General features: G+C 38.1%; 1 protein-coding gene and 1 pseudogene across 1 annotated transcript; both read right to left on the bottom strand.

Moving 5' to 3' along the window:
- Positions 1-19,802: 19,802 nt before the first annotated feature.
- LOC138886453 (uncharacterized) lies at positions 19,803-21,610 on the bottom strand (annotated as a pseudogene).
- A 7,193-nt stretch (positions 21,611-28,803) lies between these two features.
- LOC104244372 (uncharacterized) lies at positions 28,804-29,892 on the bottom strand. Its single transcript, XM_009799784.1, has one exon. The coding sequence runs from the start codon at positions 29,890-29,892 to the stop codon at positions 28,804-28,806; it is 1,089 nt and encodes a 362-aa protein (XP_009798086.1).
- Positions 29,893-72,089: the final 42,197 nt, after the last annotated feature.

Raw genomic sequence — 72,089 nt, 5'->3', positions numbered from 1 at the left:
CAATTTTGGGATTTTTACATGGCACTTCGTTAATTGTTTATGACTTTGGCCCATTTTTACTTTATTAAAACAAAATACAAAAAATGTACGTGTCATGCATAATCTGAACCGTAACATGGTTGTTAAATAGAAAAGCATAGACAGGCATCTTTGCCCGTGATTTTGTTTTGTTTGATTTTTACCTGTTTTGAATTATTTTAATGTGTGTGCAAATAATTGTATTAGGTGTTTATTTTAATTTGATTTTACTTAGTTTTGTATTTTTATAATAAAAGAAAAAAAAAGGCCCTTCCTTTTCCGGACTTGGGCCAATTTGTTAAAATTGGCCCAAACAAACAATGCACAAAACCAGGCCTGCCCGGTCCAGTCCAACCTAATACCCAGGGTGTCCAAACGACGCCGTTTTAATCCAGTTTGATCTGGGCCGTTGATCTCAGATTGATCAACGGCCAAGATCACATTTCTCATACCCACGAACAGAACCCGACCCGTTTCCACCCGGACCAACCCAAACCCTTTACCCTTGAAACGACACCGTTTCCTTCGAGCTGAAGGATCCTGGCCCTTCATCGCATCTCATCCAACGGCCAGGATCCACCCACCCACTAACTATATAACCTTCTAACCTTACCCTACCCCCCATCTGAAACCCCAGCTCCCGTCTTCACCATCTTCCCCATCAAACCCTAGAGCCGCCCCTGTATCCTTCACCATGAAAACCGGCGGCACGGGCGCCGGTGACCTCGCCCTTAACACCATAGAACCCCCGTGCCGTCCTGAACCCAAATCTACCAACCACACACCTCGAATCCTATCCCACCTTCTTGAATCTTCATTTGAAGATTCGAGTCGGAACCTAATCTACACCGATCTGCTTTAAATTCATACCAGACACTCCCCAGACCCCCTCGTGACCAAACCATACTTGGTTTGGTCCGAATCTGATCAGGGAAGCATGAATCCCAGATCTGAGTTTTGGAACTTTGTGATTCTTCATCACTGGTCCATATCCGTTCAACCGAAGAGATTAAGGTCTAATGGACTTTAATCAAAGTGTTTCTCATCTGAGAAACACTTCGATTAAAGTCCGTTCAGCCTTAAGAAAGGCCTGACCAAGTCCGAGTTAAGGTTTTGATGTTTCGGGATTTGAGGTGAGTTCTGTTCTCTTCTCTTTGTTCTTTAGTCCATGTTTGTTCGAAAGGCTGTTATTGTTGTTGTGTAATGTTTGTGTCCTTGATTTTTATCAACTGTGCCTTGACCACTTTGCCTGAACCTCTGTTGTTTGATTGAGTCTTTCCATTTGTTCTGATAATGTGTATGTGAGTGTTGTGCAATTAGCTGATTTTCAAAATTTGGACTGACTAATTGACTCTTCGAGTGCAATTCTGCTTAGTCAATATAATGCGAACCTTGTGTGATACTGTTAAATGTCTGATTTTTGGCTACGATTGTATGTGTTATAACTAATATAGTCGAGTCGACATGTGTCGTCAATTAGTTTCAGTTATCCGAGCAATAACAAATCGATTTGTTTCTGTTGAACATTGCCTGAAATCAATTAAGAACTAAGTTCAATTTACTTATAATTGCTAATTTGATTTCAGAAATTTAAGGTGTAGGCTATAATGGTAATCTGAACTGGGGGGGGGCATGTGCACAACATGGGCATAAAGATCCTTTTGAATTAAATAGTTTGACAGCATGTGCTGTCAGACTACCTCCTGCTGCCCATATCTGCCTTTAGTTAATAAAATGGGGAAGTTTAAGCCTGCCAAGGGAATGATGGGGTTTAATATTTAAATAGCTAAAGTAGAATTGAAAAGGAGATGGGCACATGGGAGGGGTTTTCTTTTAATCGATTAGGCTGTAAAAGGAGTGAGTTGAAGGCTTATAAAAGAGAGGACCTGGAGATAAAGGAGGTGGTGGAAAATACAAATAGAGATATACGAGAGAGATATAAGAGAACAGGGAGATACACAGAGATCTAAGGGAGGAGGATACACATAGATACACAGAAGATAGGAGGAAAGAAAAAAAAGAACCATCTGATATTAGGGAACACAGTAGAGGGGGGTTAAGAGATAGAAAGCATACAGTCAACAATCAGAAACTGCTTCTTCCCATTGCTGTTTGGGTTTTCATTTGTTCAATCTATTCAATCCATTCTGATTCTCTGAAGTTCCAATTGAGTCTATTAGTCAAGTGTTTTCATTGGTTCACTACTGGTTTTGGTCTGCCTGGAATTCTGATTCTACTCCACTGTGTGCTGCTGTCATTTGGCCACTCTTTCTATCGGCTATAGTTGTATTCTTGCACTCGAGCCTGTTCTGCTGTGTTGTTTGATTTGCTGATGTTGCTTTGTTCCTGCTGCTGCTGATCTTCTCTATCTTCTTCCTTTTCTTTTGTCATATTCAACATCCAGGTACACATTTCATACTGATGTAACCATGAGAGGCATGAATTGAAAGATCTGAAGAATTGTTAAATCATTCTGCTGCTTCACTTATAGCTTTGTGAATATTGTTAAAGTTGCATAAATTATGTCATTTGTAGTCCAATGGAAAACACATTAATAAGTTTGTACTTAATTGAAAATATTCTAGCCTAAAACTGCGACATGTTTGTTGGCAGTACACGTGATGCAGTCATATAGTTTATAGAATGTGCTATCATTTTGATAGAATTGTTAATTCAACTCTTCTTCCGATTATGTTTGAATAGGTAGGGGCAAACGGTTGTAAATCCAGCCAAATATAATACAATTTTGAATCACCAATTTCGATTTCTTTAGGCAGTTTATAGGACTAGTTTCGAATATCATCGATAGTTTTCTTTAAATAAGGAATTCTATTAACCCTGTTTAAGCAAGTTAATCTAAATTCGACTTAAAGGTGTTTATTCGGATTAAGTGTTGTATTTCGTTAGAATAAACGGATTTCTTTTGTCAAATTAAAGCATTTTTTCATTGAAGTACATTTTTTTTTACCTTGTAAATAATTAACCGTAAAAATCCGGATTAGGCGAAAGAATATAATTAAATTAGCATGTATTTTTTTAGTTTTAGAGACAAACGTATTAGAAATGTAGCCACCTTAGGATATCCTTTCTAAAATAGAGACAAGTCTCGCCAAATAAAACGCAAAATTGCAGGGCTCTCAATAAATAACCACAATAAATTTTAGGATTCGGGATAGGCCGTTTTAGTGAATTTTATGGCCTTCCACAAAAATAATAACGCGCTAGACTCTTTAGGCGCGGCTTAATAATTTAACCTTCTTAAACACGGGTGCACATTGATGTGACCCAAATCCAAATCTCAACGGAGTCAAAATGTGTTGACGACCACGGGTGCATTGATTGTGACGTGGTTCGAGATGTATTTTCACGACGTTGCAATTCTATAAAAAAATAATAAATAATAATAAAAGCGGTTTAAACTTAATAGAAGCACGCAAGTCATAACATGTATTTAAATCAGATAATTAGCCATTATAACAATTTAAGCGACCGTGCTAGAACCACGGGATTCGAGGGTGCCTAACACCTTCCCTCGGTCAACAGAATTCCTTACTTAGAATTTCTGGTTCGCAGACTTCACTCGGAAAAGTCGAAAATTTCCTCGATTTGGGATTCAAGATAAACCGGTGACTTGGGACACCAAAAGCCAAACCTTTCCCAAGTGGCGACTCTGAATTAAATAAATAATCCCATTTCGAATATTGTCACTTAAATTGGAAAAACTCCCCTCGCGCATTTACCCTTCGGGGCCGGGCGCGCAAAAAGGAGGTGTGACATCTGCTACAACCTTAACTCGCTTGTACTAAAAGCGCTACTTTTTGGGGTTATTCGTTTGGTTTCTGAGTATTGGTACATCTGATTGTGTTCTTGCTTTGGGCTCTTGTGATTTCTCGTGATTTTCTTGTCCTAATATGCTTCTACTGAATTTCTTAATTCAACCCTTTCACTAATTCTATATGCTTGTGTTCATCCTGACTATTCATGTTAAGACCTGTATCTTTCTCCTTTAATCAATGTCATTTTAACTATTAGTTTTGTTAAAGTTATGTGTTGAATCCTCACTATTCATGTCTTGCCTCATTTTATATGCTAAACCTGCTGACTCTTTCATGACTTTCTCCTTGATTGAACCCTTGATTATTCTGAATCCCTTATTTCCTAGTTTAATTTGAACATTTTCCCCTAAACTTTCGATTCTTACCTCTCTACTCGATTTGATTGAATTGTCTGCCTTAATTAATTTCCCCTTGCCTTGTTTGTAGTTTTGCTGATTCTTACTAATTGTTTCCTTAATTGAAACTTCTGTTCATTTACCCCTAATTACCTACTCTATACCCAAGCTTTACTTGATTCTTTTCCTTAAATACCTAGTATGCTTTACCGTTGATTTGATTACCCATTGATTAAGGGAAGGACTTGTTGATTTACATATGTGATTGATTCCACAAACTTCCCTAATTTGCTACTTAATTGATCTCTTACCTTATTTGTTAAGCTTTTGATTACTATATAAACCCCCTCTTATTTTATGTTCTGGAAACGAACACTAGTTCATCTACACTATTATACTCTCAAAAGCTTTCTACTCTCTTATGTTCTTTGCAATTCTTATTAGTCCAACCGGTGTCACACCTCCTTTTTACCACCCGAGGGTAATATAAGGGAGTTTTTCCAATTTAAGTGACATTATTCGAAATGAGATTATTTTATTTAATTTTTAGAGTCGCTACTTGGAATAGTTTATTTGGTGTCCTATGTCATCGGTTTATTTTAAAATCCCAATTCGAGAAAATTTCGACTTTATTTTAATAGTCTGTGAACTAGAAATTCTAAGTAAGAAATTCTGTTAACCCGGGAGAAAGTGTTAGGCATTCCCGAATTCCGTGGTTCTAGCACGATCGCTTTAACTATTAATATTGGCCTATTATCTGATTTACTACATGTTTTAAAACCTATTGTTCCTTTTTAGCTTATTAACCGCTTTTAATTATTTTTAAATCACTTTTAGGTAGATTCAATGTTATTTAAAATACGTCTTAAACCACGCTACATGAAATGCACCCGCGGTTCGCGACGCGTTCTATTTAACATTGTTGAGAATTGAAATTGGGTCACATGAAATGTACACCCGGTTTTTGTAATTAAAAATCACAACTACATTAAAGGGAACCGTACCCGTAGCTATGATGAATTATTTAAATAACGCGCCCAAAGCAATTACGACGGTTCAATTTTTAATAGCAACATTTGTGAGGGCCATGGATGATTTAATTTATTTATGACACACCTCAAACCTTTTTCTATAGGTGTTAGTTCTTGAATCTAATCTTATGAGGGCCATGGATTATAAATTTCGTTTGGCATGACACGCCTCAATTTATTTTAAAGGGTTTTATTATTCGAAGTTGTTATAATCGGGTTACATGAAATGCCCCCCGAATTTGGAAAATTAAGCATCGTAACCATGTCACGGGAACCGTACCCATAATCACGATGGTCTATTGTTAATCGCGCCTAAAGCAAGTTACGATGTTCATGAATGTTTCTATACTAAGTTAATATTATTGCGAGGGCCATAGCTTATGGATTTTTATTTATGTATGACACATCTCGATTTATTTTAAAAAAGAAATTCGCAATTATGTTACGCGAACGTATACATAATTATAATAATAGATTGAAATAATGACGTGCCTTAAGCATTCTAACGCTTTCATGATTTTTTTCTAAAATTGCGGTTGTTTTTAAGGCTAGGAATTTTGGAGCAGTAATTGTGGGAAAAGTGTAGGCTTGGATAACTTATTCATCTTGAGCCTGATATTCTGATCTTGGCCTAATTAAATAAATTAATGGTCTACATACTTAATTGAATATCAAAGATCCAATTATTTTGCAAGGCCAAACAATGGTCTTCTAATAAGACCAAATCCTCATCCTTACAATTTCAAATAAAATTCAACTAAGATGAAATCTAGGTCAACTAATTTATTTAGAAACACATAAAGGGAATCCACAGCGATAAAAAGATAAATAACTCTAATAAACAAAATGGCATAGCGGAACTCATGAACTCTCACTTTTAACATAGAAACTAAAAATGATTTTTTTAGCAATTTGACCAATTTCGTGAGCTTTATGTAAACTAACCAAATACAAATTTGAAAGAATGGGACAGAGATTATAAATTATCGCCTAAACATGATCTTATTGGCGTGTAAACTAATAACCATCGAAGAATCGAGAAGGAAGATGAGAACGAACCTCAACGAAGCAAACTTTCTTTAATATTTGATAAAGCGAGACTTGTACAATCAAATATCTTTCATCCAGCAAAAAAAAATTGAACTTCTAAAATGCAAAAAAAAAAAAAAAACGCTAGAACTCAGTGGCCATTTGGAATTCGGGAAAATCAGCAACAAACAACCAGGAATTTGCGCCTCAATAGCTTCATACGGATCCCAAAAAAAAGAAGTTGAATTCTTTGAACTTCAGTAACCAATTCCCTTTTAAATCTTCTTCGAAATTCAGCTTTCTTTTTGTTTTCCAGATTGTTTTTTTTGTTCTTTTTTTTTTTTTTGCGATTTCTCAAATCTGGAAGTGAGGCAGGAGAAGGTGGGGAAGCTAGAGTGACTGTGGTGTCGAAAAAGATAAGGGCTGATCTTTTCTGCTCCAATGGAGGAGAATTGCTCTTTCTCTTTTTTAGAAGAAGAAGAAATCCAAGTGTGGGGGTCAGGGAATGTTGAGATGCGTCGTTGTTCAAGGGTAGGTGTGGAAAAATCTGATTTTATATATAGGAGGTAGGGTTTTAGTAAAGGGTAATGAGTATTTGGGTAGTGGGTTGAGATTGTAAGGCCTCGGGTAATTTGAGATTTTTGGGCTTCAAATTGAGCTGGCTTAGACGAAATTGAAAGGTCAAATCTACTTCTTTTTCTTTTGATTTAAAAAAAATCTATCTTAATTAACTAAACAAGTTAAATAAAATCCTAAATTAGGCTCTACCTTAAATTATTTTGTAGAGTTAATCTTACTTATTTTCACTAGTTTAAAACTAATTAATTTAAAATTAAAGCTAAAATGTGGACATGACTATTGTAGTAATTTTTTGTGATTTTTGTTTAATGAATGCAATTAAACTATGAAATTAAATTCCTAAATGCAAATTAAACCTAAGATGACATGAAATTAAAATGACAATTTTTATGATTTTTTCTATGTTTTAAAATATTAAAAATACATGAAATGCAACTAAATAAAGAAAAACTCCTAAAAAATTAATAAAATTATTTTGGTCTATTTTTAGGAATTATTTTCATGTAGGGCAAAAATGTAAGTCAAGGCTGGCTATTGCATCATCTCTGCTCTGTATTCTCTACTTAACTGGTATGTTCTGATTCAATTCACATTCCAAACTATGTGTTTCCTTTGTTGCTGCAGTTCATCAATTTGTGATTTCCAGTTCTATGTGTTATTCTACTTAATATGCAATTAGTATGACTAGATTACTGTATCACAAAGCTTGTTTAAGATAATTCTGTTAAAGGCTATAACTATTATACTGTTTGGCATGCCAATCTTGCTTTAAATAATCGGTTCACTAACATGTCCCAAGCTGCATTGTGTGTCTATGATTTCACCCAGCATGACCAAATCCTGCCTGCTCTGTATATGATTAGTATTTCTAAAATCTTGAATGTTTCATGAAGTGTTTGTCTAGTTTGTTCATCTAAGTCCAGTTTGTTCTATTTTACAAATGAGATCCTATTTTTATTTAAAATCCATGTGTTCTCAACTTAACTTTGCAACAACAATCTGTGTATTTGATTGCCATCACTAAGGTGCATTCTAGGTTTCCCCCTACCTCTTCCCTTGTGTGAGGTCTGATTTGAAACTGTGTGTTCTCTGACTTGCTTTCTAATTTTTTTTTTTAAAAATGTTCTTCATGTTTTCTCAAACTATTCCTACTCTAACTATGTTCTGATTTTCATAAAATTCTTTCTATTACTAAGACCTTCTTTCTATTGTTTACCAAACTCTTTCAAAGTCATCGTGCACTGTCACATTACTCCTAGAATATTAGGTTCTGCCCCTCTGACATGCGTACTGCCTTGAGATCCTTGAGATCTCTCGGAACCCTGGCATGTCAGAGTTGGCCTTTCCACACAGCACCTAAATCAGTTATTATTTGAGAAAAGGTCTAGGTGTGAGCACTGCGCGGGATCTTTGAGTTCCTTAGGGAACTCTGACACACCTAGGCACAAAATTGGCTATGGAACTTAGGTATTTAAGGCTATTGGAGGCTTGGGAAGTCACTTGGGCCTACTGCAGTATCCTTATAGATTAACTCCTATTCATTTATATATTTTTATTTAATTCATTGGTTTGTAATATTATTGTAAACAACATTGAGGTGATTAGTAAAAAAGGGGTGGGTAGTTATATATATGTTGGGTAAATCGGATAGATATCATGCCTATAGAGTTGTGTTAATTAAAATGTATTTTCCATGTTTGCTTTACTGCCACAATATTAGAAATCATGCTTATAGGATCTAAATGACTTTAATAATAGAGACCATGCCTATAGGGTCAAAATCAGCTTTTATAATTAAATACCATGCCTATAGGGTTGTGTTAATTCGAATGTGTTTACCATGTTTGCTTTAATGCCACAATATTAGAAACCATACCTATAGGATCTAAATGCCTTTAATAATAAAGATCATGTCTATAAGTTCAAGACTCAACTTTTAATAATTAGATACCATGCCTATAGGAATAAATAATCAGCTTGAGTAGAAATCATGCCTATAGAACTTAAAAATCAGTTTAGTTCAATTTATGCTTGTTCATTCTGAATTGATTTAATTATTCTATCCCTTTATTTAAATGGATTTTAAAAAATTGCTCACTGTTTACTGCATTACTAATATATATATCATATTTTTAGGACATCACTAGTACGCCTAGGCAAGCCTGTAAGGCGATTAAAACTCTGTAACTATAAAACTGCGCTTTGTTATTTGGGACTGCTCACATTCACATGCCTAAAATCAGTAGGCAAGCTAATAAGTCTTTGACACTTGGTCCTAATTCATGTTGTATACTCGCCTAGATATCATGTTCTAAGTTTTATTAAATACCTGAAACAATTGTCTGAGACGTGCATTTATTTGTTCTGCTTGTGGACGTAAAAATGTGAGCCATTACTTGTTCCTTCTTTATGTGCAGTCCTATTTGTTTTGGTTGGTGCTTAGACTCTTCTCCTTTAAAATACCTTAGGATAGTCTAGAACTATCCAAAAATAAAGGTCCTAAAATACCTCCAGGGCCACGAGGAAGGGACGAGTAGTGCACGCATAGGACATTTTCAAGGCTGCTAGAACGCTTTAGGCTATGACCAAGGGGAGGGAATTGGGTAGTAAGGATATGATGACTACGCGCTAATGTCACGTGTAGACCCTAATTGAGGAGTGATTACTGGGCATTGCGTGGGGTGAACTTATAGGCTAACCAACCTAGGACCCCTCTTTTCCAATTCCCGATGTTAAACTCCACCTTTCTCTATATATGCAACTTGTTCATGTCTTTTCCTTTTATCTCATTAGTTGAGTCATACAATGTCCAAAACATGCCTTTATTTGCATGTATGTGTTTAAACTATTTATTTGTTAGGGCTAGTTCATAAGTATAAGTTTGGCCGGGATCCACCGTTGTAGACCGAGAGGGGTGCCTACCACCTTCCTCTCAAGGTTATTTCGAGCCCTTACCCTAAATCTCTGGTAATTCAAACTAGTCTAAGAGTTAATCGCTTGAGGTGCCCTAACGTACCATAATCCATTGGGTGGCGACTCTTCAAAAACCCAAATTCCCAAAAAGGAAATGAGTTATTACTCCCATGAACGTCGGAACCCGGACTTCTCTCTGCGGAGGGAAAAAAGGGGACGCGACAGCATGGCGACTCTGCTGGGGATATCTTAGGCTCTTACCATAATGAACTTATCTTTTGTGAATTAGTCCAAGCATGCCTTATCCCGTACCCTTTCCCTTTATTTGGATGTGACTGTCTATTTTTTAAAAGCATTTATGATTCTTTTATTCCTGAAACTGACTTGTCTCTTTGTTTTCTTTCTCCGTAACCGTCTTTCAATTATTTAAATACTGTCTTTATCTTTTCTACGTGCAAATACCTGATAACATGCTATTTATTGTTGTATAAAATCATTCTCCACTTCATATTCCACTTGTGCGTATCAAATCCTATAGTAACGCTTGATGAGTGGTTGCGCTCTTCCTATATATTACACTTAAATTCAGAAAGGTTTATTTGCGGTAAAAATAGTTGATCAGCGGTGCAGTCGATGGTTCCGCGCCTTTCCCCTCAAGTTGTCCACTTGAGGGTACCAGTCTAAATTATGCATGCATCATGGTCAAACCTAGCCATATCAATATGTTGTCCACATAATGATCCTTTAAGATGAGCCTTATCCAAAAGTCCACCGGCGTTTCCATAATCCCAACGGACACAATGATGTTCTATGCATTAATTTGGAGAACTAAATGCCGATATGCTAATCATGAATGTATAAATAGTCGAGTCTGGTGGGGGAGAAGGGCCTAACCCTTTCGTTTTGCAGAAAATGAGGCACGAGATTCCCAGATTTGGTATGGTTAGCAACATCCCACCATTGCTGCTATTTGGTGGGAGGACCTTTCCTCAAATGACAAGAAACACGTAAGAAAGTACTTGGGCAATTTACCTTCTGTACTAGACATTGAGCCAAACAAAGGTTGATCAAGGCTTCTGGGATAGTGAAAGGGATGTGTTCCGTTTCGGCGACATAGAAATGACACCACTTCTAGATGAAATTGGAGGGCTTGCAAAATTGACTTGGGATAGCCCGGGGTTATTGGTGACGAAGAACCGTACTGGTAAAGGGTTTTTAAAGATGATGGGGCTAAAGAAAATGCTGACCTGGTATGCCTGAAGGAATCTTACATACCCTTTGAATATCTGTATGAGAGGTATGGCCATAACAAGTCCTATCGTACCTACCATGATGAGCTCTCTCTCACTTCTCTGGGCCATATCCACCGCAGAGTGTTCGTGTTCATTATATTCTTCTAAGGCCTGATAGTATTCCCAATGAAAAGGGAAAGAATACACACTAGGTTGACCATGGTCGCCAAGACTTTAATAGAAGGGATTAATGGATAGACATACACCATAGTCCCCATGATTATAGCCAACATCTACAGGGCTTTAGAGCGCTGTCAAAGAGGGGTCCAGCATTTCGAGGATTGTAACCTGTTGCTGCAGCTGAGGTTATTATAACATCTTCAGAAGGGTCATTATCGCCAAGAATTTCCACGAAGGTCTTGGAATAACCATATTACCTTCCACCATCCCAAGCGGATGACTTAAATTTCGGACATGTTTGCTCAGCCAGAAAATGCCAAAGAGTGGGTAGAGTTCTTCGACAAACTGACTGAGGAACATGTATAATGGATGTTTGAAGGGTTCACAACGGACGAATTCATCATCAAATTCAGGGACGCTCCACACTTGGTGCTGATCGGGTTGAGATGGATATACCCTTATGTCTCTATCCGAGTCATGCAGGAAACATGTTGTACCCAGGATCGCCAAGATGAGCCATTTCAGAGCCGACTTTCAGGATGATGATATTCCTTACAAATGCCAAGCTCAACACATGTGGCACTGCAAGATTATTGTGGAAAAGAACACCATTGAGCCAGATAGATATCATACAGGGTACGAACCTCTCTACCCGGTGTGGTTCGTAGACAGTCTAAAAGGAATGGTGATGCCAGGAGTCGGTCGAGGAAATAGAATCATAGATGAAGAAGCTAAAGCTCAAGTCAAATACAACAGGCTGCACAAGAGGGTCCACGACTCTGAGAATGAGCACCGAAAAATACATGAGAGGAATGTGAGGTTAATCGAAGAATGGAAACAAATGGCAGTCACTTTCAACAGGAAGTTGGAATATCTGGAGCAAGGAATAGTGGAGCGGGAAGGTAAGGTCATAAAGAGGATCGAGGATTGCCATAACGCCGATGGAACTGAAGGAGGACATCTGGCCAGAGCCTACTTGCTACTGGGTCTGAGCGTGCTGGGGGACCTATATGATGGAGTTAGGAAGATTGAGGAAGGTCCCTCTGGGACCAAATAGGCTAGATTTATTTGCTTTTCTAAAATGTAATAAGGCCAAGTGCCAGTAGTGACTTATTTTTCTATTATCTTAGTGTTGTTTGGGATTCATCTATTTTTCATTTTATAAAATGAAGCATTTATTGGCATCTAAATTTCTCCAAATCTATTTGTCACTAGGTCGACCTCGGGCACAACGAGGCTCCCAAATTATGACACGAATTTACATTTCTGCAATATATTTTTAAATACTACAAACATTTCAGAACCCTCACTGACTTGTTACCTTTTTGTTTTTCCTTATTTTGATTATTCCCATCCCCTTAGGTTGGTTCACTCATACTGGCATCATCAGTGTATCATACCAGATCTAGAGGCCCTCCACCTCCTCCTCCTCCAAGCAATACAAAAGGCAAAGAAAAAGCAAAAATGGATGACTTAAGTGGTATCCGAAATGAGAATGTTGAGAACACAGAAACTTCAGATGGATGGAGTACTCCAGCACCGAATGACCTAGTCTTAAGATTGGAACAAATGATATTGGAATTGCAAGGAGAACTTGAGCAGGTTCGCAACTTAGCAAACTTGTCACTCACCCTGAATGTCCCCCACATCAACCAACAAAGCACAAAGAACCTAACACCTCCCCAAAACATACAAAACCAGCATCTACAAAATCCTCCTGCACCAAATCAATATGCAACTCCACCCCAAAATCTCAATTTATTACCAATTCTAACTCCGCCACAACATCACCATCAACCAATTCAGTACCCACCAACCAAAACTTACCACACTCTCCAAAACATAACACAACCCATTCCCGACCCCCAAAACTCCACCAATGTCCATCATTACACCCATGTCCCTGGAACCCATCAAAGCAACCCTATATATGTGGAAACTGTACCTCACTCTATCCAACCAATCTCCTATACACCGGAATCCTTTGAGAAGGACCTGCTCATTAAAAATATAGCTGAAGAACTCAAGAAGTTGACGAGTCGAGTTTAGGGCATTGAAGGCGACAAAGGAATAGAAGGTTTGAACTATGAGGATTTATGCATACAACCAGATGTAGAACTTCCAGAGGGGTACAAACTCCCCAAGTTTGAGATGTCTGATGGTGCAGGTGATCCTAGGGTACATTTGAAGACTTATTGTGACAAGCTTGTTGGAGTCGGAAAAGATGAAAAGACCTGGATGAAACTCTTTATGAGAAGTCTTACTAGAGATGCTTTGTCCTGGTACATCAGCCAGGATCCCAAGAAATGGTCTAGTTAGGTAAGTATAGCATCCGATTTCATGGACCGGTTCAGGTTCAACAAAGAAAATGCACCAGATATTTTCTACATCCAGAATATCAAGAAGAAACCCACTGAGACCTTCCGCGAATACGCTACCCATTGGAGATCGGAAGTGGCTAAGTCCGACCATCTTTGGATGAGGGACAGATAAACAAGTTCTTCGTCAGAGCGCATGATCCGCAGTACTATGAAAGATTGATGATTATTGAAAATCATAAGTTCTCCGATATCATCAAACTCGGGGAAAGAATCGAAGAAGGAATCAAAAGCGGGATGGTAACAAACTTTGAGGCACTACAGGCCATAAATAAGGTATTGCAATCAGGCAGCATATCAAAGAAGAAAGATGTTGGGATAGTAATGGTGGCTCAAGGCCTGAAATCTCCATACATACCAAACACCTCCACCCATGTATCAAAAACCTCCACCTACGTACAAAACACCACCACCCACATATCAACCCTCATCTCCTAGATAATCCCAACCATCCACCGTCCATCACACCTATAGCTCCCAACCGGCTCATTTCTAGTCGCCACCAACTCGCCAAAATTATCCAAAACCAAGACCCAACTTCAACTTCAAGCCAGCCAGACAATACACCGCCATTGCTGAACCCATTGACCAGTTTTATGATATGTTGAAAGTTGCGGGGTACGTCACTCTCGTTCCCACTATGGCATTGGAAAATCCCTCTCAATGGGTCAATCCAAACAAAACTTGTGTGTACCATTCCGATATGAAGGGACATACTATTGATGAGTACCAAACATTGAATGATAAGATCCAGACGCTAATTGACAACAAGGTCATACGGGCGAAGGAAGCCGCACCTAATGTTCGTAACAACCCCCTCCCTGATCATAGAGGTGGTAGAGTACATGTGATAGAGATGAACGAAGAGTGGGACCTTGAGGGATCGATTGGGCTTATTTGAGAAGGCGATGCCTTTAAAGTTGCAGTCACACTTACTCCTATTGTGGTACAGACTCAGTCACCAATCGAGGTTGAAGTAGCTGTACCGGTGCCATTTGAGGTAGAGGTGGCTCCACCTACGGCCAGCCCCGCTCCGTTTGAAGTAGAAGTGGTCACGCCTTTCACAGTGACAGTATAAACCACACCTCCTTTCGACTCAAAAGCAATACCCTAGAATTATGTTTCCAAGGCTAGGCGAAAAGGAAAGGCAAAGATGGAGGAATCCGATGCTGCCCAAGGAATGACTAGGACTGGAAGAGTCTATACACCTGAACATTTGGGAGGACTAAGTAAGGATGCCACTCTAAGACAACATGTCATTCAAACAGGACCAAATGACTTGTGGAGGAAAGTACAAGCGAAGGAGTATTCCATCATCTACCATTTGAACAAAACCCCACCTCAAATATCCATCCTGTCATTGCTGCAAAATTCAGAGGCGCATAAGAATGCTTTAATGAAAGTGCTAAGTGATGCTTATGTACCCAATAACATCACCAGCGGAGAGATGGCCAATATGGTGGGACAAGTACTGGAAAGTCATAAGATCATCTTCCATGAAGATGATCTAACCACCTAAGGGGTTGAATCACAATCGAGTATTGCATATTACAGTGCAATTTGAAGACAAATTCATTGTTAAGTTCTTGGTTGACGGAGGTTCAAGCCTCAATATTTGTTCGTTGGACACTCTAAAAAGGTTGGACAAAGGTTTCCATGAAATATGGGTAGGAAGCATGAACATGAAAGCTTTCGATGGGTCCCAAAGGGCAACAATCGGGGAAATCAACCTTTGCTTGCAGATGGGGCCAACTTATTTCGACGTCGAGTTTCAGGTGCTCGACATACCAGCCTCATATATTCTTCTGTTGGGCTGACCATGGATCCATGCCGCTGGAGCGGTGCCTTCCACACTATATCAAGCCGTGAAGTTCGAATGGAATTGTCAGGAGGTGATCATTCACGGAGATGGGAGTAACCGCATTTACACCAGTCAAACCATCCCCATCATTGGACATAGAAGAAGGCTAGGAGGGGAAACCTATCATCAGATTGAACGTGTCAATGCCGTCGAGAAAGATAAATGGTGGAGCAGTAAAATAGAAAGCATATTGGCATGGTCTGGATATGAACTCGGTAAAGGGTTGGGGAAGAACCTCCAAGGTATCACTAAATCAATATGGCTGAAGGGTCATGGTACCACCTTTAGGCTCGGATATTAGTACATATGGAAAGAATAAAATTATTGGTCACCTCCATGGCGCAGACTGTATTACCCTCTCGAGCAATCAGTGCCACGTTTAGATCAAACTTTTCACCAAGCTGATACAATATGGGGGACTACAGAAGAGGAAGCACTAGCTAGGTTGAAGAATTTGTTTTTGGAGGATGAAGACATGGGCTGCAGTGCCATAATTGAGGAGGAGGAAGAAGGCCTCACTATTCAGACTGTCCGTAGTTGTAACATGTCTTTACTAGGTTGATTATGAATAAACTTACCTGGTTTTATAACTCGTTTGAATGCTCCATAGCTTTCAGAAGTTTGTATATAATCAGATATTTTATTGAGAGAAGATAAGAGAGAGAAGGTGAGTATGAGGATGTCCTTTCTTCCTCGGATTTACATTCTATATATAGAAAATTAAAACGACTCCTACTGTTCATAAATGACTCTTACTATTCATGAACGACCTTTACTGTTCATGATTATGACTCTTACTATTTACTTTACGACTTTTTTACATGACTCTTACTATTCATGAACGACCTTTATTGTTCATGATTATGACTCTTACTTTATTTTTACATGACTCGACCCTTTACATTATTTGTTTTCAATAGCTGTTTCCTTCATTTGTCTTCTTGCTGATACCTTCATTCTAGTTGGACTTCTGGTACATAGTTATCATCTCCGTTGCACTTTGAACATATGTGGTCTGGATATTTGTGTCCCACTAGTTTGCAGTATCTTGTCAATAACTCGTTTGAAATAAATTCTTTTTTCAATGCTCTGGTAGTTGGTTGCATTTCTGGCTTTAATAATGATAAAATCCATTTCTGGACTTCATCCATATCTCCTTGTCGTAGTTCTTTTGAGTTGGCATATATCATTAACTGGTCTCTGGAATAATAGCTCCAGATAGCATTTCCTTGTAGATAATTGTTAGCTAGTTCTTGAATAATAGTTGCTATACCAATTATTCTTTTGTTGGCATAGAAACTTGGTATCTCCATTTTCTGTATCTCCGGTTGTTTCTCTCTTTCTTCCGGTATTATCATATCTCGTGTTAGTCCTATCTTTATCACCTGTATAATGGGTTTTATTTCATCATATAGTATTTCAGCTGGTGCTGTATAGAATTTGATGAAGAATAGGCTGCCTTTTGTAATTCTTTTGAAGGTGACAAATGCTTTGTATAGCTCTGGTATTCCAATTATTTCTTCTCCGTCGTGGGTATATACGGTGTTGAGTAGTCCGTAGTTGTAACATGTCTTTACTAGGTTGGCTTTTGTTTTTGGTTGGGCTATTAGCCTATTATATCCCTGTAGTTTTTGGGTTATATAATCTTGTGTTGGATCTGTAGTAGTAGTTGATCTGGGGTTTAGGTTTAGAAATGTCTGAATTTTATATATATTCTCAATATATGTTTGAGTAATATGGTTATATACCTTTTTGTTGTGGTGTAGGCTATTAGCATAGGTTGTAGTTTGTGGGGTTATAGCTATTGCTTCTTTTGGCTTTTTTGATGTAAATGGCTTATCAAATACGTTGTTTAAATTTACATTGGTATGTAGCTTCTTATTCACCTGTTTGCTTGTGCCTGCAGCTGTAGGTAAACAAACTTTGTCATGGGTTTTTTGGAGTTTCCCAACGTCTCCTTCTAATTCTGGAATTTTTAAGTCTTTCCGATCGACTTAGCTCCGCATTTTTATAGTCATGCTGCTGACTTTCTAGCTGTTGTAATCTTTTGCCCATACTATCCATCTGTAATGATAGGGTAGTAAGGATTGCAAATATATCTTTCGATTCTTGATTCTCATCAGTTTGAGTACTTTTGTCTTGATAAGTAATCTGGTGCATTTTTATATCCAAATGGTAATACATTCCATTCATAAAATCCTTGTGGTACTGTGAATGTTGTTAACTTCTTAGATTCGTCTTCTAGTTTTAAATGGTAAAATATTGATTTACAATCAAACTTACTGAAATAGTTATATCCTTGTATTTGTCTGATTTTAGTATTTTATTTGGTATCGGATAATTATATGTTTTTGTTTTCGCATTTAAATTTCTATAATCTATAACCATACGGCTTTTTCCTCGTTTTTGTTCACTATGCTTATTTACTATAAATGTCGTGCTAGTATGTTTACTATTACTTTCTTGCATGTACTTATTGTCTAATAATTCCTTTAGATGCATTTTAAATTATGTTAAATCATTAAAGTTGTATTTTAAAAGTTTTTGTGTTACTATGCTATTTTCATCTATTAGTTCAATCTTTATTTTTGTTTTATGTTTTTCCCATCCTTGGAGTGGATTATCATTATATAGTAATTCTAATTTATCTTGCAGTAGTTTTATTTTATTTATTGAGAAAATGATTATCTCTATATTATGGTTGCTTTGTATTACATTTTCTAATTTTTGGGTAATCTTTTCACTTCCTTTAATCCAGGGTGTTGTTTTTCTTACTTTATTATTTACTCTTTTTGCTCCTAATTTTTGTTTACACGGGGTAGTAAACCACCAATGTGTTTTTGTTATTATATGTGGGTATAATTTATCTAAAAATGGCATTCCTAATAATATATCTTTATTTGTGAATTCATAACTATATATTTCTTCTATGGTTAATATTTTATCCCATATTTGTATCTTTATATTTCTTGCTTTGTATGTTATCATACTTCCCTCATTATTGAATCCTGTTACTACTATGGGGTTTTTTAGCTTTTCCCATTTACTTTCTGGTAAACAATTATGTCTACACATGTTAGCTTCTGCTCCTGTATCCATCATAGGTGTATAGTATCTATTATAATATCCTTCTACTATTATCTTGGCAAGTATGTATATCTTTGGCATTATATCAAAGTTCTTTTTATTATTATTTTCTTATTTTCATAACTTATCGTTAATTGTCTATCTTCTAATTTATATGGTTTGACTTTTTCTAACCATTTTATTCCTAGTGTAATGTTTTTATCGCCTTGATATATTTTAAAATTTATTAATATTGGTATTCCTCCAATAATTAATTCTTTTTCAGTTGTTTCTTCGTTTTTTCTTAACGCTTTTGGTAGTTCTGAATTTTGCTGTTCTATTGTCACTATCTCTTGTTCTGGTATTAATTCTCTTATAACATAATTCTCTTCCTGCCCTGTATTTATTAATATTAAATATTTTCTTTGGTCCATTATTCCTGTTATATAATAATGGTGTGGGTTTATTTCTTCTATTTTTTGTTCTATTAATTTTTGTGGACTTTTTGATGTACTTCTTGATGTACTTCTTGATGATGTTTCTGGCATTTCATTATTTATTCGTTTTGATGTGCTTAATCTTTCTTTTACTATTTCTAAATCTTCATCCATGTCTATTTCTGTATAACTGTAATCATTGTTGTCTATAACTGATACTATTCTTTCGAATGGATTTTCTATTTTTATTTTATTTATTTTATTTTTAGCTGTTATCTTATGTTTTGTTGTTAAGACATATAGATTTTTACATCTTGCTGTGAATATTTTACTTCCTGGTGCTAATTCTATTCCAGACATTTTCCAGTATAGCACTAATGATTTATCTATATTTTTATCATCTATTGCTACTGAATAGTTGGCACTTACTATAAATTTAAATTTTTGGTATATTAAGTTACCTCTTACGACACTTATTATACTCTTTTCTATAGGTTGTACAATTCTATCATCTGCCAAGTATATTTCTATAGGGGTATCTATTCCTTCCCTAAAACATGCTTTTATTAGGATCTCCGTTCCTCCTAAGTGTACATATTTTATTGGATTTTTTGCTTTTATATCTTGTATTTCTTTATTTAGTAGTTTTTTATTTAAAATTGGTATTTGTGCTTTACCTTTGATGTATTTACAATCTATTATATGTTCTCTTTGGCTTACTACATAGTATTCTTCTTTCTGTCTTTTAAACCAATTCTTTATTGTTGGTACTTCTAATATTTTGTCTATGCTTAGATCCAATTCTTTTCCTTTTATTTGTTCAAATATATTAGCGTCAAATATTATTTTTTGTTCTGAAGATTGTTCATCTTGGTGTTCTTCTTGTTGTATAATTTGTATATCTTTTTCAGTCATTACTTTCTTCGTCTGATTCTTCTATATTATTATTGTCTATTTCTTTTTCATTTTCGGGGAACTCGTTTTCTGATATCTCATATATGCTGTCTTCACTGCTTAATTCATAATCTACATATTCTATTTGTGTATATTTATCATTATCTATCATTATTTCGGTAATTTGTTTTTTCTTTGGGTTTTTTGGTAATCTACAATCTTTGGCTAAGTGTCCTAGCTTTCCACAATTATAGCAAGTACATTCTGTTAGTTTTTTCTTTTTCCTATATGGTTTTTTATGTTTATAATTTTTTACATAATATCTTCCTCTTGGTTTCCTATATTTATATTTTGAATATTTTGATTTAAATTTCTTTCTCTTTCCTTCTTTTTTGTAATATTTATCTGTGCAGCCAAATTGGGGTGCTATTCTACTTTTGCAGCATGCCAAATTTTTTACTAATATTTTATCCATTTTGATATTTTCTTTATACTTTTCGCATAATTCTATAAACCAGTTTTGTAGAAATTTTATTCGAGCTCCTAGAGTATCTGCTAGTTCTGCTTCATTCCAATTTTTTATTATTTTTGAGCTAAACGGTTCTGGTAATTTTGTAAAATATAATTTTCTTATTTCCTTACTTTCATCTGGACTATATGTTCCTTTATAATAATAGTCTCTAAATGCACAAGTATATTCGTCTATATAACACATATTACATATTGCTAATTTTGTCATCAAATTTCTATTTGTAGTTTTTTCTTTATTTTGTTCTTCTACTTCTGTTGTCATACTACTAAACTCATTTCTTATTGCTATTTCATATTTATTCAATATATCTGTCACTGTTGTTGCTGTTGTTCCATCAAGTTTTTTATTACTTCTTAATGTATCTAGGCTTTCACTTGATAAATTTTGTAACCATAGTTTTACCGTTCCTATAAGTGTTCTTTCTATATATCCTGGTGTTTCAGCTATTGCAATTTTATTATCTATTAGTTGTTTGGAGATGTACCCTATCCATAATTGGATTATTTTATTTATATCTGCTACACAATCTAAATCTAAAAAATTACATTGTTCAGTTATCTGTCTTGATGTCCATTTCCTATTTAGCCTTTTATCCCATAATGTTTTATTTCTATCATATGAATCATAACTTACTCTGTAATAGGTTGGGTTTAGTTGTCTTGGATTTTTTTACTCCTGATGTGCTTGGTTTATCTTCAATCATATCTCCTGTATTTATTTCTGGATTTGTTTTCATCTTTTCCGTTTTTTCTATTAGTTCTGTATATGTTTCACTTGTTTTTGAATAGTCTTCTCCTAGATTTGTGTCGTTATCACTTTGGTCATTTATTTCGTTCATGCTTATTTTTGGTGGATTATCCTGTATTTCTTCTAACTGTAATTTGAACTTTTCTATCTCATTTGTCAGTTTTAGCTCTTGTTCTTCTTCTTTACGTTTTTCTTTTTCTTTTAGTTTATTAGCGTATAGCTGTTTTAGCATTTCTAATTCTTTTTCTAATTCTGTTATCTTAGTGTTTTTTACTTCTTCTATCTGTTGTATTTTTTTCTTTAGCTTGCTGTTGTATTTCTTTTATTTCTCTTTTTCTGTCTATTTCTTCGTTTTCTTTTGTTATTCTAACCATTGTGGTTAAACTATCTTCTAGTTTTACAGTTTCTTTTTTTAACATTAAGTTCAGGTTATTTCCTATTTTCTTGTATCTTCTTCCTAAGTTGGAAAATATTATTGTTATTTTTAATCCTTCTGGATTTTCATATGTTTTCGCTTCTAGTGCGAACTCTTCTTTATTCATCTTTTCTTTTTAAGATAGCAAATATATTTATATTCTATTTTAGATATTATATCGATTAATCCAGATAGCCTAGCTTTGTTTGTTTTTGTAATACTTAGGTATTCATATTCTAGGTATAGTTTTTTTCAGTTTCTTCCTTATTTTTCTTGATTTTTTAATTATTTTAATCTGTGTATTTTCTGTAATTGTCTCACTGTTTATGGGTATTTTTTGCAAATTTGTACTATTAATGTCAGTGTTCTTTTCCATGGCTTTGTTTCTTAAAGTATATGTTTATTTGTCATATCTCTGATACCAAATTGGGGGGGGGGTCATTTTAATTTTAATATTGCGATGTATACCTGCTGATACATATATTCATTGTTTTAATATTTGTAAGAATTATTATTTTTCTGTGTTGATAAGTCTCAAGATTATCTCTATAAAATTCAATTTCTTTCTCTATAGTTAATAAAGCTTTATTACGTAATCTATTATATTTAATTATGTCTTTGCAGGTTTTAATATTGTGTTTAACACAATCTATTTTTCTATTTATGTTACTGAGGTTTTTAAGAAGTTTCCATTTCTGGGTGTTATAGAATCTTATGTAATGAAAAGTGTTATGTTTCATTTATAAACAGATTTTATTAACTTGATATGTGATCATTAATCTGAATATAAATCTAATTCATATAGATCTAATATATCTAATCTTGTGATACAATTAGTTCTGTAAATGCTTGTTCCATTACATATATTATTTCAAAAGTAACTAAAATATCATAAATTTTTCTTTTAACATCGTTATTAAGTCTGTTAAAGATATATAATATAAGTATTTTGTAGTCAATATTTTCTTCTAATAAATACGTGTGGTTGTTCATTCAGATTTACTATTTATCCTTATCATGTGTTTACTAAACATATTCCCTCTAACCTCTTTGTTTATCATAGAGTTTAAGGGAGTTGTTCTCAGGAACTGGACTGCCACACCATCCCGGGCCCACCGAGTCCCTGGGTAGCTTGGTAGATTTTACTTCTATAGCCATTCTAGCCATTTAAAATTTCCAGTAACTTGATTTTAAGATTTACTTGTTTCAAAATAAATGCTTGATTCATCGAGCTGTATTTGTCTGGATGTTTATCAGTTTTTTTAAAATGCATTTGCTCTTTATTATTCATTACTATTTCTACACTTTTTCTTTCTATAGCGTTATTATTATTTTTCTTGATGAATCGGTGACTGTGACATGTAATAAGGCAACGCAACATGAGAATAGTGATTCAGATAAAGAAGATGAAATACCCGAGGAAATTGTCAGGGAGGTTTAAAGCTTATAGAATAAACCTAAGTCCAATCTGGATGAAATCGAAGCAGTAAATTTGGGGGACGTCGAGGCTGTCAAGGAAACCCATATCAGCATTTACCTGTCACCAATAGAGAAGGAAGAGTACATCTGCTTCCTAAAAGAGTATGAGGACATTTTCGCATGGTTATACGATGACATGACCGGTTTTAGCACGTCCATAGTGGCTCACAAGTTGCCTACTAATCCCATGTGTCCGCCAGTAAAGCAGAAATTCAAAAAGTTCAAACAAGACATGAGCTTAAAAATCAAGGAGGAAGTTACCAAGCAGATCAAAACTAAGGTTCTCAGGGTAGTTTAGTACCCAACTTGGTTAGCCAACATTGTGCCAGTTCCGAAGAAAAATGGAAAAGTCAGGGTATGTGTTGACTATAGGGATTTAAACAGAGCAAGTCCCAAGGATGACTTTCCACTACCAAACATACACATTTTGATCGACAATTGCGCCAAGCACGAACTCCAATCCTTTGTGGATTGCTTCGCGTATTATCAGCAGATCTGGATGGACGAAGAAGACGCGGAGAAAACAACTTTTATCATACCTTGGAGGGTATACTGCTACAAGATGATTCCATTTGGTCTAAAGAATGATGGGGCTACGTACATGAGAGCCATGGAAACCATCTTCCATGATATGATACACAAGGAAATAGAGGTATATATGGACGATGTCATTATAAAATCCAAGAGGGCCGCAGATCACATAGCGGACTTGAGAAAGTTCTTTGACAAGCTAAGGAGGTACAACTTGAAACTGAACCTCAAAAAGTGTGTATTCGGGGTTTCTGGATGAAAGTAATTGGGATTCATCGTTAGTCATCGAGGGAACGAGCTGGATCCGTCTAAAGTCAAGGCTATTCAGGAGTTACCACCACCTAAGAGCAAAAAGGACGCGATGAGCTTCCTAGGACATCTCAACTATATCAGTCGATTCATAGCACAATCCACAGTCATATGTGAACCCATCTTCAAGATGCTGAGGAAAGATGTCGAAACAAGCTGGATAGAGGGTTGTCAGAAAGCTTTTGACAAGATCAAGGAGTACATGTCCACACCACCAGTTCTGGTCTCGCCAGAACTAGGGCGGCCTTTGATACTCTATCTATCTATGTTGGATAGAGCCTTCAAATGCATTTTGGGACTACATGACGAGACAGGAAGGAAGGAGCAGGCCATCTACTACCTGAGTAAGAAGTTCACACCTTAAGAAGCACTGTACTCTCTGCTGGAACGCACTTGCTGTGCTTTGACCTGGACAACTCAAAAATTGAGGCATTACTCATATGCCTACACTACATACCTCATATCCAGGATGGACCTTCTGAAGTACATATTTCAGAAACCCATGCCTACTAGGAAGTTAGCCAAGTAGCAAATACTGTTGAGTAAGTTCAACATCATTTATATAACTCAAAAGGCAATCAAAGGACTAGCATTGGCAAATCATCTTGCTGAAATCCCGGTGAAAGGAGAATACAAACCTTTGAAAATATATTTTCCTGATGAAGAAGTATCATTTGTAGGGGAAGACATTATCGAAGCATACGATGGTTGGAGGATGTTCTTTGATGGAGCTACAAATTTCAAAGGAGTAGGCATTGGAGCAGTTTTGGTATCAGAAACGGGTCAACATTATCCGGTATCTACTAAACTCAGATTTCCTTACACCAACAACATAGCGGAGTATGAAGCCTGCATACTAGGGCTCAACATGGCAATCGACATGAACATTCAAGAGTTGCTGGTAATAGGTGATTTAGATTTGCTTATGCACCAGGTACAAAGAGAGTGGGCCACCAAGAATTCCACGATATTGCCATATCTGCACCATGTGCAGGAATTGAGAAAGAGGTTCACGAAGATAGAATTCTGACATGTGCCCAGAATTCAGAATGAGTTTGCCGATGCATTGGCCACCTTGTCATCCATGATACAACATCCAGATAAGAATTATATTGATCCCATTCCGGTGAGGATCCATAATCAGCCGGCATATTGAAGAAGAAATGGATGGAAAGCCTTGGTTCCATGACATCAATGAGTATTTGTCAAAGGGAGAATATCTGGAGCATGCAAACCACACTCAGAAATGCACACTCTGGAGATTGTCCAATCACTTCTTCCACAGGGGAGGAAAGTTGTACAGAAGAACTCCTGATTTGGGATTGCTAAGATGTGTCGACACAAAGGAAGCTTCTAAGCTACTTGAGGATGTACATGCCGGGACCTATGGCCCGTACATGAATGGTTTTGTCTTGGCTAAGAAGATACTTAGGGCCGGTTACTTTTGGATGACCATAGAGATAGATTGCATCCAGTATGTCCGCAAATGCTTTCAATGCTAGGTGCATGCCGATATGGTAAAAGTGCCGCCAAACGAGCTCAATGCAACAAGCTCACCTTGGCCATTCGCCGCCTGGGGAATGGATGTTATTGGTCCGATTGAGCCTACTACTTCAAATGGACATAGGTTTATTCTGGTAGCCATTGATTACTTCACAAAATGGGTAGAGGCTGCATCTTACAAAGCTGTGACTAACAAAGTCATTGCAGATTTTGTCAAAGATTGTATTGTTTGCCGATTCAGAGTTCCCGAGTCTATTTTTACTGATAATGCCGCCAATATCAACAGTGATTTGATGAAAGCCATGTGTGAAACTTTCAAAATCAAGCACAAGAATTTCACAGCCTACAGACCTCAGATGAATGGAGCTGTAGAAGTCGCCAACAAAAACATCAAGAAGATACTAAGGAAGATGGTAGAAAACCACAAATAATGGCATGAGAAGCTACATTTCGCTTTGTTGGGATACCGCACCACAGTTCACACATCAACCGGGGCAACTCCCTACATGTTGGTTTATGGTAGTGAGGTTGTCATCCCAGCCGAGAAAGGGATTCCTTCTTTAAGAATCATACAGAAAGTTGAACTCAGCGATGTAGAGTGGATAAGGAGTCGCTATGAACAATTGGCCCTTATCGATGGAAAGAGGATGAATGCAGTGTGTCATGGCCAATTGTATCAGAACTTAATGTCTAGAGCTTTCAACAAAAGGGTCAAACCAAGGCAATTTTCACCAGGACAGTTGGTGCTGAAGAAGATCTTCCCACATCAAGATAAATCCAAAAGAAAATTCTCTCCCAACTGGCAAGGTCCTTACATGGTTCACAGGGTACTAATAGGAGGAGCACTCATACTTGCAGAAATGGATGGAAAAATTTGGACAAAACCAATCAATTCAAACGCAATCAAGAGATACTATGCTTAGATAATTTACATTTCCTCATCTGATGTAATTGAACTATGCTTGACCTGATTCCCATTTAAGAGGGGATAGGTAGGCAGCCTTATGGGTTCGGTCATATCATAATAAAATTTCCATTCCCCCCCCCCAAATCAGAAACTAGGGCAGAATTTTGAGGAGGACCCTCAAAATTCCAGAGCAAGTCCAGCCGTCGCCATCGCATGCCAGAAAGTCAGAAATTGGTTAAGAAACTAGGGCAGAATTTTGAGGAGGACCCTCAAAATTCCAACATGAGAGAGTTGCAATGCCTTTGAGATGTGTTACAGTCACTAGTTCATCTAAAATTACTTGATATATCAATATGTTTCTAAAGGGTCTCTATTTGTTTGGTAATTAAATGATTTTATTTACCAAGTGTAAATATTTACAGCATAGCAAAAATTGAATTCCTACTTTCTATACTCCCACTGGACATGCAACCCCAGTTAGGATTTTACTACCCTTTCTACTCTTGTCCTTCCCTGTGATTTGTACTGTTACATTTCATCAGGGTACCAATTCAAATTGCTCATCGTCCTTACTAGCCTAGGGAACATGGTAGCTCTAACATGAATTTCCTGGATGATTGATCTAACTATGGCATTAGCTGGTCTATTCTTCTGCTGGAATATAGCGTTATTCCTCTCTTGCCAAATATGATAAACTGCTGCTGCTAAGGACATTCTGCATAATTCTGCTCCTCCACTTCTACCTTTAGCTCTTCTTTCCATCCATGCCAGTTCTTCCTCCCATCCTAACTTTGTTCTTTGAATTCCTTGTCATGTTAAGAGTTGTTGCCATATGGTTGCTATCACCTCACATTCAAACAATAGATGCTGCACAGTTTCAGATTCTCTTTGACATAGTGAGCATGTGGTATCAATCTGTATCCCCCATCTTGCTAGCCTTTCTTTTGTTTCTAGCCTTTACTGTATTGTCAATCTTAACATGAACTTCCACTTTGGTAATCCATAATTGTTGCATATTAATCTCCTCTATAGTACTTTCTGAAATTCCTCTTGCATAGCTTTGTACATGTGCTTTATAGAGAAATTTTCCATCTTCTTCACTTCCTCTTCTGTATATCCAGCAATGTCAAAATACTTCCTTGCCTTGAAGATCTGCTATATGACATATGATGCATTCTTTGGTGTTGTGTCCCATTGTGGTTTACCCTTTATGTAATATATATTGACCCATTGAATCCAGAGCTTGTCTTTCTTTTTGCATATATTCCATAGTAGTTTACATATAGCTGCTTTATTTCATAGCTCCACATTGATGAAATTTAAACCCCCTGCTACCTTTGGACAATATAGTTTTTCCCATGCAAATAGTGCCTTCTTTGTAGGTTCTACATTGCCTGACCATAAGAATCTTCTGCATATAGTGTTGATGAACTGTATGATCTTCTTAGGGAGGATGAAAATCTGAGCCCAAAAGTTTTAGATTGCAACCAATACACTCTTGATTAACACTTCTCTTCCAGCATAGGATAGAAATTTTGTTGTCCAGCATTGTATTCTACTCAGCATTCTGTTAATTAGAGGCTCACATTGGATTATTGATAGCTTTTTGGTGCTCAGTGGTACCCCTAAATACCTGAAGGGTAGTTCTCTCTTAGTATATCCTAACATGTCCATGATTTTCCTTTGAATCAAGATATCCACACCACTAAAGTATATGCAACTCTTATTTGGATTTGCTATTAGCCCTGATGCTCCAAAGAAGATTTTGAATTGTTGGTGTAATGTCTGTATTGATTTTATGTCTCCCCTGCAAAAAAGTAACAAATCGTCAGCAAAACCTAAGTGCACTAAATTGACTTTAGCCCACTTAGGTTGGTATTTGAATTCTTTCCCCTGCTTTACTGATTTCAGCAGCCTACTCAGATACTCCATTGCAATAAAAAACAGGACTGGTGACAAAGGGTCACCTTTCCTAAGTCCCTTCTTTTCCTCAAAAGGTTTTGTTGGTTGTCCATTGATTAATAAAGTATAGGCTACTATAGTTATACACTGCATTATCCATCTAACAAACTTCTCAGGGAACCCCAACTTCATCACTTGTTCAATATACACCCATTTCATCGAATCATATGTTTTTTGCATGTCAATTTTAAGCATACATCTAGGTGATATGCTCTTTCTTCCATATCCTTTAATTAGTTCATGGCCCATGATAATATTATCAGTAATCATCCTTCCTGATACAAAAGCTGTTTGGCTGTTATCTATGATTTCTGGCATGATTTCCTGTAGCCTTGCAGTTAAAATCTTTGATATCATCTTGTATAGGACTGTGCAGCAATATATAGGCCTGAATTCCTTGATGTTAGCTGGATTCTTTACCTTAGGGATCAGAGTAATGGTTGTATAGTTTATAACTTTACACATTTCAGTAGTTTTAAAGAACTCCAGCATTGCTTCAGTAACTTCCTCTCCAATTATGTTCTATGTCTTCTTGAAAAAATGGGAGTTATATCCATCACATCCTGGTGCCTTGCTATCATCAATGCCCTGTAATGCTTTTTGCACTTCCTCTTTTGTAATTGGTTTGATTAGCTGCATTCCTTGATGTTAGCTGGATTCTTTACCTTAGGGATCAGAGTAATGGTTGTATAGTTTATAGCTTTACACATTTCAGTAGTTTCAAAGAACTCCAGCACTGCTTCAGTAACTTCCTCTCCAATTATGTTCCATGTCTTCTTGAAAAAATGGGAGTTATATCCATCACATCCCGGTGCCTTGCTATCATCAATGCCCTGTAATGCTTTTTGCACTTCCTCTTTTGTAATTGGTTTGATTAGTTGCATTTGTTGTTGCTTGTTCAAAGTGTGTCCATTCTGCATAACATCTAGATCAACTATTGGTAGTGTTGAGGCTGCTGTACCAAGTAATTTTTTGTAAAAGCTTAGAATCTCCTCTTCTACCTCCTTAGCACTTTGTAGAAGCTTTCCTGTGTTGTCCATCAGTCTGCCTATGTGGTTTCTTGCCTGCCTATTTTTTACACAAGCATGAAAATAAGTTGTGTTAGAGTCCCCTACTTTAAGCCATTTGATTCTTGCCTTCTGCTTCATAATACTTTCCTCCACTTCCAGCCATTTTGCCAGTTCAACTTTTGTCTCCTTCTCTAATGCTATCACTTCATCATTAGTTTGAGATGCCATTCCTATTTGGATGTTCATCAACTTGTTCCTTGCTGCTTGGATCTTTGGCTCTACACTGTTGTACTCCTCATTGTTTAATTGCTTCAGATCCCTTTTCAGGTGTTTTAGTTTGTACCACACCTTCAGCATTGGCTTTCCCTTACTTATCTTCATCCAACATTGCCTGACAATATCATCAAATTTATGGTGGCCTGCTAAGCAATTAAAGAATTTGAATGGTCTTTTTCCCCTCCCAGTAGATTCAGCAGCAGTTACCATTAGAGGGCAGTGATCTAAAAAGCCTGGCTGTATAATAGTTCCCTCCATATTAGGCCATTTTTGTATCCACTCTGCATTGACAAGTATTCTATCTATTCTGCTATGGACATGGTTGTTTGTCCAGGTGTAATTTCTCCCAATTGTTTTGAGTTCAGCTAGTCCAACATCAGCTATGAATTTTTTGAAATTTGTCACTTCCCCTTCTTGAACTGGATTCCCCATGATTCTATCTTATATAGACAAAATGCTATTAAAGTCTCCCATTATTAAGCTTGGGTCTTGTATTCCCCTTATAGTTCCTTCCAGATTAGTCCACAAACTCTTCCTGTCTTGTATGCTATATTTCCCATATACTGCAACAAATATGAACTTGTTGTTGCACTGACTCAGAACCACCTGTCCTGCTATGTATTGTTCATGGACTTGTTTTACCTCAAACTCCACCTTTGTTTGGTCCCAAATAATCCAAATCCTACCACCAGGTGCCTCATCATAGTTAGCAGTCTATTGCCAATTGCCAAACACCTTCCTCATTATTGCTTCAGCTTTATTAGCCTTAACTCTATTCTCCAGTACAGCTATTAATACTACATTATTCTCCCTATAGAAATTTTTTAGTGCTTTTTGCTTATAAACATTATTCATACCCCTAACATTCCATGTTATAATATTCATCATGATAAAGTATTTATGTTGGGATCTATATCACCTTCATTTCTTTTTCTCTGCCCTCTTGTCCCCTGTGTTTCAGATAGTTGCACAATTTTTTGAGTTGTGTCAACTGAAGCTTTAAAAGCATTTCCAATGTATACTTCCTCCTCTCTGTTGATTTCCATTTGCTTTTTAATGCTGATTTTCCTCTAGCAACCTGCCATTCCTTATCTTTTCCTTGTTGCCTAGGCATAACTTCTCCTTCTGGTTCAATTTGTTCCTGAAATCTTCCATGAGCATCAATTCTGTCCACCTTAGGATCAAAGACCCTTGTTTTCCTCCATTCTTGCTTTAGCTTTTGATTATTGCCTCTCTGTTGTCCATCCTCTTTGTTCTGCCTCTTTTGATGTCCAATTTGATAGCATAATTGGCGATATTGGGGCTTCTAGTCATATTGTACTATCTGCTCAATCACCATTCCTTTAGGATCATGAAGTTTTATTGATCCTGGTAAGGGTCTAGTAATGTCCATTTCTATTAACATCCTTGCATACGAGACTCTATCTGCCATAGTAGTACATGCATCAGCATATAGAGGCTTTCCTAAGCCACTCCCTATTTTACTTAGTGCTTGATTACTCCAGTAGCTAAGTGGAAGTTTAGGGAATTTTACCCATAGAGGGATCATTTTGAGTATCTCCTCACTAAAATCAAATCCCTCCTTCCATTGTCGCATGATAATTGGTCTACTATTCATAGTATACGGTCCATTGAATATTACTTCATCTCTTTCTTCACAGTTGTTCATCAAAACTATGAAATATCCATCATTGTGGAACAGTACCTTTGGTTTCCTGACTTTACTCCACTGGTTTGCTATGAATCGCTCAATCGCCCCAATTATTGGAGTGTTTCCTACCACATAGAGGATTAGGGCTCGGTTCCACTTTTGTTGTTCCTCAGTAATGTCTTCTTCCAGCAATTGAACAACTACTTCGCCATCCTGTATCACCGGTGGGATATATGATAGGTTCATACCTTTGGCGACAAGTTTGTTCTCACTGAATAGCCCAGCCCACGACCTTCCCCCATTTCCATTCTGTGTTGCTTTCATCTCTTGCATGCTCTTCTCACTTCCATTTGAAGCTCTGGTCTGCTCTTTTGGTGCATCAATTTTTACTGTTCCATTACTTGGTGGCCTACTCGTGCTCGCATCCCCAGCTAAACTCATTGTTGCATGTGTTCCTTTAGCTCCAGTATTCAACCCCGACATCGCAATAGTGTTTGGCTTTATCGGCATTGTCAAGCTTGCTCTTATGTTGCTCAGATCTGGCCAATTTAGCTTATCATCACTTTCCAGATCCATATCTTCGTCCTCCTGAATTTTCTCTTTTGCTTTTGATGATTGTTTTCCTTGCTCCCTTGTGCTAAGATCGGTTAATTTCCTTTCTACCAGTAGAGTTTTGCTAGCGTTCTTCCTGGGTCGTCCTTTTCCTCCCATTTCTGGCGAGGCGCAGGTTAGTTAGCACCTAACGTGCACCGAGAGAAAAAAGACTCTTGATGGAATATTTTATTATTCATACGCAGACTAAAGGGACTCTATTTTTTTATCAATAATTGCATATTTTCGGAAACTCTATTTTTGTAAAAGTTAGGTTACCTAGGGGAAAACTTTGAATTAAGGCCTCCAGAACGGAATAAAGCAAGGCCAGCAGACAGAGGCACGAACCAACCTCCCCTCACAAAACTTACAATTTTTCTTTGAACGCAGGCATATCTGACATAGCGATAACATCCGCAAATGTATACATAAAGCAAATTCACTATCAATCCAGCTATCAGACACCGAATATATCTCCAGCTAAGACATATACTACTCTTATTTGCTACTCGCTCTTTGCATGGGACTAAGCCATGTCCTGCATACTCGCATGATGCTAATCCCTGTCTCCGTACCTACATGAGGCTAATCCTTGCCTCCATATCTGCATGAGGCTAATCCCCGACTCCATACTTACATGAGGCTAATCCTTGCTTCCATATCTGCATGAGGTTAATCCTTGTCTCCATATCTGCATGAGGCTAATCCCCGCATCCATACTGCATGAGGCTAATCCCCGCCTCTGTACCTGCATGAGGCTAATCCTTGCCTCCATATCTGCATGAGGCTAATCCCGGCCGCCATACCTGCATGAGGCTAATCTCCGCCTTCATACCTGCATAAGGCTAATCTCCACCTCCGTACCTGCATGAGGCTAATCCTTGCCTCCATATCTGCATGAGGCTAATCCCTGCCTCCCTATCTGCATGAGGCTAATCCTTGCCTCCATATCTACGTGAGGCTAATCCTTGCCTCCATACTCTCATGAGGCTAATCCTTGCCTCCGTACTTGCATGAGGCTAATCCATGCCTTCCTATCTGCATGAGGCTAATCTTTGCCTCCCCATATCTGCATGAGGCTAATCCTTGCCTCCCATATCTGCATGGGATTAAGTATTGTCCCTCTTTGCACCAATATTGCTCTATTTCTAGTACTATCTATTTGCTTTTCAATCGGGCTATGCTCTACCCTCCGTTTCACAAGACTAAAACCTTGTCTTGTTAACATCATGTTATTTCATATCATGGGCTAAAATATTGCCAATCTATCCAAAGGTGTCATAGTCTAAAAGGAATCATTCTCATAGCCGGAAGACACCATGCCATGACCTGAGGATCTCTCAGATTTGCATATCATTATTCAAAGGCGTCATGGTTCGGAGGCACCATCTACATGGACCGAGAACAACATTTCATGGCCTGTGAATCCCTCACCAAACAATTCATGGCCCAAGACATCATGGTCCAAGGACGTCATCTTTAACCGTCCAAAGACATCTTCATGGTCTAAAAGGAATCTGCATCATGTTTAAATTTTCGCATAAATACATGTCGGAAACATCTTTCTATCTGCAGGTGACTAGAAAGCAACCGCTATCCTAGCAGGAGAGACCTCGCTCCTTCAACTGTCTCAAACATTAACCGCTCACCATAGCCGCTCTTGCATCCCGTGTCCGTTCTTGCAATGACTTCATCGATATATTCTGCCAATGAATCCAAAACTACACAGGGCCTGATTCTTGTAAGACCAAGGATATGTAGGCAACTCGACGACTGGAGTCCGGCCTCTATCTTTCAAAACATCCCATCCGGTCAAAATTGACCATCATTTCTTTACCCGAAAACTCTTTCATCCTTCCCGGGTGAAGAAGGGCAGTTGTTGATACCCAATTTTTCCTTATATATTTTTAATACATATATATACTTTTAAAATAGCATATATGTAGTTATAAGCATGCATAAGCATTTTTATAATTCTATAATTTTTAAAAGCTCCAAATTGATTTATTTCTTCTCTCTTCTTTTACAAAATTTCCAATAATTATCCTTCAAATTATTTTTGTGGTGATTTAGTCATCTAAATTCTTTATTTATGCCAAAATATTGAATAAATATTTTTAGTGCATTTTCATAATTGCATTTACATTTTTAGGCTAAATTGCATATCTTTGCAATAATAGCCCTACTAATGCATAATTACACGGTTGATGCATAAAATGATCTTTTAAACAAATATTTTAAATCATTTTAGTACACAAAAGTATTTTTTAGAAATCATTTATTATTTCTTATAATTTATATACTATTAAAAGTGGCTATTTAAAATCTAGCCTATTTTATTTTCAATTTCAGCCCCAATCTAACTCAATTACCAGCCCAATCCCCAATTAAATTACCCATCCCAAACCCTGAAGACCCAATGCAGACCCAATATCCTTTAATCTCGGCCGTTGATCATAAAGATCAACGGCCACAAACGACCCTTCCTAAGATAAATCCAAAAGACCCCTCTTCCCAAACCCTATCATTCTACACTACCTGCAGCCTGAAACCCCTCTCTGCTTTGAAACTCTCTCAAACTTAACCCTAATCAAACCTCACTGACCCTCGTCCATGGTTGTCTACGATGATCTCTCACCACCTCACAGGCCTCCAATGGCCTACCTCAAGTTAATCTTGCCAACTCTATGGCCCTCAAGGGACCAGGGCTAGTTGACTTGCATCTATGGTTCCTCTCTCGCCTGTTTCAAGCCATTCCAGTGTGATTCTGAGTAAGATCATCCTATATTGACTACGATCTATTGATTTCTAAACATATTTCTTCACCTATGTTGTTCTCTTTGAAACCCTAATTTCTTTTTCTAAACCTCTTAGATCTATATATATCTGAGATGATTTGGGCTTGTTTCATGTGATTTTTACAATAACTATAAGATTCTTTACAAGAATCGTATGATTTTCAAGTGATTTTCATCTTTTCCTAAGCTAGGGTTTTCGGAATTTCTTTTTACAAACTTTTGATGACTTTTTGTGTTTAATCTTCTACTTCTCATATATTTTGACTGATTTTGTATGTCTGCTACAACCTTAACCCGCTTGTACTGAATGCCCTAATTTTTGGGGTTCTTCGTTTGGTTTCTAGGTACTGGTACATCTAATTGTGTTCTTGCTTTGGGTTCTTGTGATTTCTCGTGATTTTCTTGTCCTAATATGCTTGTACTAAATTTCTTAGTTCAACCCTTTCACTGATTTTATATGCTTGTGTTCATCCTGACTATTCATGTTAAGACCTGTATCTTTCTTCTTGAATCAGTGTCGTTTTAACTATTTGTTTTGTTAAAGTTATGTGTCGAATCCTCACTATTAGATTTGATTGAATTGCCTACCTTAATTAATTTTCCCTTACCTTGTTTGTATTTTTGCTGATTCTTACTGATTATTTTCTTAATTGAAACTATTATTCATTTACCCCTAATTACCTACTTTATACCCTAACTTTACTTTATTCTTTTTCTTAAATACCTCGCATGTTTTACCGTTGATTTGATTACCCCTTGATTAAGGGAGTGACTTGCTGATTTACATATGTGATTGATTAAACAAACTTCCCTAATTTGCTACTTAATTGGTCTTTTACCTTATTTGTTAAGCTTTTGATTATTATATAAACCCCCTCTTATTTTAAGTTCTGGGAATGAACACTTGTTCATCTACACTATTATACTCTCAAAAGCTTTATACTCTCTTCTGTTCCTTGCAATTCTTATTAGTCCAGCTGGCTGTAAGCCAAGGCTGGCTACTTGCATCATCTCTACTCTGTACTCTGTATTCTCTCCTTAACTGATATGTTCTGATTCAATTCACATTCAAAACTATGTGTTTCCTTTGTTGCTGCAGTTCATCAATTTGTGATTTCCAATTTTATATGCTATTCTAATTAATACTCAATTAGCATGCCTAGATTACTGTATCACATAGCATGTTTAAGCTTATTCTGTTAAAGGCTATAGCTGTTATACTGTTTGGCATGCCAATCCTACTTTAAATAATTGGTTCACTAATCTGTCCTAAGCTGCATTATGTGTTTATGATTTCACCTAGCATGACCAAATCATGCCTGCTCTGTATATGATTAGTATTTCTAAAACCTTGAATGTTTCATGAAGTGTTTGTCTTGTTTGTTCATCTAAGTCTAGCTTGTTCTATTTTACTAATGAGATCCTATTTGTGTCTAAAATCTATGTGTTCTCAACTTAACTTTGCAACTACAATCTCTGTATTTGATTGCCATCACTAAGGTGCATTCTAGGTGTCCCTACCTCTTTCCCATGTGTGAGGTCTATTCTGAAACTGTGGGGTCTCTGACTTGCTTTATGATTTTTTTTTTAAAAAAAATTTCTTCATGTTTTCTCAAACTATTCCTACTCTAACTATGTTCTGATTTTCATAAAATTCCTTCTATTACTAAGACCTTCTTTCTATTGTTTACCAAACTCTTTCAAAGTCATCATGCACTCTCACATTACTCCTAGAATATTAGGTTCTGCCCCTCTGACATGTGTACTGCCTTGAGATCCTTGAGATCTCTCTAAACTCTAGCATGTCAGAACAGGTCTTTCCACACTGCACCTAAATCAGTTATTATTTGAGAAAAGGTCTAGGTGTGAGCACTACCCCTGGATCTTTGAGGTCCTTAGGGAACTTTGACACACCTAGGCACGAAATTGGCTATGGAACTTAGGTATTTGAGGCTATTGGAGGCTTGGGAAGTCACTTGGGCCTACTGCAGGATCCCTATAGATTAACTCCTGTTTATTTATGTATTTTTATTTAATTCATTAGTTTGTAATAATTATTGTAAACAACATTGGGGTGATTAGTGAAAAAGGGGTGGATAGTTATATATATGTTGGGTAAATCGAGTAGATATCATGCCTATAGGGTTGTGTTAATTCAAATGTATTTGCCATGTTTGCTTTACTGCCACAATATTAGAAACCATGCCTATATGATCTAAATGGCTTTAATAATAGAGATCATGCCTATAGGTTAAAATCAGATTTATAATTAGATACCATGCCTATAGGGTTAAAATCACCTTTATAATTAGATACCATGCCTATAGGGTTGTGTTAATTCGAATGTGTTTGCCATGTTTGCTTTACTGCCACAATATTAGAAACCATGCCTATAGGCTCTAAATGGCTTTAATAATAGAGATCATGCCTATAACTTCAAGAGTAAACTTTCAATAATTAGATACCATACCTATAGGAATAAAAATAAGCTCTAGTAGAAATCCGTTTAGTTCAATTCATGTTTGTTCATTCTGAATTGGTTTAATCAATCTGTCCGTTTCTTTAAATGGGTTTTCAAACAATGCCTTAAATTAATACCGCTAGCAAACATGTCTATAGGATCTCAAGTTGTCCGATTAAAAATTGCTCACTATTTTACTGCATTCCTAATAGATATCATGCTTTTAGGACATCACTATTATGCCTAGGCAAGCCTGTAGGGCGATTAAAACTCTGTAACTATAAAACTACGCTTTGTTATTTGGGACTGCTCACATTCACAGGCCTAAAATCAGTAGGCAAGCTAATAGGTCTTTGACACTTGGTCCTAATTCATGTTGTATACTCACCTAGATATCATGTTCTAAGTTTTATTAAATACCTAAAACAATTATCTGAGACATGCATTTATTTGTTCTGCTTGTGGAGGTAAAAATGTGAGCCATTACTTTTTCCTTCTTTATGTGCAGTGCTATTTCTTTTGGTTAGCACTTAGACTTTTCTCCTTTAAAATACCTTAGGATAGTCTAGAACTGTCCAAAAATAGAGGTCCTAAAATACCTCAAGGCCACGAGGAAGGGACGGGTAGTGCATGCATATGACATTTTCAAGGTTGCTAGAACACTTTAGCCTATGACCAAGGGGAGGGAATTGGGTAGTAAGGATATGATGACTACACACTAATGTCACGTGTATCCCCTCATTGAGGAGTGATTACCAGGCATTGCATGGGGTGATCCTATGGGCTAACCAACCTAGGACCCCTCTTTCCCAATTCCCAATGTTTAAACTCCACTTTTCTCTATATATGCAACTTGTTCAAGTCTTTTCATTTTGTCTCATTATTTGAGTCATACAATTTCCAAAACATGCCTTTATTTGCAAGTATGTGTTTAAACTATTTATTTGTTAAAAGGACTAATTCATAAGTATAAATTTGGCCGGGATCCACCATTGTGGATCGAGAGGGGTGCCTAACACCTTTCCCTCAAGGTTATTTCGAGCCCTTACCCTTAATCTCTGGTAATTCAAACTAGTCTAAGAGTTAATCTCTCTAGGTGCCCTAACGCACCATAATCCGCTAGGTGGTGACTCTTCAAAAACCCAAATTCCCAAAAAGGAAATGAGTTATTACCCCCCATGAACGTTGGAACCCAGACTTCTCTCCGTGGAGGGAAAAAAGGAGGCGCGACACCTGTCTAACGCCTAATGCAAAAATCTGATTACATGCATTTGTTGTCTCAGTGTGAAGGTTAGTTTGAGCCCTTAACTTCCTTTACATGATTGTCCTATTTATTTTGTATGTCGCATAGTTTTATCATTTTGAGCAGCCTAAGTAAAGTCTAGAACAACCATAAATAGAGGTCCAATGCCTATTGGACTCTAGGCATGGGACGAGTAGCGTATGCATAGGGTACGACTTAGAATTGAATTAGAGCGCTTGTAGGTAAACAACTTTAACATAGTAATCGGGTAGCAGAAGATGATAGTCAGTGTCCGCTGAATAATATGACTAACTCCCTATCTTAAGGGAGTTGCGAAGTATTATTGATGTTGCGTGGGGTGATCCTTTAGGCTAAAAAACTTAGGACCCCCCTCTCTTTGTTTACACACGTAGTCATCTAATATAGACAGTTATAGTTATATCCCTGTAATCCTTAGGATTTTTATCAATTCTTATTGTGTTATAATAAAACTCTTTGACCTTTTATTCTCTTTGTTTATTTGATCATCTTTCCTAATTATAATCTACATAGTCTTAAGTTTGGCCGGGTCTATGACGACCCAACCAGTCGTCTCATGAGTTACCACTCTGTTTCCCTTATTTCAACTTCTTATTGCTTTGTTTATTGGTTCTATGTGTGATCGGGTTGGTTGGCTCGGGTTCGGAAAGGTTTTGGTAAGGTTTGAGACACTTAGTCTCTTTGGAGGAAACTTAAGTTGGAAAAGTCAACTGGATGTTGACTTATGTGTTAAAGGGCTCGGATGTGAGGTTTGATGGTTCGGATAGATTCGGGAGGTTATTTGAGACTTAGGAGCGTGATCGGAATGTGTTTTGGAAGTCCAGAGTAGATGTAGGCTTGAATTGGCAAAATTGAAATTTTGACATTTTTCGGTTGGTAGGTGAGATTTTGATATAGGGGTCGGAATGAAATTTCGGGAGTTGCAGTAGGACCGTTATGTCATTTGGGATGTGTGTGCAAAATTTCAGGTCATTTAGACGTAGTTTAGTAGACTTTTTGATCAAAAGCATAATTCGGAAGATTTTGGAAACTTATGCTTGAATCCGATGTGTTTTGGTTCATTCGATGTTGTTTGAGGTGTTTTGAAGATTGGCATAAGTTTGGATAGTGGTATGTGACTTGTTTGTTCTTTTGGTTGAGGTCCTGGGGGCCTCGAGATGATTTCGGGAGGTTGACAGAAAGATAGGAATTTAGAAATGGAAGCTGAAGTTTTAGGACTGCTGTCATAACCGGATCTGCGGTTGGGAGGCCGCAGGTGCGAGCCCCGCATATGCAGAAGACTAGTCTCAGAAGCGGAAAGAGCCTAGGAAACCACGAACCGCAGAAACAGTTGAGGAACCGCAACTGCGATGGTGCAATGCGGATTGTGCACCGCAGATGCGAAAATGGTTATTTAAGTGAGGACCGCAGATGCGGCATCTTGGACCGTAGAAGCGGTATCTGGACCGCAGGTGTGAAAAGCCTCGGCCAAAAGGTATAAAAGCATTCCTTCACAATTTTTGAGTTGTTCTTCACCATTTCAAGTGGGTTTTGGATCTTTTTGAGAGATTCTAAAGAGGGAATCAAGGGATATCATCTCGAGGTAAGATTTTTTGAGTCTAATAATCATTCATTTGGCATTATTTCACTGATTTGGCCTAAGATTAATGGAAATTAAGGGTTAAAATTGGGAATCTAGGGCTTGGTATTGAAGACCTTGACTTGAGGATTTAAGGGGCCATTTGTGGTCGGATTTTGGGACTTTTGATATGAATGAACTCGTGGGGAGATAAGGAATCTATTGATGTAAATTTTATCGAATTCTGAGACATGGGCCCGGGGGTCGGGGTTTGGTTAATTTTGGGATTTATGTTGTAAATTGATTATTCCCTTCGACGCGAGTTGAAACCGATTCGAGGGGCAAAGGCGTCGTGGGCTAGAATTTGGTCCAGATTGAAGTGAGTAATGATTTGAAATGTTGTCCTGAGGGTATGAAACCACAAATTTCACTTTATTATTCTATATTGAGGTAACACACACGCTAGATGACGAACGTGGGGTCGTGCACCATTGGGGATTGTGACTTAGTCCATCCCGAATTACTATTTTACTATATATTTGATTGAAAACTGTTTGATATCATCATGTTTTGGAAGGAATGCCATATTTGGGTCTCGTGCCAACTATTTAGACCCTTAGGGGATTTTTACTGATAGTTTCTCACTGTTTTGATTTTATACTTGTACTCAGTCATGCTATATTCTGCTATTTTTATAACTCAGTCATGTTTACTCTGTTTCAACACATTAAATGATATTTTAAATGATAATTTGGGCTGAGCATCATGTTTTACTGTTGTCCCAATGGCTTATGAGATTCTGACTGAGTAAGGACGAGGGCCTGTGTTGTGAGGATACATTGATTTATGATTATGAGGTTGAGGGCCTGAGTTGTACGCCCAAGGTGGCTTGATATGAGGCCAAGAGCCTATTGATTATTCCATGAGATGGATTCATATTGCGCTTGAGCCGTATGGGGCCCCTCCCGGAGTTTGCACACCCCCAGTGAGTGCGGGTACTCATTGTGATATGAGATATAGCCCGAGGGGCTGATGTTGTTCCATGATATTGCTCGAGGGGCGGGTTCTGTTGACATGGTGCCCGAGGGGTGGATTTTTATGTATTTATCTGATCTAGCTGCTTTTCATTTAATTGTTTAACTGTTAATAAGGTGTTTTAAAGAAGCTTATTCTTAACTAAGGTGTTTTTATATGTTTTCATTGTTTCATTGCTTTTACTAGTTTTATACTGCTTCTTTATAGCATGTTGATGTGCGTTTACGTGATTTCTTATCGCTCAGCCTTCATTTATTGTTATTACTCACTGACTTGGAGTACTCACTTTACTCCCTGCACCCTGTGTGAAGATACAAGCACTTCAGGTCCCGCTAGTGAGTGTTGATTCTTCCAGCTCAGGTGGATTCAGAGATTCACTAGGTAGCTGCTCGGCGTTCGTAGCCCAGTACTTCTCCCCCTATCTTATTTTCTCTTGTTTGAGTTCTGTAATAGACTATGAAGACTCTTCCTATTTTAAATCGGTTAGTAGATGCTCATGACTGGTAACACCCTGATGTCGGGCTATGTCTATTTTGCAATTGCACTATTTCACCTATTATTATTATGTTAAAGACTTAATTTGTATTATTTTAATTACTTAAAATGAAATGGGAGTGTGTCGGCTGGCCTTGTCTTCACGAGAGGCGCCATCACGATCGGGTCTTGGTTTAGGGTCGTGACAAGTTGGTATCAGAGCCTAGGTTACATAGGTCTCACGAGTTATGAGCAGGTTTAGTAGAGTCTCGCGGATCGGTATGGAGACGTCTATATTTATACTCGAGAGGCTGTAGAACCTTTAGGAAAATCTTTATATTCTTGAAATTTTTATCATACGAATATGTTGATCCGAGTACTAAACTTCTATTATTCTATTCTCTTATAGATGGTGAGGATACGCGCTACCGGTCAGGATGGACGACCACCAGTACCACCAGTTGTGGCCACTAGAGGCCGATAATGTGGTTGTGGTCACGGTAAAGGTAGGGGTGTGGCCCGCACAACAGCTAGAGCAGCACCTGCAGATCCACCAGCTACCCCAGTTCAGGATCAGATCCTAGTTGTGGACACTCCAGCAACACCAGCTCAGGCACCAACTATGCCCATTGTGATTCCGGGTCTTCAGGAGGCCTTGGCTCAGATTCTATCAGTATGCACTGGCCTAGCTCAGGCGGTCTCAGTTACTGCAACCGCAGCTACTTCTCAGGTTGGGGGAGGCAATCAGACTCCCGCCACTTGCATACCTGAGCAGGTCGTGTAGGGACTTCAGACACCAGGGGCACATCCAGCCCAGCCGGTTGCAGCGGCTTAGGACTATGTAGCTCCTGCCATGCCAGAGGACGAGCAGTGCAGGTTGGAGAGGTTTGGTAGACTTCAGCCTCCGACTTTTAGTGGTGCAGAGGGCGAGGATGCCCAGGGTTTCTTGGATAAGTGCCAAAGGATGCTTTGTACAGTGGGTATTTTGGAGACCAACGAGGTTGCTTTCACTAATTTTCAGTTTTTTGGAGCTGCCTTCACTTGGTGGGAGGCTTTTGAGAGGCGTAGGCCTGTTGGTGTAGCACCCCTTACCTGACAGCAGTTCTCCGTTCTCTTTAAGGAGAAGTATATGTTGCAGTCTTGCAGAGAGGAGCTGCGCAGGTAGTTTGAGTGGTTGCATCAGGGAGAGATGACTGTGATGCAGTATGAGATAAGGTTCTCTGAGTTAGCTCGTCATACGATTTGGTTGGTTCCGACAGATAGAGAGAGGATTATGAGGTTTGTTGATGGCCTCACTTATCAGCTTCGTATTCTCATGACCACAGAGAGGGTGATTGGTGCTACTTTTGAGGAGGTTGTAGATATTGCTCGTGAGATTGAGTTAGTTCGTCGTAGGAGCGAGATGAGAGGGAGGCCAAGAGGCCTCGAGGATCTGGTAGTTATGGTGGTGCTCCTTTGAGAGGTCAGTTTCAGCACGGTAGAGGCCGTCAATTCAGGCATGCTCAGCCAGCTCACCCAGGTTATTGTGGGGCATAATCGGGTCATGGTTCTCACGGTCCTCATTAGGGTCAGTCATCACTTAGTGCCCTTCCAGCTTAGAGTTCATCCCGTGCTCCATCAGTTCAGGGCTCTTATATGCCAGGTGCATCTGCTAGTCATTCCAGTGCTAGGGATTCCCTTCAGTCCCCGTCTCCAGCATCCAAGAGTTGCTATGAGTGTGGAGAGATGGGTCATATGTTGAGGCAGTGTCCTCGTCATCTTACGGATTCATCTTAGCAAAGGAGACAGCCATCGGCTTTAGCGCCAGTAACTTCACCACCACCTACCCAGCTAGCTAGGGGTGGAGGTCTGTCAGCTAGAGGTCGTCCTAGAGGGGGAGGTCAATCAGGTAGCGGTTAGGCCCATTTCTATGCACTTCCAGCTAGACCCAATGATATTGCTTCTGATGCTATTATTACAAGTATTGTCTCAGCCTGCCATAAAGATGCTTCTGTATTATTTGATACTGGTTCCACCTTTTATTATGTGTCATCATACTTTACTTATTATTTGGATACGCCCCGTGAGTCTCTTGTTTCACCTGTTCATGTATCTACTCCGGTAGGCGATATTGTTGTGGCAGACCGTATCTAACGGTTGTGTGTGGTGACTATTGGGGGTTTGGAGACCCGAGTGGATCTGTTGTGATTATGTATAGTAGACTTGGATGTTATTTTGGGCATGGATTGGCTATCTCCATGTCGTGCTATTCTGGACTGTCATGCTAAGATAGTGACATTGGCTATACCGGGTGTGCCATGGATTGAGTGGCGAGGTTCGACTAATTATGTTCCCAGTAGGGTAATTTCATTCTTGAAGGCCTAGCATATGGTTGGGAAGGGTTGTCTTTCGTATTTAGCCTTTGTGAGGGATGTCGGTACAGAGACTCCTAGTATTGATTCGGTTCCAGTTGTGAGGGATTTTCCCGATATATTTCCTGCAGACCTGTCAGGCATGCTGCTAGACAGGGATATTGATTTTGGTATTGACATGGTGCCAGGCACTCAGCCCATTTCTATTTTAACGTATCGTATGGCACCAGCGGAGTTGAAGGAGTTAAAGGAGCAGCTTCAGGAAATCCTTGATAAGGGGTTTATTCGGCTTAGTGTGTCACCTTGGGGTGCGCCGGTTCTATTTGTGAAGAAGAAGGATGACACAATAAGGATGTGCATTGATTATAGGCAGTGAAACAATGTAATAGTTAAGAACAAGTATCCTTTGCTTCGCATTGATGATTTATTCGACCAGCTTCAGGGAGTGAGAGTGTTCTCCAAGATTGATCTCCGTTCAGGTTATCACCAGTTGAAGATCAGGGACTCAGATATTCTTAAGACGGCTTTCAGGACCCGATATGGTCATTATGAGTTCTTGTTGATGTCTTTTGGGCTGACCAATGCTCCAGCAGTGTTCATGCATTTGATGAACACCGTGTTCCGGCCTTATCTCAACTCGTTTGTCATAGTCTTCATTGATGATATTCTGGTATACTCGCATAGTCAGGTGGAGCACGCGGAGCATTTGAGAGTCGTGTTGTAGAGATTAAAGGAGGAGAAGCTTTAAGCGAAGTTCTCCAAGTGTGAGTTTTGGCTCAGTTTAGTTGCTTTCTTGGGGTACGTGGTGTCCAGTGAGGGTATTCAGGTTGATCCGAAGAAGATAGAGGCATTTTAGAGTTGGCCCAGACCATCCTCAGCCATAGAGATTCGCAGCTTTCGTGATTTAGCAGGTTATTATCGCCGGTTTGTTTAGGAATTTTCATCTATCGCATCACCCTTAACCAAGTTGACTCAGAAGGGTACTTCATATGTATGGTCGGATGAGTGTGAGGAGAGCTTTTAGAAGCTCAAGATAGCCTTGACCACAGCTCCAGTGTTAGTTTTTCCATCGGCTTCAGGTTCATATACCGTGTATTGTGATGCTTTGAGAGTTGGTATTGGGTGTGTGTTGATGCAGGAGGGTAGAGTTATTGCTTATGCTTCTTGTCAGTTGAAGCCCCATGAGAAGAACTACCCTGTTCATGATTTGGAGTTGGCTGCCATTGTTCACACATTGAAGATTTGGAGGCATTATTTGTATGGTGTGTCTTGTGAGGTGTTTACTGATCATCGTAGCCTCCAACACTTGTTCAAGTAGAAGGATCTCAATTTGAGGTAGCGGAGATGGTTGGAGTTGCTAAAGGATTATGATATTACTATATTGTACCATCCGAGGAAGGCCAATGTGGTGGCCGATGCTTTGAGCTCAAAGGTGGTGAGTATGGGGAGTTTGGCATATATTCCAATTGGGGAGAGACCTCTTGCAGTTGATGTCCAGGCCTTGGCCAATCGGTTTGTGAGGTTGGATATTTCGGAGCCTAGTCGGGTATTGGCTTGTGTGATTTCTCTGTCTTCCTTATATGATCGCATCAAAGACGCTAGTATGATAATCCGCATTTTCTTGTCCTTAAGGACAACGTTCAGCACGATGATGCTAGAGATGTGACTATTGGTGATGATGGGGTATTGAGGATGCAGGGCCGGATATGTGTGCCCAATGTAGATGGGCTTCTGGAGTTGATTTTGGAGGAGGCCTATAGCTCGTGGTATTCCATTCATTTGGGTGCCGCGAAGATGTATCGGGATCTGAGACAACATTATTGGTGAAAGAGAATGAAGAAAGACATTGTGAGATTTGTAGCTTGGTGTCTCAATTGTCAGCAGGTGAAATATGAGCATCAGAGACCAGGTGGCTTGCTTCAGCAGATGGATATTCCAGAGTGGAAGTGGGAGCGGATCACCATGGACTTTGTAGTTGGGCTCCCATAGACTTTCAAGAAGTTCGATGCTATTTGGGTGATTATGGATCGGCTGACCAAGTCCGCACACTTCATTCCTATGTGTACTATCTATTCTTCAGAGTGGATGGCAGAGATCTATATACGGGAGATTGTTCATTTGCATGGTGTCCCAGTTTCCATCATTTCAGATAGGGGCACTCAATTTACTTCGTAGATTTGGAGGTCTGTGCAGGGAGAGTTTGGTACTCAGGTTTAGTTGAGCATAGCTTTTCACCCTCAGAAGGATGGGCAGTCCGAGAACACTATTCAGATATTGGAGGACATGTTGTGTGCTTGTGTTAATGATTTCGGAGGGTCATGGGATCAGTTTCTACCGCTTGCAGAGTTTGCTTATAATAATAGCTACCAGTCGAGTATTCAGATGGATCCATATGAGGCTTTGTATGGAAGACGGTGTAGATCTCCAGTTGGTTAGTTTGAGCCGGGTGAGGCTAGGCTATTGGGGATAGACTTGGTGCAGGATGCTTTAAAAAAGGTGGAGGTAATTCAGGAGAGGCTTCGTACAGCATAGTCGAGACAAAAGAGTTATGCTGATAGGAAGGTTCGGGATGTGTCCTACATGGTTGGTGAGAAGGTTCTATTGAAGGTTTCGCCCATGAAGGGTGTTATGAGATTTGGGAATAAGGGTAAATTGAGTCCTCGGTTCCTTGGGCCTTTTGAGGTACTTCGGAGGATTGGGGAGGTGGCTTATGAGCTTGCGTTGCCACCCAGCTTGTCGAGTGTGCATCCAGTATTTCATGTTTCTATGCTTCAGAAGTATATTGGTGATCCCTCTCATGTTCTGTATTTCAACACAGTTCAGTTAGATGATGATTTGACTTATGATGTGGAGCCAGTAGCTATTTTGGAGCTTCAGGTTCGAAAGATGAGGTCAAAGGATATAGCTTTAGTGAAAGTGCAGTGGAGAGGTCGGCCCATAGAGGAGGCTACCTGGGAGATCGAGAGGGAGATGCAGAGCAGATATCCTCACCTGTTTGAGGCTTCAGGTTGTTTCTTGACCCATTTGAGGAAGAACGTTTATTTAAGAAGGGGAGAATGTGACGACCTGGCTAGTCGTATCATGAGTTACCGCTCCATTTCCCCCATTTCTGCTTCTTATTGCTTTGTTTATAGGTTCTATGTGTGACCGGGTTGGTTGGCTTGGGTTCGGAAAAGTTTTGGTAAGGTTTGAGACACTTAGTCTCTTTGGAGGAAGCTTAAGTTGGAAAAGTCAACCGAATGTTGACTTATGTGTTAAAGGGGTTGGATGTAAATAACGATGGTTCCGATAGCTTCAGGAGGTGATTTGAGACTTAGGAGTGTGATCAAAATATGTTTTGGAAGTCTAGAGTAGATGTAGGCTTGAATTGGCGAAATTGGAATTTTGGCGTTTTTCAGTTGGTAGGTGAGATTTTGATATACGGGTCAAAATGGAATTCTGGGAGTTATAGTAGCACCGTTGTGTCATTTGGGATATGCGTGAAAAACTTCAGGTCATTCGGACATGGTTTGGTAGACTTTTTGATCAAAAGCGTAATTCAAAAGATTTTGGAAACTTAGGCTTGAATCCGATGTGTTTTGGTTGATTCGATGTTGTTTGAGGTGTTTTGAAGATTGTTATAAGTTTGTATGGTAGTATGTGACTTGTTTGTGCTTTTGGTTGAAGTCCCGGGTGCCTCGGGGTGATTTCGGGAGGTTGACGGAAAGATAGGAATTTAGAAATGGCAGTTGATGTTTTAGGACTGCTGTCATAACCGCATTTGCGGTTGGGAGGCCGCAGGTGCGACCCCGCAGATGCGGAAGACCAGTTGCAGAAGTGAAAAGAGCCTAGGAAGGCAGGAACCGCAGAAGCGGTTGAGGAACCGCACATGCGATGGCGTAGGTGCGGATTGTGCACCACAGATGCGAAAATGGTCATTTAAGTGAGGACCGCAGATGCAACGTCTTAGACCGCAGAAGCGGACCGCAGGTGCAAAAAGCCTGGGCCAGAAGGTATAAAAGCATCCCTTCACGATTTTTGAGTTGTTCTTCACCATTTCAAGTCGGTTTTGGAGATTTTTAGGAGATTTTGAAGAGGGAATCAAGGGATATCTTCTGGAGGTAAGATTTTTGAGTCTAATAATCGATCCTATGGCATTATTTCACTGATTTGGCCTAAGATTAATGGAAATTAAGGGTTAAAAATTGGGAAACTAGGGCTTGATATTGGAGACCTGACTTGAGGATTTAAGGGGCCATTTGTGGTCGGATTTTTGGACTTTTGATATGAATGAACTCGTGGGGAGATAAGGAATATATTGATGTAAATTTTATTGAATTCCGGACGTGGGCCCGGGGGTCAGGTTTTTGTTAATTTCAGGATTTATGTTGTAAATTGATTATTTTCGCATGGGCTTCATTCCCTTAGCATATTTTGACGTCATGATTCTGATTTTCGATAGATTCGACGCGAGTTGAGGCCGATTCGAGGGGCAAAGGCGTCGCGGGCTAGAGTTTGGACCGGATTGAGGTGAGTAATGATTTTAAATGTTGTCCTGAGGGTATGAAACCCCAGATTTCACATCGTTGTGCTATATTGAGGTGACTCACATGCTTGATGATGAGCGTAGGGTCGTGCACCATTGGGGATTGTGACTTAGTCCGTCCCGAGTGACTGTTTTACCGCATATTTGATTGAAAACTATTTGCTATCATCATGTTTTTGGCGGAATGCCATATTTGGGCCTCATGCCAACTATTTGGACCTTTAGGGGATTTTTACTGATATTTTCTCACTATTTTGATTTTATACTTGTACTTAGTCATGCTATATTATATATACTGTTTCATAACTTAGCCATGTTTACTATTTTTTAATACATTAAATGATATTTTAAATGATAATTTGGGTTGAGCATCATGTTTTACTGTTGCCCGAGTGGCTTATGAGATTCTGACTGAGTAAGGCCGAGGGCCTGTATTGTGAGGATACACTGATTTATGATTATGAGGCCGAGGGCTTGAGTTGTATGCCACGAGGTGGCTTGATATGAGGCTAACAACCTATTGATTATGCCACGAGGTGGCTTGATATGAGGCTGAAAGCCTATTGATTATGCCAGAGTCTGCACTTGGGCCTATTGAAAGCCTATTGATTATGGCTTGATATTGCGCTTGGGCCGTAAGGGGACCCTCCCAGAGTCTGCATACCCCCAGTGAGCGTGGGTACCCATTGTGATATGAGATATAACCCGAGGGGCTGGTGTTGTTCCATGATATTGCCCGAGGGGCGGATTCTATTGACATGGTGCCCGAGGGGCGAATTTTTATGTGTTTATCTGTTCTAGCTGCTTTTCATTTAATTGTTTAACTGTTAATAAGATGTTTTAAAGAAGCATATTCTGAACTAAGGTGTCTTTATATGTTTTCACTGTTTCATTGCTTTTACTAGGTTTATACTGCTTCTTTATAGCATGTTGATGTGCGTTTACGTGATTTCTTATCGCTCAGCCTTCATTTATTGTTATTAATTACTGAGTTAGAGTACTCACTTTACTCTCTGCACCCTGTGTGCAGATACAGGCGCTTCAGGTCCCACTAGCGAGTGTTGATTCTTCCAGCTCAGGCGTATTCGAAGATTCACTAGGTAGCTACTCGGCGTTCGCAGCCCAGTGCTTCTCCCCCTATCTTATTTTCTCTTGTTTGAGTTCTGTAATAGACTATGTAGACTCTTCCTATTTTAAATCGGTTAGTAGATGCTCATGACTAGTGACACCCCGATGTCGGGCTATGTCTATTCTGTAATTGTACTGTTTCACCTTATTTTGGGATTATTATTATGTTACAGACTTAATTTATATTATTTTAATTACTTAAAATTAATTGGGAGTGTGTTGGCTGGCCTTGTCTTCACGAGAGGCGCCATCACCTCTGGGTCTGGGTTTAGGGTCGTGTTAGGGACCCACAATTGTGGACCTCGAAGAGTGACTAATACCTTCTCTTTAAGGTAATTTGAGGCCTTACCCGATCTTTGGTGGCTTAACGCACCTTAAAACCGTTAGGTGACGACTCTTATTCTTTTGACACTCTATCTCCCATCTAAAAGAGTTGTCATAACGTCAAAGCCCGCTTTTCGAGAAAATAGGGCACGACAAAATATGTTGCGGATCATTTTGGAACCTTGTTGTATTGCTGAAGAAGCTGGTTACTGATGCCATCACACCTGTAGTGAAGAGACGCAAATGCGACGTCACAGAAGCAGCCAGGCAAGCGCAGGTGCAGAGTTTTGTTGGAAGAACGGGGATCGCAAATGCGGGCGTGTTGCCGCAGAAGTGGAATCACACCCGCACAAAATGGAGCACATAAAGGTAAGCACAAAAGTGCATTTTTGGTTGCAGAAGCGACATTGGATCAAATAAGGAACTTCCGCAGGAGCAAATTATTAGCCACAGAAGGAACCTGCTGACCGCAAAAAATGGGATTTTCTGGCGGAAGCATTTATTCAAGGGTTAGGCCATTTTTATCATATCTTGAGTTGTATAATTCGGATTTGGGAGATTTTGGCGGGGTTCTTAATGTGTTCGCTTGGGGTAAGCGTTCTTTACCTGAATTTGATTTTGTTTTGTGATTCCATCTTTGTTTTAAACATTATACTTGTGAATTGAACGAGATAAAATATGAATTTTTGTAAAATCTTTCAAAAATATAAAATGAGGAATTAAAGGGCGATTTGATATCGAAATTTGAGAATTTTGGTACGGTTGAACTTATACCAGAGTGGGTGTTTGAATTTTGTGAATTTTGTCAGTTTCCAAGGTATAGTTGCTGGATTGACTTTTTGGGTTGTCTTTTTAGTTTTAATTAAAAATAGAAGCTTTATTATCCAAAATTATTTTCTATGAGTTTTATTTATGATATGAAGTTATTTTGCCAAGATTGAGCCATCCAGAGGTTATTTCACTCGAGAAGGTCATTTTTGAGTATCGGTCTAGCTTCTTTGAGGTAAGTATCTTGCTTAACTTTATGTGGAGGAATTACCCCTTAGGATTCGAGTCGTATGTACTATTTGTTTCATGTGAAATTCTTGTATGGGAGGTGTTGAGTATGTACTCAGGATTATATGTAGAAATTAACCGGTCTAGACTCTTAGGCATATTTTATGTACTTATTTGGAACTGTGAGCATGCTATATCTTTTATTTGTCATGTCTACTATCACATGCTTTATTTGAAGTTGCCGTTACATGGCACATTCTATTCTTGTCGAGTTTGCTTTTTCATGTTTTATTTGGAGTTGTTACCACTTTCACTATTACGTGATTTCTCTGATTGTTGAGTTGCTCTTCGTTGAGATTATTATTACATGATATCCCTTGTTGCCGTTTTATTCTCATTCCTTTAGATGTAGTACTAGCTTGTTTCATCTGTTTCATTGCTAGCTTAATTCATACACTAGAATCTATAGTTTGCCATTTCATGGAGATACTTTCACTATTGAGTTTATCCTTAAACAACTAACTGGGATTGTAGTTATCGAGAGTCATTAATCTATTTCATTTAAAGTCTCATTTAAAGGAGGTATTGTTCCTTGTTGAGTTACTTTTCTATCCATTTTGTTGTTATTGAGATTCTATATACGATTTGTTGAGTCGAGGGCTATTTGTTGTGAAAATATTAATATCGTTGAATTCTTGGAAAGGTTGTGTCCTACGGGCATTTGGGATACAAGTGATATGTTGGGTTGTTGTGATTATATCATGTATGAATTATTATGTGGTTTGGTTGTTGTTGTGCGGAGTATAAGGGTGGCATTTCACCGTTGTTGTTATGCGGAGTATAAGGGTTGCATTTCACCGTTGATGTTATACAGGGCATAAGGGTGGCATTTCACTGTTATTGATTGTAGGGAGTGATACGGATGGCTATTGTATTATTGTCCAGGCGGAATGATAAGGGTAACTATTAAACAGATTGATATGGGTGGCTATTATACGGAGTAATAAGGGTGACAATAGGAGAGATAATGGTGGCTAATGATATTGTCAGGGCAGAGTGATAGGGGTGGCTATTGGAGATATAAGGGTGGTAGTGTCAGGGATGATGTGTAATGGTTTGGAAATATTGTGTTGGTGATTTTCCTTCTGTTTGTCATACACCTTGCATGACTTGTTTTGTTGTTTCGATGAGCTATTCGATGTCCTTGATATTACCTCTTGACTTGGGCTGTGGTAGTATACTCGCACAAGTATACACTGCAGCACGCCACTTATACTAGCTCATAAGTACGAAACTTGACATTTATCAATCATGCCCATGTGTTCTTGTATTATTTATTTTAATGTTGTAATTGTGAGCCCGTGACCATATTGGGCTGATTGGGATAGTGAGCTTATGAACATACTGGGCTGATTGTGATAATGAGTATGTGATCATGTCATGCGGATTATGATTGTGAGCATGTGATCATGTCGGACGGATTGTCATAGTGAGCATGTGATTATGACGAGCGGATTGTGTAGTGAGCATGTGACCATATTTGGCGGATTAAGATTGTGCACCTGTGATCATGTTGGGTGGATTGTGGTTGTAAGCCTGTGCCTATGTCAGGCGGATTGTGATTGTGAGCATGTGACTATGTCGGGCGCGTATGTGCTAACGACATTTAAAATATACTTACCCACTACCAACTTAATAGTTATTAATGTATCATTCACCCGCCTAACCTCTACCACTGCCCCTCTAAGATGATTATCTACCAGGATACCCACTCCATTCTTACCCCTCAAGACTCTAGAGTACCACAACTTATACCCATCCGGGTCTTTCGCCTCGATCCGACCCACCTAGTCTCTTGGACACATGCTATATTAATCTTCCTCTTCTAAGGATCTTCGCCAACTCTATAGACTTACTCGTTAGTGAACCTATGTTCCATGACCTGATTCTCAACCTATAGGCTCCCTTGCCCCCTCTACCTCCCCTGCTTCCCGTCCCACCCCTGGCCCCCGCCCTACACTCTACCCCACCCGAGGACATGTTCTTACTCTATCATCCCAGACTACAGCCACTACACCTACAACAAGCTAAAGGAGACTCGCTAGTGCACAACGGTCAACGAAACAAACTAGAAGAAAACAAGTGACTACTAGCGCACTTGTTGAATGATTGAACTATTGCGAACTAAAGTTAGATCAATTTAGGTAACACCAAATGGGAAACAGTAAAACGCGAGGTACCAACTCCCGAGAATAAAACCTGTGATTGATTTGTTGTACTTGATGTTGTTGTACGCTCCCGCGCAGGTTCCTACCGCCCTTTGCTGACACTCACCCAGTCTGCTCTCCTTTGTTAGTGCTCGTGCGCCCAACTTGTCTCCAACAACTCCAAAAATTTTCCTAAAAAACATAGAAAATACCACGAGTCAAAAATCAAAAAAGGGTTGTCACCGCTACCACCGGTGTAGCCTCGAGGGAAAAAAATAGAGAAAGGGACGAGAAAATGAGGGACTAACGAAGAGAAACGAGAAAGGAGATATGGGGATAAATAACCGGTGGGGGAAGAGACTAACAATACCGTTGAAGAAGACTGAAGCTTCAGCAAACAATAAGACTTTCAAAATAGACTTTACGTTAATTGAATTCACAGGTTTCAAGGCAAACACAATTGATTGGATCAATAAATATAAATCAGCAAGAAATGTGATAAACTAAAACCCGTATAATCAAAACACCAATTTTACTTCCTCGGCAACGATTGAACAGGGTATTTACAATGAACTAAAGTAACTCCAAAATATACAAAAAATAATAATTAAAAATAAAAATACCCAGATGCCAAATTAGTTAAGATAATGCAAATTCATCTATACATTCAAAACATAGAGAATTAGATTCTTACAAGTATATTATTACACTATTAATATACTTGAAGAAATGTGTTTACCTTAGAAGTGAAGTAGCTGAAGAAGCAGAGAAAGGAGAAAGAAAAAAACATTGCCAGATATTTTTTTCCGGTTATACTGTGTTATTTTTCCTATACTTTTCTGGAATGTCACCATTAAAATATCGACTATTAACATGTTCTATGTCCAATTATAAATTTATTAAATACTGAATAATAAAAGCTACTACTCCTAATAAATAATGTATATGTGTAACCAGGGCAAAGCCACCTTTTACAAAGGGTGGTCAACTAACCACCCTTCATTAAAATATTACAAAAAATTGCACTGTATATATAAGCAAAATACTGATTTTAGATGTATAAAATATATATTGAACACCCTTTGTCGGGAATTCTTTTTTAGTTCTTTCAAATTTGAACACCCTTGAAAATATTTCTGGCTTCGCCAGCGTGTGTAACTAATTTATATAACTTGTTGGTAATGATAAAAATATGTACTTCCATTACTTTTTTTGGAGGTGAAAAATTATTTCTTGATTTCAACCGAAGACAAAGTATGTGGAAGAACGGATCTCTTGGCTTCATATTTTCAGTTGGTAAATTAAACTTAATATAACACAAGCATAGCCAAGAAAAATTCTACAAAATCGTCCGAAATACAAAATCAACAACTTTTAAGGCAAATCCCCAATAGAAAAGTTTCAAAAACACCTATAAATAGCAGAATCAATAGCATAACCAAATCGTCCGAAAAAAGAAACACAAAGCAACAAGAACAAAAAAAAATTAAAAAATAAAAATAACAAGCGAAAAGTGAGAAAATTCAAAAGAAATTAAAATATGGATTCATCAAAGAAGCTTGTTGCAGTGTTTCTTGTGTGCATGGTTATGTTATCATCATTTGTGCATGTTTCAAAGGCTCATGAGCAAGAAAAAAGTAACGCAGAAATGTTTAAAGAATCTGTTACAGGGGTTACCGCTGAATATACAGCTTGCTTCAATGAATGTGAAAAGACATGTATTGATCAAGGTTTTGGATACACTCATTGTGAGATGAAGTGTGACAGCGACTGCAATGCCAAGTTGCTAAAAGGTATATACACTAACAATGTAATTTTAATACGTGCTAAGTAAATCACTACATAAATGGTCGAAAAAGGCTAAATATATTGTTGGACTATTCGAAAAATAATTTAAATACATCTTCATTTTATTTTTAAATTATTTTCGTCAAAATTGCCTCGTTAGTAAAACCTAGTCGATGGAAATTCCTTCCTGACAAATCAATTTCTGAGGAAATGTCTGTTAGAAATTCGTATTTTCTTTGGTAGTGGTATTGTGATTTTTTTTTATTAAAGTTATGTATTCGTCAATTCAAGTTTTCTACACTTATATATATATATATATATATATATATATATATATATATATATATATATATATATATATAGTAGCATGGTTATGATTTTTATCGTATAAGTTATATGTAATGAAAATTGAAAAGATTTTTATGCTATCAATAAAATAAATCAGGTATTATAACATGTTATTTATAATTTTAATTAGAACCAATTAATTTATCATAGAGGTATGTGTAATTACTCTAAAGATATCTCGATAGCATAAATACCTTTTACATTACTCGTACTTAAAACTAAAATAGAATTTTAACATGTTATCAAATTAATTTTTATCATATAAATTTAACTAATTCCCTTATAAGTGCATGATTGTATAATTTTTTTTACTTTCACCACATTAAACGTCTAATTAGACCTAATTTTCATTGCTCGCACAATGCTTTCTTAAAAAAAAAATTAAAATTCTGATATATAGTTGTTGATTATTTTTCGATTTTCTAATACGTTATTCTCTTTTGTTTTCTCAGAAAAACTCGAGAGATTGATGAATTTGAAGCCTTGAAGATGGACCAAAGGATGCAAAAATAGCAAATATATTTTTTTTTGAACATTAAAGCAATGGGTTTTCATTTCTACTAATTAGTTAATTCATTTTTTTTTTGCCATTGTACGAGCAATTTTCATGATTTGATAAACTCGTTTGTTTTTCTAATTATTCATGTTTCTCTCGAGTTAGTCGCAACAAATTTCTTAATTTAATTTTATTTTCCATCTTCTTGATATTTTTGGCAATATTCTTGTTACTAGTCTCTATAAACGTGTCTTGCACGACATTCCCTGTCAATTATTTAACAAATGTTAGTTAATATTATTTTATATTACATTATATTTAGTTTATGAGGTACAAAATAGTTATTTGGATCAAGTCCTCCTGAGGCTTCTTAATTAAAAATTGACGTTCTAAGTACACATTCCCACAATTGCAACTATCCTTCTAAAAAAAAACATTTTATAATTCAATATTATCTAGGGATTGAGCCAATGACCCAATGTTGTAAAAGTATTAAAAGAATATCAATCATTTTTTAGTGTGAAAAGTCAAATTCTTCTGCAAACACGTTTGGTTGCACATTATTTAATCAAAGCTCTACATAAATTAAAAGAAATACGGAAAAGGCCTAAAATGCCACTCAACTTTTAGAAATGGTCTATCCATGTCATCCGTTAAAAAATGCTCATTTTATATCACTGCCATTACACATTTGGTTCATCCATGCCATTGTTGACTAACTAGTAAACTTGCTTGCGCTTTGCACGATCGTGAAAAAATTGAGTTTATGAAACTTATTTTTTCCTAAATTAGTTTAGATGAGAATAAATTTGATGAATATGCATACAAAAAAAAAATGTTGTAAGCATGCATCTCTGTATATTGATTAACTTACTTATAGTCTGTTTGGCGAAGCTTTGAAGGTTAAAAACATTTTTTTTTCAAAGTTGAAGTGTTTGGCAAAACTTTTAGAAGAAAAGAAAAATGCTTTTGAATAGAAGTAGAAGGGTTTTGGAAAAGCAAAAAAAAATAGTTTCTCCTCAAATGTACTTTTTTGAAATGCACTTTTAAAAAAAATACACTAACAAACACTTTTTAAAAGCTTGGTCAAACACTAATTACTGCTTCGAAGTATTTTTTTTTTTAATTTAATTAGTCAAATATAAACTGTTCTCAAAAATACTTCTCCAAATAAGTTGATTATAGAAGATGGGCCAAACAGGCTATTAAGAGTGCAGAGGATAGGGCAAACATAAGAAAATATAACATGGTATAAAAGTGCTGCCTCAACATACTGCAATATTTGGTTAATTTTCTTTTCCGCATAAACCTTAACGTAATTTATTTTAGTTTCAAATTTTCTGTTTTGTGTAATTAATATGCGCATTAGTTATGCAGAAATTTATGTACTATTATTTTGTATGGATATTTTTTTTTAAAAATAAGTAGTACTAATACGAGAATTAAAATAACTAAATGACAAAAATAACCCATCCTTGCAGTTATAATTTTTTTTTGGTTAAAGCAATAATATTATATATTAAAAATACATCGTATAATTTTTTAATACAACAAACAGAATATTCAATAACAAATCATCTTTACATTACAATTCATATATTATTATAGTTTTGTATTACTAATCTCTTTATTTATATTCTTTTTGAATTACTAATCCTTATATCCCTAACACCTACATAACTTGCTTCTAAACAAACACCACACTTTAGTTATTACTGGAAAAAGAATTCACAGTGAGCTAGGGGAAACAGATCGATTAATAAGAAAAAAACTTGAGGACTTTTATTCCATTTTTTTTTCCCGAAAAACTTGAGGACTTCAAACTAATTTTACATCGAAGTGATCCATCATATGCTTAAAATTGTACGTACATACATACATATTTCCTTAAGGCACGCAAGTATACTTTGGCTTCGGTTCCCTTTTTACACTTCTGGAAATACTCTGGCCTGAAGATAGAAGACGTCAACTCCACCAACAAAGAAAAGGAATTAGAAGAAAAAGTGAACTAAGCAAATGAAAAATTTGCAGGGCGAATGCTATAATTATGAATTGAAGAAGAAAAAAACGAACTATATTGTCTAATTCTTTAAAATTCAAAAGCGAAAGGAAGAAGACCAAATGACCAAATGAACTGTCCTTTCTCGGTGGCTAACTGGCTATTTCATTACAAAAGCCTACCGAAGAGGATAACTAACACACTGTTGCACAGTCGTTGTCCAGGCGTAAAGATAAATATCTGCACATGATAAAAATTTCAAAATATTATTTGATGTTATAGAGAATTTCCTTTTTAAAGAAAATATGAGACATGAAATTAATCAACAAACATCTTTATACAAGAAAAAGCGCATAATTTTCAAGTAATAGAGTCAAATTCAATGAACAACAAAATTGGCCCTGCAAAATGTATTTATCAACAAACATCTTTATACAAAAAAAAAGCGCATAATTTACAAGTAAGAGACAGATTCAATAAAAAAAATTCAGCCGACCGTGAAATTGTATCTCCAAATTAGGAGTTACGAAGATGAAGAGGTTGTGATATTAATTAATAGTAGAAGTTATGGAGATCAAGTTGTGTGATTTATGGAGTTGAAATTGATTAAGTAATAAGATAATTGAGAAAAATGAGAGGAAAAGCAAAAAAAGGACAATAAAGATAAATATAATCCTTGGCTTTAGAGAGTACCACATCACTTTTTTCATGCCCAACTTTATATAGATATATATAGATGGCTCAATTTTTATTTCGCCCATCCATGCCACTGTCGTTAGTCAATAATGGCATGGATGAGCCAAATATGTAACGGCAGTGACATGAAATGAGCATTTTTTTAACGGATGACATGGATAGACCATTTCTGAAAGTTGAGTGACATTTTTAGGCCTTTTCCGAAAGAAATAAGAAGCTCCATTTATCAAATGGTGAGATTTTATAATTTTTCTATTCCAGAATAAAAATAGAATACGAAAAAATCAACCTCCTTGGAAAATAAACTCGCAACTTTTTTTTTTTACTATTTTATTATAATATATGGTAGCGTTAGTGGCTAATTATTTTCTTTTTTGGGGTCGTGATTACGCCTAATATTTCACTTGTTAGGCAAGTCAATGTTAGTTATATTTATTATCTATTTTTTTAAAATTTAGATTAAATAATAACAATATCAACTAAATAGTCTGAAATAATATAATATGCTACTGAACGACGTAATCAATATACAGCTCAAAAATTGGAGTCACGAATACATGAGCATCTAGAATACTACAGATAATAGTTTAAATAAAATACCACTGTTTGAATCAATATAAACAGTAATAGTTATAGAGAAGGGGACTTCAGGGTTTGCGAAAGTCGCAGAGCTATACCTCAAGTCTCTGCCAATAGCTAGACCCGGGCAACATCACTGAACGCTGCAGGACTAACTCCAGTGTGCAACATGCTCATGGGTGGGCGACTCAGCTCCCACTTCCTCCTCCTTATCATCTCCCTCCTCAGATGTATCAGAGTCATCACTATTAGCACCTCCAGGTGCCACAGGGTCCTTCCCAATAGTCACCTTATCCGCTCGAAACTTTGCCTCTTTCTGCACTTTTCAATCCACGCTCAAGTTCTCCGGCACCCGTGCTGGCCGACATAGCCTAGTGACTAAGGAAGGGAAGAAGAAACCATATCGCTTCACCGGACAACACGTGAACATCTCCTCGTGAATAATTTTGGCCACGCCAAAATCGTGGCCATTCATGAAACGTCAAATCAATGTAGCTCGAGGACCAGTCACTTTAGTGGTGTTGGAGTACGGGAGTAGACGACTATTGATGACATACAGCAAACACTTCCCTTCAAAGGTTAGTGTCGCCGAATGAAACTTATGCCCATGTATAATCCACACAACTTCCTTTCCAGGCACACATATTATTTCAAAGAACAAATCCCACGTGGTGAATCGTCTACCATGAGCTTCATAGTAGTCCTCCGCCCCAGGTGCAGGCAGCCGGTATGCTCTCTAAATGGCCTCAACATAGGCGTTCACATTCTTCTTGCGTACTATGAACACACCGTTCACATGTTTTTTAATGTTCGCGTAAAATTCCTGCACAACCATCAAATTAGCTTTATCTGGTTCTTCAAAGAAAATATCTAGCCCGCGCCGGACCAACTCATTGTACATGTTGGGACAGTCATATTGGAGAGACCCTATATCGATACCCCTCTCTAGTATGGGATACTTGGATGCCTTGACACCAAAATGGTCCTGAGCTGTGCTGGAGACGAACCTGTAACTATAATATGGATGAGCAGGAATTGAAGCGCGTGCTTTGGAGGATCCAGCTTGACCGCTGGAGGAAGAACCGGTGGTCTGGCATTTCTTAGAGGGCTCCATACTACCTGAAATAAAGAACATCAGCAACGAAATATAAGAGATGTGAACTAAAGGTGATTACTCAGACTTCATCCGCACAATTGGTCACAATTTACGTTAACAATTCACTGTAGCATTTTAACAAACACTTTATATGCACCATTCACCGGAGTCCCCAATTAACAAAGTGATAGGCCAAACTCAACCACAATTGCCCCAATGTCAACCACACATGTCAAGAGACACATCTACGACAACCTAAACAAACCCACTAGCATACAAGAACACAATAAGAAAGAAAACTACTAAAGAAAAAGAAAACTACTACATAACCAAGAACTTTAAATATCCCAACAATAATTGAAATAAGTGACCTTACCTAGTAGAGTTGTAGTTAGGCTATGTGAGGAGAAACTATTAGAAGTGAGAAGAGGGTGGAGCGGGTGTGATTTGATCGGTAATGTGGAAGTATGAGGGTTGGGGTTCTTTGAGAAGAAGGAGAACGTTTGTGTGTTTTAATTTGTAAGGGAGGGTTTAGGGTGTTAGGCGTGAATAAGAGTTAAGAGAGATAAGAGTTAGATCATTAGAACTAAAAGAACAAAATAAATAAAATTAAAAAAAAACTTTAACTAAGGTGGCAGGCGGAGCTATGTGCGCGGTCTGACCATGGTCCGAGCACGGCCACGCACGTGAGGAAAAATGTTTGTTGTCTTGCACGGTCTGACCGCGGTCCGACTGCGGCCGCGCACAATACATCAGTCCTGAGGCAGAATGTTTGGCAATTTGCGCAGTCCAACCGCGGTCCAAGCGCGGCCGTGCACCTGGGCTTCGTAAATTCTCAATTTTTTATCGATCCCTTCAGCGCCTGTTGGACTTATCACTCGCCCAAGCTCACCAGCACTTGTTAGTACTTATAAAAATAAAATAACAAATTCTAACTACACTAAAAATCACTACGCATTGGGTTGCCTCACAACAAGTGCCTTAGTTAATGTCGTGGCACGGCAAATACAACAAATCAAAGGGTTTCCTCCCATGAAGTGCCTGATTTAACATCACGACACGATGCAGATAAGCGCATTTAAAGTACACTCAATTTTGGAGGACCGATAAAATGGGTCACTAAAACTTCCTTTGCTTCCTCCATGCCCACATAATGTTTCAACTTATGCCCATTGACTTTAAATGTGCGAGAGTCATTACTCGCAGCAATCTCTTATCACGATCCGGATTTCCCACCCTCGGGAGTCATGATGGCGCCTACTAGTGAAAGCTAGGCAAGCCAACTATTTTATTTTTAACACATTAGTAACCAACCCAAACATATCTAAACAGTAACTAAAGCTAAAGAAATGAAAGTGCGGAAGAGTTATAATAAATCAAAATAATCCAATACATGTCTACCCATAGATCTGGCATCACAATTTCACGAACAATTAAGATTTTTACTACAAACACAAGTCTGAAGGAAGTACAACTGTTCTCAAAATAAAAAGAGACAGCCAAAAGCTAAAACAAGGAAGGGGGACTTCAGGCTCTGCGGACGCGAGCAGATCTACCTTGGTCTCCCTGGACTGAAGGCAGCTACCTTAGCTACTCACCAGGTCAGGTACCTAAATCTGCACAAAAGAGTGCAGCGTGTAGTATCAGTACAACCGACTCCATGTATTGAGTAAGTGTCGAGCCTAATCTCGGCGAAGTAGTGACGAGGCTAGTAAACGACAATCATATAAACATGTGCAGTTAAATCATATACAAACAGAATCATAATAACAGGAATCAACAGACTTAGGTGGGAAGGGGACATGCTGCGGGGGATAACAAGTTCTAACAATAAACTAATAGAGAAGCATAAAGAGCACCATAGTTAAATCAACAGGAATAAAGAAAACAGTAACACGTGCACGACATCACCCTTAGTGCTTTTACTCTCGTTCTCACCATATGAAACAACAGAAACGGCACGACATCACCCTTCGTGCATTACCTATTATAATCATGGCACAACATCACCCTTTGTGCATTAACTCTCAAAATATTGGCACGGCATCACCCTTCGTGCATTAACTCTTAAATCATGGCATGACATCACCCTTCGTGTATTAACACTCATAGGGCACGACATCACTCTTCGTGCATTAACACCCACTCACAAGATCATGCACGACATCACCCTTCGTGCTTTACACTCTTTCTTACCCAAAAAATAGAAACAATACGTCCCGGCAAGGGAATCAACAATATCAACAATAATATCCCGTCAAGGGATTCAACTATAACCATTCTCGTTTTCAACAATTACTTTACAAAATGAAACTCAACTTGAGCCAATACTCAACAATAGTCAATTACCAAGAAACTTTCATAACCTTTATTCAACATTGATAATCATCAATTTGAGCATGAACGATACATAATAGAGTCACAACAATCATGATATAAGACTCACGGTCATGATTGACACCAACACATAGATACTCGTCACCAAACATATACGTCATACTCAAACTAACACATAGAAAATAAGACCACAACTCCTATTCCCTCAAGCTAAGGTTAGGCCAAACACTTACCTCAATTTCCACGGACCATATTAAGCCTCAATTACCTCTTTACCTCTCGGTTCCACTTCCAATTCGCTTGTATCTAGTCATAATTTACTTAATAACATTAATAAATGTTAAATAAACCAATTCTAATGTATGAAAATAGATTTTCCATTTTTTCCCCCAAAAAGTTAAAAATCGACCTCAGGCCAGCTGGGTCAAAACCCAAACTTCAAACCAAAACCCGATTACCCATTCACTCACAAACTCATATATGCAATTAGTTTTGAAATCAGACCTCAAATTGAGGTCCAAATCCCCAAAATTTGAAAATCCTAATTTCTACCAAAAAACACCCAATTTCCCATGAAAACCCCTTGATTTTGAAGTGAAATTATGTAAAAAGATGGATTAGATTGAAGAAGATGAGTTAGAAATCACTTACTTATGATTGGAGAAGTTTGAGCCTTTGAAAAATCGTCTAAGGATGTTTAGGGTTTGAGAAAGTTGTAAAATGATGAAAAATCCCACTTAACAGGTGCAGATATCGCAATTGCAATCAGGGGTTCGCAATTGCAAACCCTTTGAAATCCTGCTATCTTTGCATTTGCGAAGGAAATATCACATTTGCGATGAAGGGCCTTCGCAATTCCTAGCCCAGTGTTCGCAATTGCGATGAGGGCCTGCCCAGGTTTCGTTCGCAATTGCGACACTTTGGTCACATTTCCCAAGCCTGACCACTTCGCAAATTGCGAAGCCTGATCTCGCAATTGCGAGATCAGAGGCTTATGCAAAACACCAGCTGCACAACTGCATTTTACTAAGTCTAAATCACCTCGTGGCCTATCCAAAACTCACCCGATCTTTCGGGGATCTAAACCAAACATGCACGCAAGTCTAAAAATATCATACAGACTTGCTTGTGTGATCAAATCACCAAAATAACATCAACAACTACGAATTTAACCTCAAGTTCATGAAATTCTTTAAAAATATTAAAATTTCCATTTTCTCAACCAAAGGTCCGATTTATACCTAATCAACTCGGATTCTTACTAAATTTCACAGATTCAACTTAATTATTATTTTAAACCTATACTTGGCTTCGGAACCAAGATAAGGGCCCGATACCATCAAGAACACGCAACATTTCACTTCTAAATACTTTATATATTCCAACAAACAATTTTCTTTAAAAATTCTTTTCTCGGGCTAGAGACCTCGGAATTCGATTCCGGGCATACACCCAAATTCCATATTTTACTACGGACCCTACGGGATCATCAGATCACGGGTCCCGGTCTGTTTACCAAGCATGTTGACAAAAGTCAACTTTAATTAATTTTAAAGGCCAAATTCATTATTTTCCTTAAAGTTTACATAAAAGCTTTTTGAAATGCGCTAGGATTGCGCACATAAATCGAGGTGAGACAAAAAGAGGTTTTCAAGGCCTCGTGACGCAGATTTGACTTCTAAAACAAGAGATGACCTTTAGGGTCATCAAATCTCTACAACACCTGTGGGGTGAATTTCAACCACACGAAAAGGCCCTGACCATCGTGATTTCAATTTGCCCGGAAACAACCTCAGGCAGGAGTTGTATAGCAATACCGTATCTCCAGGTTTAAAATCCTGCTTAATAATATTCCCATCATGTATCATCTTCATTCTCTCCTTGTATAATCTTGTGCTCTTAAAAGCGTGATATCTAAACTCACCAGCTCATGCAATTCCGTTACTCTACTTGTTCCTGCCGCTTCACTATCAAGATTCAACTGCCTCAATGCCTTCCAAGCTCTATGCTCCAACTCTACGGGTAAATGACACAACTTCCCAAACACCAACTTGTATGGCAACATGCCAATTAGAGTTTTGAAAGAGGTTCGATATGCCCAAAGTACATCGTATAACTTCCTTGCCCAATCTGTTCTAGTTGCATTCACAGTTTTAGTCAGCATACTCTTTATTTCTCTATTCGAGACTTCCACTTGCCCGCTTGTTTGTGGATGATATGGGGTGGCCACATTGTGGCATACATCATACTTCTCCAACAACTTTGTAAAGGTTCGATAGCAAAAGCGAGTGTCTCTGTTACTGATTATTGCCCTTGGGGGTGCCAATTGGGTGAAAATATTCTTTCTCAAAAAACCAATTACCCCCTTTGCATTATTAGTAGGGAGTGTTGTAGCTTCCACCCATTTGGACATGTAGTCCACAGCAGCGAGTATGTACTTGTTGCCATATGAGCTGACGAACGACCCCATGAAGTCGATCCCCCTATATCAAACACTTCTACCTCCTGAATTGGGTTCATGGGCATCTCATGTCTGCGGGAAATGTTCCCGGTCATTGGCATTCATCACAACTCTTTATCCATAGATGTGCATATTTGAACAGTGTTGGCCAGTAGAACCCTGACTCCAAGACTTTTGCAGCTGTCCTTACTCCCTTGAAGTGCCCACCATATGGTGATGCGTGACATGCATGCAAAATAGAAAACTGGTCTATCTTGGGGATACATCTCCGGATCATGTTATTAACACAAATCCTGAACAGATAAGGCTCATCCCAATAATACATGCGACACTCACGAAAGAACTTTTTCTTTTGAATAGAGGAAAGGTCATAAGGAACAATACCGCTCGCCAGGTAGTTTGCAATATCTGCATACCATGGCACTTCCTCGAGACTCGTGGCTAGAAGTTGTTCATCTGGAAAAGTTTCTAGAATCTCTTCTAACTCAACCTTCTTTTCAGCTCCTTCCAGCCGGGATAAATGGTCAGCTACTTGGTTCTCTGTTCCCTTTCGGTCACGGATCTCCAAATCAAATTCTTGCAGCAGTAGCACCCATCGAATCAGGCGCGGTTTTGACTTTTTCTTTTCAATTAAGTACATGAGAGCAGCTTGGTTAGTATAAACAATTACCTTTGAGCCTATCAGGTACGACCTGAACTTGTCAAATGCTAACACCATTACCAGCATCTCCTTCTCGGTCACAGTGTAATTTAGCTGGGCTCAGCACAATGTTCTACTTGCATAGTCCATTGAATGCATGATTTTATCTTTTTGCTGCCCAACAATTGTTCCCATAACATAGTCACTAGCATCACACATGAGCTCAAATGGTTGCTCCCAGTTGGGGGCAACTATGATAGGTGCTGTTACGAGTCTCTTCTTTAATTCCTCAAAAGCTACCCTACAGTCATCAAAAAACACAAAAGGGTGATCTTTTTCAAGCAATTTACACAAGGGGTTAGCAATTTTGAAAAATCTTTTATAAATCTCCTAAAAGAACAACGTGCCCAAGAAAACTTCTGATTAATTTGACGGAGGTGGGTAGTGGAAACTTTTCTATCACATCAACCTTTCATGATCCACCTCAATACCTTTACTTGACACTATGTGCCCCAACACTATACCTTCGTGTACCATGAAATGACACTTTTCCCAGTTGAGTACCAGATTAGTCTCGATACACCTTTTCAAAACTCGCCTCAAGTTCACAAAGCAATCATCGAATGAATTCCCCTCCACTGAGAATTCATCCATGAAAACCTCCATTATCTCCTCTACCATATCTGTGAAGATGGCCACCTTGCACCTTTGGAATGTGGCGGGTGCATTGCATAGGCCAAATGGCATTCGCCGAAAAGCATAGATTCCATAAGGGCAAGTGAACGACATTTTCTCTCTATCCTCTGGGGCAATAAAAAAAATATGATTATACCCACGTACCCATCTAGGAAGCAAAAGTGAGACCTCCCTACCAATCTATCTAGCATCTGATCGATGAATGGCAGTGGGAAATGGTCCTTCCTGGTAGCCAAGTTCATCTTCCTGTAATCCATACAGATTCGCCAACCTGTGACTGTTCTTGTAGAGATCAACTCGTTCTTCTCATTTTTCACTACCATCATGCCTCCCTTTTTCGGTACACATTGCGCTGGGCTAACCCAATTGCTATTCGAGATGGGGAATATGATTCCCGTATCTAACAATTTAATCACTTCCTTTTTCACCACTTCTTTGATGTTGGGGATCAGCCTTCTTTGATGTTCTCTGGAAGGTTTGTGCCCATCTTCCAGTAGAATCTTATGCATACAGAAGGCCGGGATGATCCCCTTAATGTCTGCAATGGTCCAGCCAATTGCAGTCTTGCACTCTGTTAGTACCTGCAAAAGTTGTTATGCCTACACATCTAACAAACTAGCTAAGATAATAACATGTAAAGCTGAGTCTGGTCCTAAGAATGGATACTTGAGATGGGATGACAGTGGCTTCAGTTCTAACTTTAGTGGCTCTTCTATTGACGGCTTAGCTGGAGGAGTTTTTATTTCCTTTAGTGCAAAGGCTCAAATTCAAGCTCCCTTTTCCAAAAACCTTGGCTTCAAGATCCAGTACCCACTCTGCCAAGTCTTCACCATTAGCTTCGTCTAAGTTCATGAGACAAGCTGCTAGAGGGTCTTTAATGTTCAATTCTTCATCGTCCCCCTCCAACACTATACCTACCACATCTATTAGAGAGAAATTAGCAAATTTACTGGATCTGCGCATAGATTTCTGCACGTTGAATATTATCTCTTCATTGTTTAATCTCATCTTGTGCTCTCCAGTTTCACAATCAATTAAAGCTCTCCCAATGGTCAAGAATGGTCTTCCCAAAATTGTGGGAATTTTCTCGTCAACCCGAAAGTCAAGGATGACAAAATTTGCTGGGAACACAAACTTCCCAACCTGCACCAATACATCATCTAGAATCCCACTGTTTGGTCAGCCAGTTGTAGTAGCATAGACGTGGGTCTAGCTCTTCCAATGCCTAGCCTTTTGTAGATAGTTAGGGGAATAAGGTTTATGCTTGCTCTCAAATCACATAGTGCCTTAGCAAAAGCAAAGTTGCCTATTATGCAAGGGATTGTGAAACTCCCTAGGTCAGACAGCTTCTCGGCTATGGATCTCCTCACAACAACACTGCAGGTTTAAGTCAGTGTAACCGTGGCCAAGTCTTGAAAGTCGAACTTGCGGGACATCAAGCCTTCATCATCTTTGCATAACCAGGAATCTCCTTTAGGGCATCAATCAATGGAATGTTTACCTGAATTTGCTTCAACATATCTAAAAATTTCTTGTACTACTCATCTTTCTGATACTTGGCCAATCTGCGGGAATGGTGCTAGAGGTCGCTTCTTCCCTATGATTTGGTTTTTCTCTTGTTCAAGCACTACTTCTACTGTCAGTTCCGGTGCAGCCTCAGTCTCATTCATAACCTCTTCTTCTTTGTTGGTGTTCTCTTGCGCATTCTGAACCGTCACCTTAGTTAAACCTGCTGAATCATCTATCTCAATGGGTACTGGCACCAGTGTCTTAGTCGGTCTGCTTTCGCGAGTAATTTCTTGCTCTAGATCTAAGTCTCTACAATTTTGGAGACTCACTGCCATCAGCTACTTCGAGCCCTGCTCTTTTAGATCGATTTAGGTGTCTGCAGGTAACGTCCCATGAGGACGATTATTTAGGGCCATGGAAATCTGTCCTAACTGAATCACAATATTCTTAATTACTAACTCATGTGACTCTACAATGTCAACTAGTTTTCCAGTGGACCCAATCACTTGTTGCATCATTCCCTCGAGTTTATCAAACCCATATTCTTGTCTCACAATCTGTTGTTGTGGAGGTTGTTGATAATCCTACTACTGATTTTACTAGTTATATCCTTGTTGCCTTTGGTAAGGCACCATTTGCCCCTATGATCGCATAGCCCCATAATTATTGTTGTTATTGTACTGCTAATGAGCTAGTTTGTATTGTTGATTCTGCTGAGCCCAATTCTGACCACCTGGTCTCAGTCCCCCATAGTTGGTTAGTTCATGTTCTCATGATATTGCTGATTATCACCTTCAACACTCCATGAGCAAACATATGGTTGATTAATGCATGATGTACATAGACCCCCTATGGTTGCTTCAACTATGTATACCTACTACTTCTGGCCTGATTCTTCAACCTTTTTGGTGAGGATGCTCATTTGTGTCATTAGAGTGGCCATATTTTCAGTTGTGGAGTTAGCCGGGTCTAGAGCCGCTGAGTGAACCGCAAGAGTGATTGGAGTGTTCCTTGTTGTCCATCTTGAGTTTTGTGCAATCTTGTCAAGTAGGATCTTGCTCTCTCTGACTGTTTTGCTCAAAAATGCTCCACCCGCTGAAGCTTAATATCTCATCAATTTGCTGAGTAGTCTTATTGGGTGGATGAAATTTGCTCAAATATTGCTTGACTAATTCCTCCCCAATAGTGATGGAGTTGATGGGGAGTGAATTAAGCCAAGTTTGAGCTGCTCCTATCACTGAGAATGGAAACAACAACAAACATATTGCTTCCGGTGTCACGTTGTGTTGCCTCTGCATGGCACAAATTGGAGGGAAATTCTTTAGATGCTGCTGAGGATCTTCGACTTATGACCTAGAGAATAGTCCCTTGTTCTGTAACAGATGTAGCATGTTATTTGTGATCTGGAATAAATCTACTTGTATCTTAGGGACTACAATAGAAGTTGCTAATTTGTCAGCGGTGGGCTATGCCCAGTCATATAGTGCTGCTTCTGCCACAAGACGTGCCACACCCTAATCGTTTGGGTCATCCACGTTGTCTCTATTGTTTGAATTATCGTCTTCCATGTCAGGTTCAATGTTTTCGGTTGAGTTCTGTTGTTGTTTGTCTTTCTTGTTTGCACGATTCAATGCCTTGAAAACTTTCTCAAGATCTGATAATGCTTCGAGAAATTCACCAGTTCTTGAGGGGTTTCTAGGCATGCACCTATAACAACCACGACTACAAATGTTAGAATTTCACTGGTCAGTTTAAATTGAAGAAAATTGGCTACACTAAGAATTTTTTGCACTTCTTTTTTACTCCAATCAATAAAACCGTTAATTCCCCGGCAACGATGCCAAAATTTGATCACGCCCGACTACACCTTACAAAAAGGACAAAGCGGTCACTGTAAATATATTTCGATTAACAAGTCTGGAGTCGAATCCCACATGGAATTAACCTATCGATCACAACTATTGGACTCACAGAAATTCACGTATTAAATCTTCAGAGATATTTGAGTAACAAATTAGTTTTCTATTAACTAAATATTATGTAATCAAGATGCAGTAATTAAGAACTAGCTATAAACTAGTTGTAAGCAAGAATGAGAATGGTCTAAGGTGTTGATTTCCTCTCTTGTCGGAATCCTTTCTGATGTGTTTGCTATAAATTTGCCTAAGTCTTCTCTATAGATCATGAGCACTATGGATGTCATAACACTCTCCCGAGTAATTACAACAATATACTGGATATATTCTCCCCAATTACGCTAGTTGGCCTTAGTTACAACTCACTTAGATCGCACCCAAGGTTTCGTTATCACTAACCCACCTTTAAACCCTTCGTATTTATCCCTCATATACGTTTGGAGTGGTGTTGTTTGACAACTACCTAAATATACACTCTCTCTCGAGTAATGCATACTAAATAGGAACAACCGATTGAGGGCCCTTCAATCAACAGTAATCACAATATAGTTGAACAAATAGAGAAAATACTATGGCAAATCTATTTTAACATATCAAGAAATTCATCCTCCAAGAGGTTCCATCAAAACCCTAGATTAAGAGTTTAGCTACGCATAATTGTTTTCACAATCATAACAGTAGAATTCATCATCAGTGATAAAAATAAGAGGAAAAAAGGTAAAACTCTATGCCAAATCTTCCACCTTGCCTCTTGCATGTTCTTGCCTTCAACAATCCTTCAAAAACCTTGATACCTTCTTTTTGGGCGAGCTAGGCTTCTTATAGGTTCAGGAGAGTTGCCCCCAAACTTATAAATTTACCCCTGAAATAAAGTTCCTCGGAGTTACGAGCACGGTCGTGGTCGAACCGCGGTTGGACCGTGCATAATGAATTCTTTTCTGCCTCTCGTGCGCGGCCGCGGTTGGGCCGTGTTCTTGGAGCTCAGTTGTCTTCAATTTTTTCTTCTTCTTTCGCACGCACTTACCTCCGATTGGCCTTCCTTGCTCCAAATTAACTCCAAACACTCTTTTATGTCCACATAGTTAGGACGTGCTCCTGCAAAGCAAAAAATTCATAATTAGAGCTATTTGTTGTCATTTAACCTTCATATAGCAATAAAGTATAGCTAAGTTGGGGCATAAATGGTCGTTAAACTACATAAATATAACCTATTATCAGTTATATTTATTATCTATTTTTTAACAATTCCGATTAAATAATAACAATAACAACTAAATAGTCTGAAATAATATAATATTATACTAAACAACGTAATCAAAATACAACTCAGAAATTGGAGTCACGAATACATGAGTGTCTAGAATACTACAGATAATAGTCTAAATAAAATACAACTGTTTGAGTCAAAATAAATCATAATAGTTATGGAGAAGTGGACTTCAAGGTTTGTGAACATCGCAAAGCTATACCTCAAGTCCACTAATAGCTAGATCCGGGCAACCTCACTGAACACTACGTGACTAACTCTAGTATCTACACAAAAAATGCAGAGTGTAGTATGAATATAACCGATCTGATGTACTCTGTAGGTGCCGAGTCTAACCTTAATGAAGTAGTGACGATACTAAAGCGGACTACTTACAAGCAGTAAAAATAAAAAATAAAAAATAATAATAATAGTAGAAAAAAAAGAAAACAGAAAATGAAAGTAAAGCAGTTAACTCGTGAAAATAAACTCAAATCTCAGTATCAGAGAGCCTAGTATAACAACTCTCATAATCTCATATACAAATGCTGAGACCAACTCAACAATAACAACAAGTACTATATATACTATCTGTTGCGGGACGCAACCTGATCTCACCATATCATCATTGTCAATGCCAAGTACCCCATATACAATCCGATATGGTACATAACCTGATCCCACCATATCATCAATTATCAATATCAAGTACCACATATACAATCCGTTGCGGCGCGCAACCCGATCCCACCATATTATAAAATATCAATATTATGATCCGTCCTTATTCCATCATTTCAATTCATTATCTTTCAATTCCCATTGCGACGCGCAAACCGATCTCCAAAGAATTTCAATTTAATATAAACAATCCAATAACTCAATTTACAATAATTTTTTCATTAAGAGAGTAGAAATACAAGGCAATAAAGGACTACATAACAATCAAAGAATCTCTAACAATTCAAATTTTCAACTATACTAGTTTATCAATATCTAACAAACTCAACAACTGTAATGATCCGGCTGGTCGTTTTGAGAGTAATAGCCCTGATCCCCTATTAATTGGTTTCCCCGTACCATTTTATGCTTATGTGACTTATCGGGAGGTTTTGTTTTTGGTTTTGGAGTGAAATGGGATACTTAGTCCCTATAATGGAAGCTTAACAACAACAAACAACGACCAGGTGAAATCCCACTAGTGGGGTCTGGGGAAGGTAGTGTGTACGTAGACCTTACCCTTACCCTGAATAAGTAGAGAGGTTGTTTTTGAAAGTCCCTCAGCTCAAGAAGACAAAAAGACAAAAGGAGACAATATCAGTATCACCATAGAAATCATAGGAAAATTACGAACAACATGAAATACAAAAGAAAGATGGAAAATTAAGTTATAGGAAATTGACTGTAGTTGGAACTGTGTGAAGAAGACTCCAAAATTGAG

The sequence above is a fragment of the Nicotiana sylvestris genome, chromosome 2 (genome assembly GCF_000393655.2).
Source record: "Nicotiana sylvestris chromosome 2, ASM39365v2, whole genome shotgun sequence".
Lineage (NCBI taxonomy): Eukaryota > Viridiplantae > Streptophyta > Magnoliopsida > Solanales > Solanaceae > Nicotiana > Nicotiana sylvestris.
This window is presented reverse-complemented; position numbering and strand designations above follow the sequence as displayed.

What these genes read in the sequence shown, in the direction of transcription:
- LOC104244372 (XM_009799784.1), bottom strand. Translation starts at nt 29,892, where the DNA reads ATGGGGAATCCAGTTCAAGAAGGGGAAGTGACAAATTTCAAAAAATTC.